The sequence below is a fragment of the Phyllobates terribilis genome, unplaced genomic scaffold (assembly GCF_046119375.1).
Source record: "Phyllobates terribilis strain yellow unplaced genomic scaffold, ASM4611937v1 Scaffold_4__5_contigs__length_816908805, whole genome shotgun sequence".
NCBI classification, from domain to species: domain Eukaryota; kingdom Metazoa; phylum Chordata; class Amphibia; order Anura; family Dendrobatidae; genus Phyllobates; species Phyllobates terribilis.
In genome coordinates this window covers 309,954,972-310,027,060 of record NW_027362764.1, presented here as the reverse complement: position 1 = coordinate 310,027,060, position 72,089 = coordinate 309,954,972, and the positions used below count along the sequence as shown (strand labels likewise).

Sequence of the window (72,089 nt, the reverse complement as noted above, 5' to 3'; positions counted from 1 at the left end):
TTAATACATAAAGAACAAATTAGATTTGTCTCAGGAATCTAAACTCGAATATACATCTGTTTTATTTTCGATTATTGTCTTCCATCCAGATAATGAAGGTGCTGGGGGATCTTGTCATTAGATGCTGCAATAGCATTTGATTGCATGGAATGGGCTGATTTGGGGGAAATATTGGATAGACTTGGCCCAGAATGTATTAGGTGGATTAGACTCTAATATACAAATCCCCAAGAGAAGGTGGTGGATATTAGACATTAAATATATCACATAAGATGGAAGCCTATATAGAAGCAAATGTGTTAAATCAACTTAGCAAAATAGTAAAAATGTGGAGGGACAAGGACGTATCAATCTGATTAAAATGTATTTGTTCTTTATGTTTATTTAAAAAAAAATTCCCCTCTTTGCTACCTAGTGACTGATTGTAGCTAGAAATGTATATTAAAGCGACCTTCCACCCTGAGACTGAAAAGTGACTATACTTTGTTATTGTACAGTCACCCTTCCTGACGCCCTTCTTTTACCCGCGCTACCTCCATTGCTTAGATCTGTGTTCTGTTCCTCCAACCTCCAAGATGGCGGCTACATTGGTAAGTGTAAACCGCGTCTTCCCTGTCTTTTGTGAGATGGGAAAGGAAATGCAGAAGAGGTATGGATTAGATTTATCATTGCAATCTCTGTGCCTCTATGGCCATCAACTTGGAAGCAGGAGGAAAAGAGCGCCGATCTCAGCAGAGGAGGCAGTGGGGAGCAAATGGAGGGCACCAGGGAGAGTGCCTATACATGTGAAACGTACAGTGGCTACCGAAAGTATTCAGACCCCTTTACATTTTTCACTTTTTGTTTCATTGCAGCCATTTGATAAATTCTAAAATGTTCATTTTTTTATCTCATTAAAGTACACTCTGCACCCCATCTTGACTGAAAAAAAACAGAAATGTAGAAATATTTGCAAATTTATTAAAAAAGAAAGACTGAAATATCACATGGTCATTCAGACCCTTTGCTCAGTATTGAGTAGAAGCACCCTTTTGAGCTAGTACAGCCATGAGTCTTCTTGGGAATGATGCAACAAGTTTTAATTAAACACAGCTGGACTCTAGAGGTACTACAGAGATATCCTGGATGAAAACCTATTCAAGAGTAGAGATGAGCGTTGTTCTACTCGAACTGTTCGCCAATCTCAAATTCGAGCTGTTTTGGGCGGTGTTCGAGCCGGTCGGCGAACACGAACAATTTGAGAAAAATTCGGCTGTTCGAGGTTATGTTCGATAACTGTTCGTGCACCAAAATCATAACTGGATTTTTTCTCAGTAATGATGAAAATTAATGTTAATACGCAGTTTGAGTGTACAGCGGGGCGGGGGGAGGGGCAGGGGATGGATCTCTGCAGGAACAATGAAGATCTCCATTTTTTTTTCTCTTTCCCGCATTTGCAGTGGGGAGGTGCAATCTGTCAGCCTATCAGCAGCGCACACACGGAGCGAAGTGCTTTTTTTCACACAAGCAAGGGCATGTGTGATTGGCAGTGTATGTCACATGTCCTTGCCCTATAAGACCAAGCCATTTTCCCCGTCGCCACCATTTTCTCACTGCTGCAGCTGCGTGTTAGACGGCACCGCTGTTGCTGTGTGCGCTATACCTTGTTAATTTCAAGCCAATTTTCGCACAAATCTACAGATAGCTTGGGAGTAGGGAATAGTTGTGATTGCAGTCCTTTTAAGGACTAGGTTACAGCATTTCCTACGACTTTTATCAGGCAGGTCTGTGCTCTTAAATAGATAGATTGTGGGAGTAAAGACTAATTGTAATTGGAGTCCTTTTCAGGACTAGGTTACATCAGTTCCTATCAGTTTTTGCCAGGCAGGTCTGTGCCAGTGCTGTGCAAGTTTTTTTCACAGCATTTGGCTGAATCTAGCAAAGCTAATCCTTTTTGGAATATTGCAGAGTGTGTTAGTCAGTGGAGTAGCCTATCTGTGTTGCAAGATATACCACCTGTGTATAGAATACAAATTTTTTTACTGCACCTAGTGAAGTAAAATCTTTTGGGCATAGCATCATTCTATTAGTCCATCTATACTGACCTCCATCAGGTTGCAAACTGAATATAATTTTTTTCTGCATCTAGCTCTGAAAAAATATTTGGGCTTCTAGCAGTGTGTGGGACTTGGTCTATTAGTCCATCTATACTGACCTCCATCAGGTTGCAAATTAAAAATAATTTTTTTCTTCATTTAGCTCTGAAAAAATATTTGGGCTTCTAGCAGTGTGTGGGACTTGTTCTATTAGTCCTTCTATACTGACCTCCAGCAGGTTGCAAATTGAATATAATTTTTTTCTGCATCTAGCTCTGAAAAAATATTTGGGCTTCTAGCGGTGTGTGGGACTTGGTCTATTAGTCCATCTATACTGACTTCCATCAGGTTGCAAATTAAAAATAATTTTTTTCTGCATCTAGCTCTGAAAAAATATTTGGGCTTCTAGCAGTGTGTGGGACTTGGTCTATTAGTCCATCTATACTGACCTCCATCAGGTTGCAAATTAAAAATAATTTTTTTCTTCATTTATCTCTGAAAAAATATTTGGGCTTCTAGCAGCGTGTGGGACTTGTTCTATTAGTCCATCTATACTGACCTCCATCAGGTTGCAAATTAAAAATAATTTTTTTCTGCATCTAGCTCTGAAAAAATATTTGGGCTTCTAGCAGTGTGTGGGACTTGGTCTATTAGTCCATCTATACTGACCTCCATCAGGTTGCAAATTAAAAATAATTTTTTTCTGCATCTAGCTCTGAAAAAATATTTGGGCTTCTAGCAGTGTGTGGGACTTGGTCTATTAGTCCATCTATACTGACCTCCATCAGGTTGCAAATTGAATAAAAAAAATTTCTGCATCTAGCTCTGAAAAAATATTTGGGCTTCTAGCGGTGTGTGGGACTTGGTCTATTAGTCCATCTATACTGACCTCCATCAGGTTGCAAATTAAAAATAATTTTTTTCTGCATCTAGCTCTGAAAAAATATTTAGGCTTCTAGCAGTGTGTGGGACTTGGTCTATTAGTCCATCTATACTGACCTCCATCAGGTTGCAAATTAAAAATAATTTTTTTCTTCATTTAGCTCTGAAAAAATATTTGGGCTTCTAGCAGTGTGTGGGACTTGTTCTATTAGTCCTTCTATACTGACGTCCAGCAGGTTGCAAATTGAATATAATTTTTTTCTGCATCTAGCTCTGAAAAAATATTTGGGCTTCTAGCGGTGTGTGGGACTTGGTCTATTAGTCCATCTATACTGACCTCCATCAGGTTGCAAATTAAAAATAATTTTTTTCTGCATCTAGCTCTGAAAAAATATTTGGGCTTCTAGCAGTGTGTGGGACTTGGTCTATTAGTCCATCTATACTGACCTCCATCAGGTAGGAAATTAAAAATAATTTTTTTCTGCATCTAGCTCTGAAAAAATATTTGGGCTTCTAGCAGTGTGTGGGACTTGGTCTATTAGTCCATCTATACTGACCTCCACCAGGTTGCAAATTGAATAAAAAAATTTTCTGCATCTAGCTCTGAAAAAATATTTGGGCTTCTAGCGGTGTGTGGGACTTGGTCTATTAGTCCATCTATACTGACCTCCATCAGGTTGCAAATTAAAAATAATTTTTTTCTGCATCTAACCCAGCCAATAGTTTTGGCCTAATACCACAGTTTGGCCACTCAGCTCTGCTCGGTTACCATCCATTGTTTTTTTGTGCAAACAACTCCAGAGTTGTGAATTAGTTAACCACCAAAATGAGTGGAAAAAGGCCTGCTGCTGGTGGAAAGGGGAATAGGCGTGTTGGGAAGGGGAAAAAAGGTTGTGTCCGTGGGGTAGGTGCAGAAGAAAGACCATCTTCCAGCCAAACTAAAATGTCTACTTCTTTTAGCGGACAATGTGATAAGATCCCTTTCTTACGGCCACGCCAATCGCTACAAATTCCAGATGAGGCACAAAAACAGCAGGTGCTTCAACGGATATCAAGTGCTCCTTTAAGTGGGCTCTCCTCCACATCAACTTCAACATCACAAATACTCCAGTCCTCAAAGGTGTCACCCAAATCGCACTTGCTTCCTCACAGCTCCCAAATCTCCAGCTGCCCGTCTGAGTATGAGGTAGAACAGATGGTTGAGTCTGCAGAGCTGTTTACTCATACTATAGCCTGGGAATCAGAGGTCGACTCCAGCGCTTCTGTGAATCCAGACGAGGAAATGATCTGCACTGATGCCCAGAATCTTTATGAGTCGGATCCAGGACCAGACGCAGAAGGTTCTGACCATAATGTAGACCCTCATTCCCAAACTGTAACTCCTGTTGGTGGAGACAATGAGGAAGACGATGATAAGACTCAAATACCTGATTGGAGCGACAACTTTAGTTTTTTGTCAGGGCAGGAACAGGTTGGCTCTGAGGACGACGGGTGTGATAACGCACAGGGTGATGATGATGAGGTCGGAGATCCCACTTACTGTCAACCCACAGTCAGCCAAGAGATGAGGTCAGCAGAGGAGGTGGAGGAAGATGCTAGTGACGACGAGGTCAGGTTGCGCCTTCCTGGACAGAGACGTAGTACTGGAAGCACGTCAACAACTGCATCCTCAAACACAACTCTGCCTCTCACCACAAGTCGTGGTGGCTCTTCAGGTCGCATGGGTGCTAAGCCTTGCATAGCCTGGGCATTTTTTCAGATCGATAAAGATGACCCAACTCGTGTTATCTGTAACATTTGTCAGCAAAAGCTAAGTAGAGGCCAAAAAATACATAGTTTGAGTACTTCATGCATGAACCGGCACATGGACATGAAGCATAAGTTGCAGTGGGAAGCTCAGTGTGCTACAATGCGGTCTAGCCGGCCGGGCCAACCACCGTCTGCCATATCTTGTGCATCCGCGGCCTCTTCATCCTCTGTGACTGGGGGGACAGCAGTCACACCTGTTTTGGGGCGCAGACCTGCCACCTCTTTACCCGCAACAGCCAGCGTGATTGGCAGGTCATCATTTTCTTTGGAGGTGGTAACACCAGCTGGTCTTGAGCGCTGTCCGACATCGATAGCACCACCTTTGGATCAAGGCAACCTAACATGTCCGCCTGCATCTTCCTCACAGACCTGCAGTTTGCCGGGGACACCCTTATCAACCCCGTCTAAGCACAATAGCCAGCCCTCGGTCCCTCAGATGTGGACAAGTAAAAGACCATTTCCTCCTAGCCATGAGAAAGCTAAGAGGTTGAATTTCACCATCTGCAAGCTCTTGGCTACAGAAATGCTGCCTTTCCGCCTGGTGGACACAGAGGATTTTCGAGACCTTATGTCCGTCGCAGTGCCCCAGTACCAGATGCCCAGTCGGCACTACTTCTCAAAGAAAGGTGTGCCTGCGCTCCACCAGCATGTCGCACACAACATCACCGCTTCTTTGAGAAACTCTGTGTGTGACAGGGTGCATTTCACCACAGACACTTGGACGAGTAGGCATGGACAGGGGCGTTACATGTCGCTGACTGGGCACTGGGTAACTATGGTGACAGCAGGACAAGGGGCTGCTGTCCAAGTCTTGCCGTCCCCACGAGTTGTGCGTCAATCCTCTTTATGTCATTTTTCCTCCACTGCTTCTGCCTCCTCAACCTCCTCTCGGTCTTCCACCTGCACCCAAAGCCTGTCTGGTCATGCCACAAGCTTTCTAACTGCGCAGAAGGGATCCTGCACACCTCCTTACTATGCTGGCAGTAGGGCTCAACGTCATCAGGCGGTTTTTACATTGAAATGTCTGGGAAATGTGAGTCACACAGCTGAGGAGTTGTGGTCAGCTCTGGAGAACCAATTTCATGAATGGTTGTCTCCACTGGACCTGAAACCAGGGAAGGCCGTGTGCGACAATGCTGCAAACCTGGGTGCGGCCCTTCGCCGGGGCAATGTCACACACGTGCCTTGTATGGCTCACGTGTTGAACCTGGTTGTCCAGCAATTTTTAGCCCACTATCCCAGACTAGATGGCCTTCTGCAGAGGGCACGGTCGCTGTGTGCTCACTTCCGCCGTTCGCATCCCGCAGCTCAGCGACTTACATCTCTACAGAAGTCGTTGGGCCTGCCACTTCACCGGCTAAAATGCGATGTGCCTACCCGGTGGAATTCAACTCTGCACATGTTGCAGCGACTGTGGCAGCACCGACAAGCCCTGGTGCAATACGTTCTGACGTATAGCCTGGGCCAACGAGATTCAGAGGTGGGGCAAATCACGCTGGAGGAGTGGTCTCAGATCAGGGACCTATGCACCCTTCTGCACAGTTTTGAAATGGCGACGAAGATGTTTAGTGCTGACGATGCCATTATCAGCATGACTATTCCGGTGATTTACATGCTGGAGCACATGTTAAACAGAATTCGGAGTCAGGTGGTGGCACAAGAGGAGGTGGAGGAAGTAGAGGAGGAGGAGTTGTATGCGGAAGGGCTAACATCTGCAAGGTCCAGACGGTCGGCAGCACCAAGGCGGCAGGCATGTGAGGGTGGGGGAGATGATTTTACCAGGGCGCATGGTAGCAGCCAAACTAGTGAGGAAGGTGCAGGAGCCCAGGAAGAAGTGGAGGACGAACTGATGGAAGACTCATCAGATGAGGGAGACCTTGATCACATTTCTGTTGTGCGAGGTTGGGGGGAGAGTACAGAGGAAGGAAGCATGATTGCTACCTCGCCACCAACACAACAGGGACTTGGTGCTCCTGGATGCGCAACACACATGAGTGCCTTCTTGCTGCACTACCTGCAACATGACCCTCGAATTGTGAGAATTAGAAATAATCCTGACTACTGGGTTGCCACACTGTTAGATCCCCGGTACAAAAGTAAATTTGCAGAAATTATTCCTGCCATAGAAAGGGATGCACGCATGCAGGAGTATCAGCAGAGACTGTTGCAGAATCTTACATGTGCTTTTCCACAAAATACCAGTGGTGCACGTAGTGAATCTCACAGTTCCAACTTGCCAACCGTGGGACCGTCAAGTGTTCAGCACTCAAACCGTAACAGAACCACAGTATCTGCTGGTAACATCAATTTTGCGGAATCATTTCACCACTTTTTTAGCCCATCCTTTGCAAGGCCACAGGAGACAAGAAGTCTGACACATAGTCAACGCCTAGAGACGATGGTACAGGAGTATCTCCAAGTAAACATTGAAGCCACGACTGTGTCACTGGACCCTTGCTCTTTTTGGGCTTCCAATCTGGATAAATGGCCGGAGCTAGCCACTTACGCCTTGGAGATCTTGTCATGCCCCGCAGCCAGCGTTCTGTCTGAACGTGTGTTCAGCGCTGCTGGTGGTGTGCTGACAGATAAGCGCACGCGGCTCTCCACTGATAATGTAGACAGACTCACGTTCATAAAGATGAACAAATCATGGATCCGAAACGACTTTTCTACCCCTGTGTCATCCTGGGGAGAGTAAAAGCTTGATGATTGGTTAAAATCACCCTACCAACCGTTTTAAGCTTTCAAATTACTAATCATGTTTATCTGTATCTTGACTGGAAAATAATTTGGGCTTTGTAGCAGTGTGCAGCACTGATCCTATTAGGCCATCTATAATAAGCTTCACCAGATTTAAAATTAAAAATAATTTTTAGCTGCATCTAGCCCGGAAAATAATTTTGGGGCTCCGAGATGCGCAAGACACATAAGTGCCTTCTTGCTGCACTACCTGCAGCATGACCCTCATATTGTCAGAATTCGAAGTAATCATGACTACTGGGTTGCCACACTCTTAGATCCCCCAAACTTTTCGATCAACCTTTTCATTTTAATAAAGACCAAAAAAATGGTCATTTTTGAAATTATAAGCATTAGCAGGTTGTTAGAAACTGAAATCAAACAGTTTTCAACTCAAAACTTTATTCTAGGTGATGTTACATTTTCACATAGGACCCCTTGTTCGAAAGGAGCTTCTGAACTCTTTCGTCCATTGAATTTGTCAGGTTTTGGATGGTTTCTGCTTCAATTGTTTTGCATGAGGACAGAATACCCTCCCAGGGCTGTTGCTTAGATGTGAACTGCCTCCCGCCATCATAGACACTCCTTTTAATGATGCTCCAAAGGTTCTGAATGGGGTAGAGGTCAGGGGAGCATGGGGGTCACACCATAAGTTTGTCCCCTTTTATGCCCATATCAGCCAGAGATGCAGATGTTTTATGTGCAGCATGAGATGGTGCATTATCATGCAGAAAAATGATCTTGCTGTGAAATACACGGTTCTTCTTCTTGAACCATGGCAGGAAGTGCTGTTTGAGAAAATCCACATACATTATGGAGTTCATCTTTAGCGCCTTCAGGGATCCTAAAGGGGCCGACAATCTCTCTCCCCATGATTCCAGCCCAAAACATTACTCCACCTCCTCCTTGTTGGCGCTGTAGCCGTGTTTGCGTGGGGTGTCCATCAACCAGCCATCCTCCACTCCATTCATCTGGACCATCGAGCGCTGCACGGCACTCATCCGTGAACAAAACAGTTTTGAAATCAGTCTTCATGTAATGTTTGGCCCACTGGAGCCGTTTCTGCTTGTGTGAAGTGGATAGAGGAGGTCGACAGGATGGCATATGCACAGCTGCAAACCTCTGAAGGACCCTGCATCTTGTTGTTCGGGGGACGTTGGAGGCACAAGCAGCTTCAAAAACGTCTGCTGCTATGACAAGGCTTTTTTGCCGCTGCTCTTTCAACCTGACGTAATTGCCTGTAGGAAAGAGTCCTCAATTTGCCCTTATCAGCACGCACACGTGTGTACTGTGAATCAGCTACATACTTCTTGATTGCCAAGACACTTCATCCTGATCATCGCACAATGTTGATTGTAGTCATGCCTTGACCTAAACACTCCACAATTTGTTGCTTCTCAGCAGCCGACACATCCTTTTTCTTTCCCATTTTGGCAGAAAATGTAGGCTGCTTAATAATGTGAGAGAGCCTTCTTAAGTAGTCTTGCCTTTCATTGGACACACCTGCCAAACTAATTAGCACAGGTGTCTGCAATTGCTTACAGTGATATAAAGAGCCCTGACACACATCACCATCAATGAGTTTAACTGACAAACAAATTCTTCCCTTATCACTCCTAAACACTTTTTGCATAATAATTTGGAACGCGGTGTACATGTGCTTTTCCACAAAACACCAGTGGTTCACGTAGTGAATCTTACAGTTCTAACTTGCCAACCGTGGTCTGTATGGAATTGTTCAATAAAGGGCCCAAAATTAAGATAACATAGATGGGAGAGGTCTCTATGAATAGGAATTCCTAAGTATTTGATACCCTGTGAGGGCCAGGCAAAGGGAAAGTTGGACTGGATGGAATCCTATATGGATTTAGGGAGGGAGACATCGAGGGCCTCAGACTTCGCTGCATTGATTTTAAAATTTTACCATGTAACAAAGTGATCTATTTCAGCCATAACAGCAGGGATGGATATATGTGATTGAGTGATATATACTAGGACATCATCAGCAAATAGAGAGCACTTGTACTCGGTGCCTCCCACCTCAATCCACCTAATATTGGGGTTATGGCGAATTGATGAGAGCAGGTGCTCCGTCACTAGGATGTATAAGAGAGGGGACAGAGGACATCCCTGCCTTGTCCCATTGGTGATTGTGAAAGGTGATGAAAATGTTCTGACGCACCCCCTGGGCCTTGGGACACCCGGAGCCGGACCCTTTTTGGTGGATGCTGGTGGTTGTAGTCTTCGTGGTGGCGATCCGGTTCCGTGGCTCAGGGCGGTCAAACCAGTGGCGGAACTATTTATGTGGTTTTGATGTTTAAATCTCCGACTACGCCACCCATGGATTGCGGTCAGAGTGAACCGCCGCTGCAGGGCAGACCGCTGAGGCTGGTGTTGTGGGTGCAGCAGAGCGTAGCATAACTCCCCACGGGAGGAGTATAGCCTCAGGGCAGTGTATGCGGAGGATGGGGGTGATGGTGCAGGGCAGCAGCAGTAACGACACGGAGTCAGTGATGCAGTTCAGGGCCTTTACTCACAGTTCTTATTATCCAGACCACGTCTGCAGGTAACGGCTGCCCACGTCGTACTGTGCTCACCAGGTGAGGGGCTCAGACAACTCCCAGATAACTTTGGAGCGCTTCACAGGACCCCCTTTGTGTGTCCTTTGTCTGGCCTTTCTTACCAACACTTCTGTCCGGCTGCCTCGGGCCTCCTCTTGGTAAACTTGGCGCCAGTTTCCCTGACCCTATGTGGTGCCTTCCTAGCGGGTGGAGCAAGGGGCTGCGCCACATAAAATGTCAGAGCCTCCGGTTTCTAGCTGAGGGTCGTTTCCTGCCTCCACTAGTTCGGGGACCGGTCTCCCCCTTTGGCCTGACCCCTCCACGCAGGTGGATTCGGGCGTGCGGTGGCGACTCGCCCGTCCGCACCCCTGGGATCCCTTCATTCCTCGTTCCTGGAGCCTTCTCCGCTCCTCTTCCTTCCTTCTCCCTCTTGCAGGCCTGGGCCTCTGTTACTAGGCCCGCCTCCGGAGCAGAGCTCATGCAGAGCCCCTGCTCCCTGCCACTTCTGCTCAGACTTCTCTGCACTGAACTAAGATGGTGCCCACCTTTTATACTCCCTTCTCAATGCACCCAGAAACTGCTTCCTCCCTGCTCCTGCACTGCAGGGTTCCCCTTCCTCAGTGTTCCCTCCCCCCACTCCAGCCAGGGACAGGGACTGTCGTGCCCATCTCAGGGGCATATTGGTCGCCCTGCCCCACGGCAATGTGGTGTAATGCATGCAGGTGTCGGGTCCTGATCCACACTCCATCCTTATCTGAGAGTGAGATATCACACCTCTGGGTGAGGTGCAATACGTCTGTAGCAACCGAGCCCTCGGTGCTACAGTTCCATTTATCTTCAGCCTAGGTGACGTATTGTGATACAGGGCCGTGATTTTGGCTATAAAAGGGTCCCCTAGACCCCTACCCCAAGCTTTTTAAGAGAATCATATATGGCGTGCCAGGAGACTCTATGGAATGCTTTCTCAGCATCCAACGAGAGTATCTACTTACAAATTTTTAACTGCATCTAGCCCAGGAAATACTTTGTGCCTAGTAGCAGTGTCTGCTAGTCAGCGGATTATCCCGGCTGTTAAGCAAGCTACACCACCTGTAGTTTGGACACTTAATTTTTTCAAAGGAAATGCTTCGGGACCACGGGATACTTAGTGAAGAGCATCAGGAGGCACCCCAAGGCATAGGGGCTGGGACTGGCACTAGGATGCCTTGCGGTGGACAGCCGAGCTCGATCCTTATAAAAGCTTTTTAACTGCAGCAGCTTTAGTGGACGCTACTGGAGCTGGAATTACGCGGCTGCTGGCATGAGACTTGCCCTCCAATAGATCCTTGTAAATGGATTTAAAGTGTATTCATTCAAATTAGAGGGACAATTTAAATTAAAAAGCTTAGAGCTGCCTCCACCACAGGGGGGCTCTCTCGACCCACCAGCGGACAGGCACCAGTATTGGGAGAGGGGGGCTGGCCGTCAGGGTTCACCGCGGCTCTGGCACAAACCCGGCGACACGGAGGTGGCACGGGCAGGAGCGGACTGGCTGTCTCGGCTTCTCACTTTTTGGATTTTAGAAGGGCATGACATGCCTATATCTGTGTCTCCCCCTCCTTTTACTGCTCCACCTCTTTTCTTTTCGCATGACTATATGTACTTGTCACTTTTCCATGTGTTAGTTGTGTCTTCTGAGCAGTTTGTCAGCTTTTGGACACCTTTGAAGGTGTTTTCTATGTGTTTCTATGTGTTATTGTTTGCCTGCCATTGGTTTTAACGGTGTTCGAAGGTGTTCGACGAACAGTTCGACGAACAGTTCGGCGAACACACGGGTGTTCGACGAACCGAACCGAACTCGAACACTACGGGGGTGGCTCAACACTATTCAAGAGTGCTGTGGACCTCAGACTTGACCCAAAGATTCACCTTCCAACAAGACAATGACCCTAAGAACACAGCTAAAGTAACAAAGGAGTGGCTTCAGAACAACTCTGTGACCATTCTTGACTGGCTCAGCCAGAGCCCTGACCTAAACCCAATTGATCATCTCTGGAGTGACCTGAAAATGGCTGTCCACCAACGTTCACCATCCAACCTGACGGAACTGGAGAGGATCTGCAAGGAAGAATGGCAGTGGATCCCCAAATCCAGGTGTGAAAAACTTGTTGCATCATTCCCAAGAAGACTCATGGCTGTACTAGCTCAAAAGGGTGCTTCTACTCAATACTGAGCAAAGGGTCTGAATACTTATGACCATGTTTTTCTTTTTTAATAAATTTACAAAAAGTTCTACATTTCTGTTTTTTTCAGTCAAGATGGGGTGCAGAGTGTACTTTAATTAGAAAACAAATGAACTTTTTAGAATTTACCAAATGGCTGCAATGAAACAAAGAGTGAAACATTTAAAGGGGTCTGAATACTTTCCGTACCCACTGTATACCCACTTCTCAGTCTCAGGGGCAGAGGCCCTTTAAGGCTGTGGCAGGATAATATTAGAGTAGAGCTGTAATTGCTTCCTAAGGCAGTACCTTAATATATGACAATCACTGTGCTACCAGTATTATTCTGCACATAAATGATACTGTCTCCATTTTGTTAGAAAATAATTAACCCTTTGTGCTAAAGTGAATAGTAAATTCTAGGCTGTTTTCAATTAACAACATAGAGCAATATGTTCACATAGATGCAAACTCCAATGCTAATCAAAACTGAATTCTCCGCTACAGTTACAAAATAACCAGCACATTATACATGGACAATAAATTGTTTTCTAATGTATTGTCTTATTTCTGTTTGCCCTTTTAGGAGACAGCGGTGTGCGGCCATCTCTCCCCGGCAGCACAATCTCTGATAACATCAAGAGATTAGATTTTCATCAGGTGCTTGGCCGGGGAAGCTTTGGAAAGGTAAGATCCTACAACATTACGAGCACATATTGTATAGTGTTTGCCATACAATATAGGATGATGAGTGAAGTACAGAATAACACTGTTAATAACCATCTTAGATCTCCAGGTTCAGGTGTTTTTGACGGAGGCAAATGCAGGGTGCTTTCCAAATAAGTTGCTACTTATATCAATGTAATAGTGTTTTTTGGTAGTCAGTGGGTTAAAGTGTTTTTTTCTGGTGCCTCTAACTTCTGCACTAGTAAGATGGAGGCGCTGCTGATGTTGTACCCACTGGTGCCTGCGCCTTGGAAACTTGCATGGCCAGCTGATAGCAACATGTATTTTTCAATACAAGTGCACGATCCTATTGGCTGTGCAAGTGTGGGACAGGCACCTGTTCAGACAACATCATGCAGAAGTGAGACCTGCTGTAGAAACTCTACGTGTAAATATCTGACTAGAGCACCTCCATCCACATGCTAGCTGTGTCCTCTACATGGAATATGGAAGAAGGAGCCCTGGTCAGATGAGACCAAAGTTAACCTTTTTTGGGTTAAATGTAAAATACTACTTATTGAGGAAAACTAACACTGCAGATCAACCTGAACACACCATCCCCACAGTCAAACATTGTGGCGGCACCATGCTGCGCAGATGCTTTTCTTTAGCAGGTACAGTAAATATGGCCAGAGTTGATCGGAAGATGGATGGAGCTAAATACAGTGCAATCCTGGAGGAAAACCTGTTAGAGACTGCAAGAACTTGAGACTAAGGCGAATGTTCAGGACAACGACCCTAAACATACTGCCAGAGCTACAATGGAATGGATTAGATCAAAGCATATTCATGTGTGTTAATGGCCCAGTCAAAGTCCAGGCCTAAATACCCTTGAGAGATTATGGCGAGACTTGAAAATTGCTGCTCACAGACGCCTCCATCCAATCTCACTGAGCTAGAGCGAGATTACAAAGAAGAATGGGAGAAAAATTCAGCCTCTAGATGTGCAAAGCTGGTAGAGACAGACCCTAAAAAACTTTTAACAGTAATTGAAGTGAAAAGTGGTCCTATAAAGTACTGGGTGACTGAATACAAATGCACATCACAATTTTCAGATTTATATTTTTAAAATATTTAGAAACCATGTATCATTTCCTTTACACTTCACAAATACTTGTAACTGTGTTGGTACATCACATAAAATCCCAATAATATACATTTAAGTTTGTGGTTGTAACTTGAAAAAAATGTTGAAAAATTCACAGGGTATGAATACTTTTTCAAAGCATTGTACATATTGTACATCTACATGTATATAGATATGTGTATATATATGTGTGTACTGAGAATTACATTTATTAAACTTAGTGTCCAGGATTAAAACATAATCATAATTAAAAAATTCTAACAGCAGGAATTACATTAAATATACATGACCAATGCTTATATCCCCGCTTATCCAGTGATCTTTGCTTACTTTGCGGCAGTGGTGACATCTCATACATTCTGCTGATTAATAACCAATGACTGGTCTCTATGGTTTTGTCCAATAAATAGAGACATCCTCAATGCCAGGCTCATACTGTTCTCTGATGTTACACCAAAAATGGAATTTAGAACAAGCCTTTTAACCCCTTAATAACATCTGACGTACTAATACGCGTCTGTGCCCTGGGACTTAAGAGCCAGACCCGTATTAGTACGTCATCGCGATCGCGCGCGCACACAGGCTGTGCGGGCGCGATCGCCGCCGGGTGTCAGCTGATTGTCACAGCTGACACCCGGTACTATGTGCAGGGAGCGGTCCTGCACCGCTCCCAGCACATTAACCCCCGAGATGCTGCGATCGAAGTCGATCAAAGTCGATCGCGGCATTGCGGGGGCAAGGGGAGGTGATCGGCGATACTCACCTCCTCTTCCGGCTTCCAGCGCAGTCTGCAAAGGCTTCCCGGGTGTTGCCATGACGACCCGATGTCGTCATGACAACATCCGGGTCACCAGATTGCAGGAAGATTGCTTGGACATGCGCAGTGCATCTCCAAGCAATCTTCACACTGTGCACTTCTGACAGCCTTCATGGCATAGGGATGGTGCTCCATTCCTGTGCCATGCAGGCGATCAGAAAAAAAAAAGTGAAAGTCCCAGAGTGGGACAAAGTAATAAAGTGTATAAACTGTGTGAAAGTGGAAAAAAAAAAAAAAAAATGTGCAAAAATATTATAAAAAAAAAAAAAAAATACACCAAAAATAAAAATATAATGTACCCATCAATAAATATTATTATAAAAAAAATAAAAAAAAAACAATAAAAGTACACATATTTGGTATCGCCGCGTCCGGAACAACCTGACCTATAAAACTGTCCCACTAGTTAACCCCTTCAGTGAACACGGTAAAAAAAAAAAAAAAAAAAAACGAAGCAAAAAACAATGCTTTATCACCATACCGCCAAACAAAAAGTGGAATAACACGCGATCAAAAAGACGCATATAAATAAAAATGATACCGCTGAAAACGTCATCTCGTCCCGCAAAAAACAAGCCGCCATATAGCTCCATCAGCCAAAAATAAAAAAGTTATAGCTCTCAGAATAAAGCGATACTAAAAAATATTTTTTTCTATAAAATAGCTTTTATTGTGTATAAGCGCCAAAACATAGAAAAATGATACAAATGTGGTACCGCTGTAAACGTACTGACCCGAAGAATAAAGCTACCTCATCAATTTTACCACACGCGGAACGGAATAAAAAAAAAAAACAATTCCTGAATTGTTGGTTTTTGTTTATTCTGCCTCCCAAAAATCGGAATAGAAAGCGATCAAAAAATGTCACGTGCCTGAAAATGGCACCAATAACAACGTCAAGTCATCCCGCAAAAAACGAGCCATCACATGACTGTCTGCCAAAATCTGGAAAAATTATAGCTCTCAAAATATGGCGATGCAAAAACTAGATTTTACAAAAAATGCGTCTTTTAGTGTGTGACAGCTGTCAGTCATAAAAACCCCATATGATTCTGGCATTGCTGTAATCACATCGACCCGAAGAATAAAGTCATCTAATCACTTATACCGCACAAGGAACGGCGTCAAAAATAAACTCTTGGGTTAGGATTGGGCTAGGGTTAGGGCTGGGTTTGGGGCTAGGGTTGTGCTGGGGCTAGGGTTGTGCTGAGGCTAGGGTTGTGCTGAGGCTAGGGTTGTGCTAGGGTTAGGGCTGGGGTTGGGATTTTTTTCAAAAGTAAGAGAAAAAGATGACGATATGGCGACTAGTGTTGAGAGCAAGTGCTCGCTACTTGAGTTTGCATCGGGTGCTCTGGTATGCATTGAGTATCGTGGGTATTTGAGTGACATGCTCGAGTCTCTGCCCCATATGCTTCGCGGCCAAAAAACTTTACGGGGATTGCCTGCCATGCACGAGCGATCCCCGCATGGTTTTTTTTGGGTGTCTAATAACCGTGAAACATGCGGAGCAGGGACTCGAGCATGTCACTCGAGCACACGCTGTACATGGTGCATACCTGAGTACCCGATGCAAACTCAAGTAGCGAGCACTTGCGCTCAAGAATAATGACAACTTATTCAATATGATGACCTAATGTAAACAAATAATGTGCCGTACCTCTGGGTTCAAAATGTTCACTATACACCTTAATAAAATCCTTGAGGGGTATAGTTTCCAAAATGGGGAAACTTGTGGGGGAGCTCCACTGTTTAGGCACATCACGGGCTCTCCAAACGCGACATGGTGTCCGCTAACAAATTGAATGGAAAATCGGATCAAATTGTTAGCGGACGCCATGTTGCGTTTGGAGAGCCCCTGTGTGCCCAAACATTGGAGCTCCCCCACAAGTGACCCCATTTTGGAAACTAGACCCCCCAAGGCACCTATCTAGATGCATAGTGAGCACTTGGAACCCCCAGGTGCTTCACAAATTGATTCATAAAAATGAAAAAGTGTTTTTTTTTTCACTTTTTCATTATTACGAATCAATTTGTGAAGCACCTGGGGGTTCCAAGTGCTCACTATGCATCTAGAAAGGTGCCTTGGGGGGTCTAGTTTCCAAAATGGGGTCACTTGTGGGGGAGCTCCAAAGTTTGGGCACAGAGGGGCTCTCCAAACGCAATGTGGTGTCCGCTAACAATTTGAGCCGATTTTCCATTCAATTTGTTAGCGGATACCATGTTGCATTTAGAGAGTCCCTGTGTGCCCAAACATTGGAGCTCCCCCACAAGTGACCCCATTTTGGAAACTAGACCCCCCAAGGCACCTATCTAGATGCATAGTGAGCACTTGGAACCCCTAGGTGCTTCACAAATTGATTCGTAAAAATGAAAAAGTGTTTTTTTTTTCACTTTTTCATTATTACGAATCAATTTGTGAAGCACCTGGGGGTTCCAAGTGCTCACTATGCATCTAGAAAGGTGCCTTGGGGGGTCTAGTTTCCAAAATGGGGTCACTTGTGGGGGAGCTCCAAAGTTTGGGCACAGAGGGGCTCTCCAAACGCAATGTGGTGTCCGCTAACAATTTGAGCCGATTTTCCATTCAATTTGTTAGCGGATACCATGTTGCATTTAGAGAGTCCCTGTGTGCCCAAACATTGGAGCTCCCCCACAAGTGACCCCATTTTGGAAACTAGACCCCCCAAGGCACCTATCTAGATGCATAGTGAGCAGTTGGAACCCCCAGGTGCTTCACAAATTGATTCATAAAAATGAAAAAGTGTTTTTTTTTTCACTTTTTCATTGTTACGAATCAATTTGTGAAGCACCTGGGGGATCCAAGTGCTCACTATGCATCTAGATAGGTGCCTTGGGGGGTCTAGTTTCCAAAATGGGGTCACTTGTGGGGGAGCTCCAATGTTTGGGCACACAGCGGCTCTCCAAACGCAACATGGTGTCGCTAACAATTTGAGCCAATTTTGCGTTAAATTTGTTAGCGGACACCATGTTGCATTTAGAGAGCCGCTGTGTGCCCAAATATTGGAGCTCCCCCACAAGTGACCCCATTTTGGAAACTAGACCACCCAAGGCACCTATCTAGATGCATAGTGAGCACTTGGAACCCCAGGTGCTTCACAAATTGATTCATAAAAATGAAAAAGTGTTTTTTTTTTCACTTTTTCATTGTTACGAATCAATTTGTGAAGCACCTGGGGGTTCCAAGTGCTCACTATGCATCTAGATAGGTGCCTTGGGGGGTGTAGTTTCCAAAATGGGGTCACTTGTGGGGGAGCTCCAATGTTTGGGCACACAGGGACTCTCTAAATGCAACATGGTGTCCTCTAACAAATTTAACGGAAAATCTGCTCAAATTGTTAGCGACACCATGTTGCGTTTGGAGAGCCGCTGTGTGCCCAAACACTGGAGCTCCCCAACAAGTGACCCCATTTTGGAAACTAGACCCCCCAAGGCACCTATCTAGATGCATTGTGAGCACTTGGAACCCTCAGGTGCTTCACAAATTGATTCATAAAAATGAAAAAGTGTCTTTTTTTTCATTGTTACGAATCAATATGTGAAGCACCTGGGGGTTCCAAGTGCTTACTATGCATCTAGAAAGGTGCCTTGGGGGGTCTCGTTTCCAAAATGGGGTCACTTGTGGGGGAGCTCCAAAGTTTGGGCACACATGGGCTCTCCAAACACAACATGGCGTCCGCTAATTATTCAAGCAAATTTTACAATCAAAAAGTCAAATGGCGCTCCTTCCCTTCCGAGCCCTGCCGTGCGCCCAAACAGTGTTTTTTCCCCAAATATTGGGTATCTGCGTGCCCAGGGGAAATTGCACAACAAATTTTGGGGTCCATTTTTTCTTGTTACCCCTGTGAAAATAAAAAAAATTGGGTCTAAAGTAACATTTTTGTGAAAAAAGTTAAATGTTCATTTTTTTCTTCCACATTCAAAAAATTCCTGTGAAGCACCTGAAGGGTTAATAAAGTTCTTGAATGTGGTTTTGAGCACCTTGAGGGGTGCAGTTTTTAGAATGGTGTCACTTTTTGGTATTTTCTGTCATAAAGACCTCTCAAAGTGACTTCAAATGTGATGTGGTCCCTAAAAAAATGGTTTTGTAAATTTTGTTGGAAAAATGAGAAATCGCTGGTCAACTTTTAACCCTTATAGCTCCCTAACAAAAAAAAATTTTGGTTCCAAAATTGTGCTGATGTAAAGTATACATGTGGGAAATGTTATTTATTAACTCTTTTGTGTGACATATCGCTCTGATTTCAGGGCTTAAAAATTCAAATTTTGAAAATTGCAAAATTTCCGTTTTTTTCACAAATAAACGCAAGTGATATCGAAGAAATTTTTCCACAATCATGAAGTACAGTATGTCACGAAAAAACAATCTCAGAATCAGGGGGATCCGTTGAAGCGTTCCAGAGTAATTACCTCATAAAGTGACAGTGGTCAGAATTGTAAAAATTGGCCCGGTCATTAACGTGCAAACCACCCGCGGGGCTTAAGGGGTTAATACTGTTACTGCCAACTCTCAGAATTTCAGGGACATTCCTGGAAAAATGGAAGAGTTCCTTAAAGAAGTTGTCCACTACTTTCACATTGATGCCCTATCTGTAGGATAGGGTATCAATGTATGATCGGCCAGGGACCCGCACCCAGCACCCCGGCCGATCAGCTGTCATCGGTGCCGGCGGCTGCCGGCTGGAAGTCCTTACCTGCGGTGCTTGGCCGTCCATCTGTAGTGGCCGCCGCGGGGTACTGCACATCCGCCTCAAATTGAATTGAATAGGAGGCGGATGTGCAGTAACAAGCGCCGGCCACTGCAACTTGACGGCTAAGCACCGCAGGTAAGCACCTCCTGCCGGCGGCCGCCGATGGCTCCAATAACAGCTGGCCGATCGCCGGCTGATCATACCGATCGCCGGCTGATCACCGATAACAGCTGGCTGATCGCCGGCCGATCATACATTGATGCCCTATCGTACAGATAGAGCATCAATGTGAAAGTAGTGGACAACTCCTTTAATGAAAAGCCAGCAAATTTCCCAATGTATACTCTTCAAAATATATTCACCTCTCCTCTTTCCTGCAGTGTTCTTAACTCCCGGGCATCACTGCAACATAAGACCTGACACCAGTGGGGCTGTGGAGTGAAAAGGATTTTAGGATCAGGGTGAAGTGTCTGCAAATGTAGTCTCAGGTCTGTGCTGCAGATTAAGGTGTATTTACACTGCGCAGTTATAAGGAACCAGTGGAAACAGGCTGACGATCGCCCGACAAACAAGCAAAATGCTCTTTCATAGGGTAAAATGATCTTTTGATTTGCTTAAATGATCATCGATCTCGGTAGCACATCGTTTGTGTGAACAGGACTCGTGCTGCTCCCAACATTGACAGGTCAGGGGTCTGTGGTAATGGGGAAATTAGACTTCAAACTAGAGTCTGGAGGATATTGAGACTCGGTGCCTAGGGCAGTATAATTTATAAGTACATCCCTGAATGTTTGACTGTCAGAAGACGCCAATATGAGTGTGCAATGCACTTTATATTTCCATGTTTTCCACAGATTTCTATGGTAACTGTATACATCCTTATACAAAGAGCTCCCCCTAGTGGTGTTTGCTAACAGACATTATTTTTAATGGCTACATAGGAATCTATACACTATTTCTACTGCTAATAAAGAAATGCACAAATACAAAAAATTTATATTAGTTTAGCAGGACTAATGATGATAACACAGCTAATAATACTAGAAACATTGTCATCAGTTCAATAATTTTTGTTGGTAGTCAATTGAAACTTTGTATAATTAGCACAACTTAAGCAGAATCAGGACTGCTTCCATTCAGTTTAATAGTCGTCAATAAACAGTCATTTATCTCCTTGCCTCAGAGGGTAGCGCTCATCAGACCCTCAAGTTTACAGCTTTGTCAGCTTAGATGGACACAGAATGGAATTAACTATTGTACTAACAATTTAGAAGGAACCTGTCATGTGACAAATCCTATTAACCTACAGCTATGGCGTTAATCTGCAGTTTAGTAGTGCTTTATAGCCATGCGGCCGCTGCAGTGAAAGCCTGGCTGCCAGGGGAAATAAACTTTATTCCACTCGGCAGCTTCCAGCCTTCAGTCATAGAGGCGCGGCTTCAGTCATTGGTCAGTATACAGTTAACAGCGGCTATAAGCCCCGGAACTGACTGACAGCCGTCTCAGCAGGTTTATCAGTGCAGTCAGCTGTCAGTACAATTAGTAAAAGTAGATATTTATACAGGACATTTTGTGCATTGGACAACCCCTTTTATTGGTGCTTAGGAAGCAACCTACTCCACCAAACCTCATCTTGGCTGAGCTACAAAACTGCCCACAAGCCGCTACAAAGCTCACAGCTGATTTCACCACTGGGCTACAATAATAACTGTATAATTAGGCAGCAAAGAGAAGCAAATGGCTCTGTGGGGGCGCTGCTGGTGGTACCCAGGTAAAAAATGCATTCCGCATAGGAAATTCAACGCTTTTACACCTGCACCATGGTCTTTGATGCCATCATCTATATACAGTTCTGCACCCCCACACAGTCTTTTTATATTTGCCACGCGTGATAGCGTGGCAAATCAGGGTGGAGACAATTTTTTCGCGCGAACAAGCCGGAATCCCGAACACAAACCCGAATTTGAAATGCCAAGCAAATTCGCTGAACACTAATTACGAGTGCGTGTGCGGGAGCATGTGAGGGACATTGCTGCTGCCCGGACAGCGAACGACACCACAGAACTAAAAACTATCCCCCGACACTTCAAGATGCACCATGACTGTAGCCCCAAATCCTTCCAGGTGCGAGGAATTGACCTTGTTCCCCCTCGCATACGGGAAGGAGATATAGGCAAACGTCTGGCCCAGCGTGAGACCAGATGGATCGCCACCTTGGGGACGATGACTACATCAAGTTTAAACAAAGTACTTAGTTTTTCGTCCTTTCTATGATTGATACACTAGCCACCATCACCATCTGGCTTAGTAGTTTGCGTGTTATTTAACTTTGTTTTTAATATTTTGGTCTTATTTTGTTTTAATTACTCATCACTTTTTTCTTGTGAATCTACCTGCAGCTTGTTCCATTATCTCATGTTCATAGTCTGTGACTGGTCTCCGTATGCAAATTTTCTGGTGAATTGAGGAATCATATATATACAATTGACATCTATATTGAATTGAGGATTCATAGACATATAATTTAACATCTATATGGAAGATACACGGATGATTTCTGGGATGGACATCGGACGGCATTTTATACTTACTATGTATTTTGCCATTGTGTAAATGGGCACATTTAATTATTTATTGTATTATCAATGTATAGTCGCAAGAGGATGATGTTCCACTAATTAATGTTATCATTCCCCTTTTTGTTTTTTGTCATCCTCCATCGATTTTCATTTATTTCTTATTTTTCATGATAGTGAGTAATGTTTTATCTTCTAATATTTCATTGAGTGATGACCAGTCTTTTTCTAAATATTATATTTACTTATACTCACCATGGGATCGGTGTGCGCGTGCCCTCTTCCCTTCTCCGTGAGCGCCCTGCTCCACGGCGTCTCTATGTTGGTCTCGGCATGTGTGGGTGTCATCAGGTCTCTCAGCCTGCCGTGACTGGCTTGACGGCCGGGGGTGGGCGTGCCGCGGGTGCGGTGATCGGCGCATGCTTCACTCAGTCGCTCTCATTTGTGAATCAGTAACCATGTGAGATATTAACATTCCTCCCTACCTTCCCCTTGAGAAAGCGTGCAGTGGGCACGCGAAACGTGCGTAGTGTCGCAGCACTTACAGCCTCCACAACCCGGGTCAGACTCTCCTTGCCACTATGGGTAAGGATTACTCCTATCGAACCTTGTAGTGTTAAATTAGGGTGCAATTACTACTCTGGGAATACAGGGCAAAATGGATTCAATATCTATTCTTGCACCCCTCTACCTGCCCCATGATTATATCATTTTGAATGATTACCATTTAATTATATTGATTGGGATCTTTGGTCTGTACCTGAACTTTTCATGTTACCATGTAGTCTATCTCCTGTCCACTTTTTTCTGATTTTAAACTGCATACAATAAAGTAGATATTTTTAAACTACTCCTGTTGTTTCTCCTGTCAATATACAATTCTTAAGGAGTACTTGAATACTAATTTTGAATAACTAATTATGCCCATGGAATTTTTTCTAATTAACTTATGTAAAGGGGTTGTTTGGCCTCAGGGTACAATGTGCGTGTTGTCAAGATTCTCCGGTGCCAGCGCCAGGAACGGGCGAGAGCATAACTGAAGGTATGCAATGTGCATACATGTGGTCACGTGCCAACGAGACGTGTGCAGTCTTGCTCTATGCAACTGAATGGAGCGAGGCCGGATAAATGACCACCCGCTCCTGACACTGGAGAATCCTCACTAGTCTGTAGTCACATAAAGTGTCTGCAGACTTTTTACCCCAAGGCCGGACAACCCCTTTAATGAAGATCACCAATAAATGAACATTCTTTTCTAGGTGGTGCTGGCGGAAGATAGATATACCCGCCAGCAATTTGCTGTAAAAGTCATCACAAAGAGGGACCTGCTAGCTGAAGGAGAGGAGCGCGCGATGGTGGAGCGGCGTGTGTTACAACTTGCATCTGGCAGCCCCTTCCTTCTTCATGGCACATTCGCCTTTCAGACCAAGGTAAAATTGTGACCAGTTCATTAATATTGGATAAACCATAAAGTGCACTCATCTCTATACACGGAATATATCCACATTTATATATGGTGTTTAACATTTCAGCATTGACAACATTTTAATGTCCTGCTCCTTGTATGTGTAGCTGTCACCTACTTTGGGAACACTGGACAAACCCTGGGGGCCAGGCAATCTGCCTAGAAATATGATGCTGACGGTTAACTTTTTGGGTTTCTCTATTGAAATTTATGGAAAATCTTGGAGTGGTCCAACTGGCTCCCAAAATCTGAAGTCATTTGTCCACCCCTATGGATGTCATTCTTATTGAGTACCTCACAATGGTGAGAAATGCAGAAGTCAACATTACAGTGAGAAGGAATGCCGTACATTTAGCCCATCACATTCTACATTTGTAGCTATATCCACTATATGTGTATACTTAGAATAGCCAATAAACACATAGTAAAAAGAAGAAAGTATCATTATTGCTATTATTATGTAACTATATCTTCATGAGTTAGTGGAATAGAGCTCGACCACAGAAGAAATCACAGAAGAAATAACTGATTATTGAGTGTTAGTAAATGTATGGACGCTACAATGACTTTATCATACGACTGATCTCTACGTCTTGTCTGACAGGAGCTTGTGCTTCTTGGGATGGAGCATGTCACCTGTGGCGAATTCAACCATCTCCTGATGAGGAAGGGGTGTCTTGCCATCCCCAGTGCACGGTACAGTAGTCACAGTCTAAGCAATACCGCTATGTATTTTCCATATGAGACTGACTAGATTGATTAGATTGTTAGCTCTAAGGTTCAGGTAAACTCATATCTTCCATTCACAGGGATGTTATTAGTGAAACACTTAGGAAAATATGGCTGCTTTCTTTTCCACTAAAAATAGCACCACACCTGTCCACAGGTTGTGAATGGTATCGCAGCTCATCCTCATTCACTTTAGTGATATGACGTTATTTTTTTAAAGAAAGCCGCCATGTTTTTCTGATCCTGGATAACCCTTTAACAACATATACATTTACACTGTAATGGTGGAAATTGTGTTTCCTTATAGGCAAAAAGGAACTTAAAGAGGTTCTCCACTACTTTACCATTTATCCTTAGGATAGGACATCAATGTCTGATCGGTGGGCGTGCAACACCCGGTACCTCTGTCAATCATCTGTTTACGGTGTCGGCGGTGGCCAGAACTGACCAGTTACAGAACTGCGCAGCACAGCTCCGTCTACCGTTTAGTGGCCGTGGTCGGGTACTGCACGTCCGCTCCCTATTCAAATCAGTATGGGGTTGATGTGCAGTACCCGACCGCGGACACTGTACAGAAACAGCTATGTATTTGAAGGAGAAGATAAAAAAAAGTGATCGGTAGACATGTTACACTTTTAAGATTTTTCTTTTTTTTTCCTTATTATTGGGATTGTCCGTTAATACCTGTGTTCCTAATATTCAGATGAGCAGGTCCAGGTGCACTATAATCAGTGCGATATGTGCGACTCTCCTATTGAACCATAAAAATATAAAATCCTGACAAGTCCTGCCTGTCTAGTCTATTGAGCAGTGTATATTTCTGAGTTTCTCTTCCACTAAATACTATTCTCTCCTCTTCTCTTTCGGCCAGATTCTACGCCGCGGAACTTGTGTGTGGAATTCAACACCTGCATTCTAAGGGCATCATCCACCGGTAACTAGAAATACATCTAATCCTCCACCACCAGTGATGCCTATAGCTATACTCAGCATTACTGAGAATTATAGAGCAGACACTGATAAGAATCCATTTGTCTTCTTCTTCACAGAGACCTCAAGCCTTCTAACATCTTGGTGGCTGCGACGGGCCATATAAAGATTGCCGACTTCGGTCTGGCAGTTGAGAACATCTATGGAGACCGGACAGCCACCGAATACGCTGGGACACCAGGCTTCATGGCTCCTGAGATGCTGGCTGCGGAGGAGTACAATGCTGGGGTAGACTGGTATGCATTTGGCATCATTTTGAACATCATGATTACCAGCAGGTCCAAATACCATCGAGGACTATTCAACGCTTCCAGCAAGGAGGCGAAGAACATCATTAAAAAGGTCAGTGGTATATATTACGTGTCATGTATTATTGTAAATTTCAGAATAAAAACACTAATATATAGCTTTTTTTAAAAAAAATATTGTTTTTTATTATTTTTTATTTTATTTTATTTATGAAGCTGTTATATTAATTAATTTATTTTTTCTTCTTTTGTAGCTCCTCCGGGAAGATCCTGCCAGGCGTCTCGGAGTCAATGGCAACATCAGAGCCCATAGGTTTTTCCAGCGTATTGACTGGGACTCGGTGGAATCCCTTAGAATGTGTCCCCCACATGTTCCTGTGCCAGTAAGTATTAGAGGAGATGTTTTATACAGACTCATAGACATATTTCACATAGCTTTAATCTCTTTTCCAAATTCGTAATGTTACTAATAATAGTGAAGGGGGCTGGTCTTAATAATGAATTAAGTAATGAATCTGAGGTCAGATTTGTCAGTGGAGAGATGGGAAGCCCCCATACATGTATAATCGTCAGTGACAAAATCTGCTGATCATTGACTGACATGCAGTTTGCAGAGGACCTGCAGCTTTTCTGAACTTTACTACATGCTGTTCTCATGTAATAACCTTCTTGTGTTTTCTTTTTCTCTTATAGCCAAGTAACATCCAGCGCAGCTCCAGACCATTCAATCTCCAAATTCTGGAAGCTGCAGAGGCGAACAACTCAGCCCTCTCAGCAGACCACCAGGCCTTATTTACGGGGTTTTCATTTACCAACATCAGCTGGAAAACCCCAAACCATCCACCAGCTCTTTAACACCATGAGAGCAAGCTGTCTGCCTAAGCCCCAAGAAGAACATCAAAATTAAGAAGATCCGGATGGACAAGAAGTACCTGGACATCAAGAAATAAGCATGTCAGGACTCAAGCCAGGATCAGGACCCCAGACGAACACCGAAGGTATCCCTGTTCAAAAGGATGGCCACAAAGATGGATGAGGTAAGGGAGGTAAGTGCCCAGTAGGGACTTTTCTGTGTGGCATTATGATGTGCCTGGGAATATCATGCACACTACATGCCCCCGACAGTCACAACCTTATGATACTATATGTACAGTGTTACGCTATGTATATAGTACATAAGAGACAAGAAATATTCTAGTTATATTTACCGGTGACAACCGGTGACTATAATTACACTTTTCCCCCTCCTCCATAACAACTCATTGAGCTGTTCTGGGTGACGGGGAAATAAGGTGTGAGATGGCTGGCTATTAAGGGGTGGAAGGAGGCCAGTTTTTTTTTTTTTTTAAATCATAGCATTTAAAGCTATATTGCTTTGCTATGTAAAATAATTATATTTACCGGTGACTACCGGTGACTATAATTACCCTTTTCCCCCTCCTCTATAAAAACTCATTGAGCTGTTCTGGGTGACGGGGAAATAAGGTGTGAGATGGCTGGCTATTAAGGGGTGGAAGGAGGCCAGTTTTTTTGTTTTTTTTTAATCATAGCATTTAAAGCTATATTGCTTTGCTATGTAAAATAATTATATTTACCGCTGACTACCGGTGACTATAATTACCCTTTTCCCCCTCCTCCATAACAACTCATTGAGCTGTTCTGGGTGACTGGGAAATAAGGTGTGAGATGGCTGGCTATTAAGGGGTGGAAGGAGGCCAGTTTTTTTTTTTTTTTTTTTTTAAATCATAGCATTTAAAGCTATATTGCTTTGCTATGTAAGATAATTATATTTGCCGGCGACTATAATTACCCTTTTCCCTTTCCTCCATAACAACTCATTGAGTTATCCTGGGTGACGGGGAAATAAGGTGAGTGATGGCTGGCTACTAAGGGGTGGATGAGGCCAGTTTTTTTTTTGGTGTTTTTTTTTTTAAATCATAGCATTTAAAGCTATATTGCTTTGCTATGTAAAATAATTATATTTACCGGTGACTACCATTGACTATAGTTATACTTTTCCCCCTTCTCCATAACAACTCATTGAGCTGATTTGGATGACGGGGAAATAAGGTGTGAGATGGCTGGCTATTAAGGGGTGGAGGAGGCCAGTTTTTTTTTTTTTTAGTTTTAAAATCATAGCATATAAAGCTATATTGCTTTGCTATGTAAAATAATTATATTTATCGGTGACTATAATTACCCTTTTCCCCCTCCTCCATAACAACTCATTCAGCTGTCCTGGGTGACGGGGAAATAAGGTGAGTGATGGCTGGCTATTAAGGGGTGGAGGAGGCTAGTTTTTTTTTTTTTAAATCATAGCATTTAAAGCTATATTGCTTTGCTATGTAAAATAACTATATTTACCGATGACTACCAGTGACTATAGTTACACTTTTCCCCCTCCTCCATAACAACTCATTGAGCTGGTCTGGGCGACTGGAAAATAAGGTGTGATATGGCTGGCTATTAAGGGGTGGACGAGGCCCGTTTTTTTTATTTTATAGTTTTTAAATCATAGCATTTAAAGCTATATGGCTTTGCTATGTAAAATAATTATATTTACCGGTGACTATAGTTACACTTTTCCCCCTCCTCCATAACAACTCATTGAGCTGGTCTGGGCGACAGGGAAATAAGGTGTGAGATGGCTGGCTGTTAAGGGGTGGAAGAGGCCAGTTTTTTTTTTTTTTTTTAGTTTTTAAATCATTGCATTTAAAGCTATATTGCTTTGCAATGTAAAATAATTATATTTACCGGTGACTATAATTACCCTTTTCCCCCTCCTCCATAACAACTCATTGAGCTATCCTGGGTGACGGGGTAATAAGCTGAGTGATGGCTGGCTATTAAGGGGTGGAGGAGGCCAGTTTTTTTTTTTTGTTGCTTTTTTTAAAAAAATCATAGCATTTAAAGCTATATTGCTTTGCTATGTAAAATAATTATATTTACCGGTGACTATAGTTATACTTTTCCCCTTCCTCCATAAAAACTCATTGAGCTGACCTGGATGATGGGGAAATAAGGTGTGAGACGGCTGGCTATTAAGGGGTGGAAGGAGGCCAGGTTTTTTTTTTTTTTTTTTTAAATCATAGCATTTAAAGCTATATTGCTTTGCTATGTAAAATAAATATATTTACCGGTGACTATAGTTACACTTTCCCCCCTCTTCCATAACAACTCATTGAGCTGTCCTGGGCGACGGGGAAATAAGGTGTGTGATGGCTAGCTATTAAGGGGTGGAGGAGGCCAGTTTTTTTTAAATCATAGCATTTAAAACTATATTGCTTTGCTATGTAAAATAATTTTATTTACCGGTGACTACCGATGACTATAGTTATACTTTTCCTCCTCCTCCATAACAACTCATTGAGCTGTCCTGGGTGATGGGGAAATAAGGTGTGTTATGGCTGGCTATTAAGGGGTGGAGGATTCCAGTTTTTTTTTTTTAAATCATAGCATTTAAAGCTATATTGCTTTGCTATGTAAAATAATTATATTTATCGGTGACTACTCATGACTATAGTTACACTTTTCCCCCTCCTCCATAACAACTCATTGAGCTGGTCTGGGCGACGGGGAAATTAGGTGTGAGATGGCTGGTTATTAAGGGGTGGAGGAGGCTAGTTTTTTATTTAGATTTTTAAGCAAGATAGTTAAAATATAACATTTATTAGATATATATTAAACATTTTTTTTTTTTTTCCAAGTTAAAAAACCATAATGGGCCAAATAGTGAACCCTGGGTCTTTTGAATTATTCTCAATAAACTATGATAGTATATACATGCGAACCACACCTCAACATATCAAATGCCAAGTGTATACGGCCTAGAAATAAATCAACCTCAACTCATCCTGATCATGGGATTTAGACACTATCCTTGCCAATATTAGTTGGCCTTTTTTTAAATATATATTACATACCAATCATAAAGGGATACCATGTGTGCGCTCAAAAAATAGGTATACAATAAACTCCCATATGCCCTTTAAACGCAGAAGGTACCATGGATTATACAGTAAAATCCCACATGACCTCTATTCAAATAGGTACCGTGGACTATGTCAGGGAAAATCAGCAAAACCCCACTGAAGGAATCCTTCGGGTTGTTGTTACATCAAGCAAAATGAAACAATCTCACCCAATCCTAAAGTGCATCATGGCTTGATTCATCCTGGTGTAATGTCATCCTCAAATACATGACCAAAACATTCTGGAGGTATCCTGCTCCCAACGCGTTTCCTCCTAAAGTAGATTCATTAGGGGAGACTGAAAAAAGGGGCTGAGGGTCTCCACCATTTCAAACAGCCCTTATCCTCCTTTCAAAAGACCCAGGGTTCCACCTGTCACTTCCTACACCGTGACTCCTTTAAACTGCCGCGCTAACCGACACGCCGCTACGTCACTTTCGGTCACGTGGGCTAGTTTATCCGGTATCTGGAACGCAAACCATCGGGTGGAACGCATATGGAATCCCGCCAACGTCACATCTGGTGACGTCCTTCCTGTTTCCGGTAAATGGAATGCATGCATATAGAAATGAAGTGCATCGCAAAGCACACTAGCGCTACAAAACCAGCCAGAACCGGACTCCAGACAGCGGTGGCCGGGGAGGGAGGGACAACAAAAACCACTCTCTCACACACACAGACTGGGAGGTACAATACCCCTCCTCTCCTGCATTTACAGATATATAATCACCACTACAAACCTGCAGCAATATATCAAACAATGGGACCAGATGATTTATAATAATTCAACTTTTTAGAAAAGGAAATATCCATCGTCCCACCCCTTAAGGGTTAAGCATGGCTTCCCACCATAGGGCTTATTATAACCAAATAACTAGGTAGGCATGAGTAGGAGGCTAAGACAAACACGCATTTGTCCACTAAAACCATTTGGAACATTGTCCAAAGGGCCAAACCAAAGGTCAGCATCTGAAGTACGGGATAGAAAAGATTAATAGATGATACGTTACTGGAGGTATATTAAATATGAGAAACCCTGGTGAGAAAAAAACATGGCCCCATAAAAAGTCCAAAGGGATACAGCATGGCACATATGATCCTTTCTACACTGGCCCTAGGCCCCAATCCCTACCTGGCAGCGGAGGTTGGCACCCTAGACCTGCACAGTGGCGCCCCCACTCAACGTCGGTTGTCCCTACACTCCTTTCCCTAGATGGTCCCTCAACCAATAGGAAACATTTATACGAGATTTGTTCATTCAGTCCACTAGGTGCCAGCGTACGTAGATAATGTATCCATTTGGCCTCTCTCTGAAGTAGAGCCTTATCCCAATTACCACCTCTCAGTGGAAACTTGACCTTATCAATACCTATGAATCTGACCGAATAAACTTTGCCCTCATGCATAGTATTGACATGTTTAGACAGGGGTGTATCCTTCCAATAGGTGGTACTAGAGTTCAAGTCCTCTTCCTCTCTGAAGAGGCAATTTGCACATTTAATTTCCCAGAGGAGCATGCATGGCGTATAAGTCTCCTCACTCTGGCATTTCACTCTCCATAAGGAGAAATCTTACCCCTTGGGTCCTAGTCTTAAGCCTCTCACCCAGCCAAATCAGATCTCTTACTTTGCACTGATGAGAGGCAACACTGCAAAACAGTCTGCAAACTGAGATTCTGGTTTGATTTTATCTTAAGTCATATGGCAAGGCTTGTTAAAGAGTTGATATTGACTTTTAGAATTGCTACTTCCAATAGGTGGAGCTAGAGTTCAAGTCCTCTTTCTCTCCGAAGAGGCAATTTGTATATTTAGTTTGCTGTAACACACCCTTAAGTGTGACACCATGCGGATTGATGGGGATCTGGGTTCCGGAGCCCCCAACGATAGCTCAAAAGACTTTTAGAAAAGTACGGTACACAGGCAGAAGAGCTCGCCTCCTGCAGGAGCAAATGCAGAAAACGGTCTGGGGGATTATAGACTTTCTATGTAGCCCATACATTGTTCCGTGTGCTCCTTCATACAGAAGCTGATCAAATCTGCCTCCTGAGCTCAGCACTTTGAAAAAAGATAAAATAATTCTAGAACATGCACTAAAGCACCCCAGAAAATGTAAAATAAATGTATTGCCTTACCAAAAGGCCATAAAATTGCTTAATAAGTACAGATACAACTCGGAGCAGTCTCATACATATAGGAAAGTAGGGTTTCTCAACAGGAGCAGGAGAAGAATTACTACTGGAGCCTTGGCGGAATTTAATATTTGGCGAAAAGAGCTTGATCACAAGAGGACACACGCGTTCTTTCAATAGGAAACTAAATTCTTGATGCTGTAAAATAAAAAAAAATAAAAAAGTGGAATTAGCAAAAGCAAACATAGTATTAGACTTTTCTCTATAAACTTATTACCCACCTCACAGTTTCAGACATGAAGCAACAGCTGTAATTACCTGCAAGAAAACTTGTGGAAAGTCATTAAGGACCGATTCCAGAAGTTCCAAGCCAAACGTCCTTGTCATTTCTGTCATTCCTACCAGCCAGTAGGGAGCATCAGCATTAACCAGCTGACACAAATCCTAAGGAAGTCAGGGGAAACCATTAATAGGATTATTAAATAACAATAATCAATAAAGCAAAACTCTAGGAAACACCGTTGAAAGCTGCACCACTCATCTTTAGGGCTCGTGTAGATGACCATACTATTAGTCAAAACATCAGATCGCACTCTGACCAATGTTAGTCTATGAGGTTGTGCACGTCTGATTTTTTCCTTGAATAGAGCTGGACTGAGGAGAAAAATCACAGCATGCTGAGTTTGATCCAATATTCGGATCGCACTCAGCCATGCAAGTTAATGAGTGCGCAGAAAACATTGGACTGCACTTGGATGACATCTAAGTGCAGTCCAATTATCACAGACTAACAGAATGGAGGAGATGGAGAATATTTTGGGCACACTATTAAACCGATTCTCTGGGATAACAGAATATATGCTTGTGTGACTTACATCTACATGACTAGAAGGATTACCTGAAAGAGCATATACGCATCTTTAGCACATGGCTTCAAAGTGCTGACAGATCTCCGATTACTGTTCCCAGTGACAGGCACGGGCGGTTCCACAACATCTGCATATCATAAAGTGATAGATTTTAATGTTCCAAGATATCTATTAAGCATTGATGTTTTACTGGAATGACCCCATTTTTTAAAAAATATTAACAGGCAAAGTAGCATCTGGATAGTATTAAAGAGAACCAACTAATACATCACATGACACATAGGAATGAACACAGTCGCACAATCCTCAAATAAACTGCCATATATTTGTAGATCCATTAGTGGATAGTTAACCTTGGCTTGCCCCTTGGTGAGGAGACATTCATGTATTGACTCAAGTAAACAGTAAGGTCAGCCAAAAGAAAAGTCCAAGAAGGGCTTTTCACTTCTGCTTCCTACAATTTTATTTTCATTACATTTCTAAATATTGAAGGGGATCTCTGATTAATCAGACAAAACATGCCCATTTTACAATCAGAATAATATAAAAAAATACCCCATGCCATGCAAATTGCCTCTTCAGAGAAGTAGAGGACTAGAACTCTAGCGCTACCTATTGGAAATAGCAATCCTAAAAGTCATTATCGACCCTTAAACGAGCCTTGTCATATGACTTAGGATAAAAGAACCAGAATCTCAATTTGCAGACACATGTTTCGGAGTGTTGCCCCTCCTCAGTGCAACAAATGTCTGCATATTGAGATTTTGGTTTGTCTTTTATGGTAAGTCATGTAGCAAGGGTTGTTTAAGGGTCAATATTAACTTTTAGATTTGCTACTTCCAATAGGTGGCACTAGAGTTCAAGTCCTCTTGCATATATAATTTCCTAGAAGAGCAACGCATGGCCTATAAGTCTCCTTACATAGGCATGTCATGCATGCCACTCTCCACAAGCAGAAATGTTCCCTCTAGAAACTGCTGTCACATACTTGCTATGGCACCCCCTGGTTCTTTTGATTTTCCTCACAATGTTCTCTTGATGTGTCCAGTGCTTCTTACCGTGTTCAGTTTCTTATTGGCTGGCCTGCACAATAGCAAGAATCAATCTGCCTTCCGTACACAAGAAAGACTGATCGAGTGGCCAAACGTGTCCATGACTGCTTGATACATTAGGTGGATGTTCTGACAGGGAATCACGAGAGATCCAAGGGTGCCATAACAAGTATGTAACACTGATATATAAAGATGGGCTCTTAAAAAAAAATAATAGTTCTAAGCAAAAGAATTGTTTTGTATGATCTAGCAGAGAAACGTGACATGTAATTGAGGAACAATCCCTTTGAGAAAACCTTCATGGTATTGATTTACATTTGGACTACAATGGATGTAAACTCTTTTATGCCTGAACCTGCCTGAAGGAGCCCCAATGCTCTGAAAGCTTGTAAATATATATTTTGTTCTGGTTAGCCAATAAAGGTAGCACTCCGACAATACTTTTGTCATCTTTGGGCATAAAAGTATTTACTTTTTCTGACTAACATGGTACCACAATATAATTTTCCATTGAACATTTAGACTACGGTATGTAAGAATCAGTCACCAGGTTTTTGCAACTCCATTTCAAGCAGCATGATGTAGAGGCTGATTCCAGTGATGTGTCACATACTGGGCTGCTTGCTGCAGTTTGATAAAATCACTGATTAATCTGCTGCTGATTTAGCTCAGCATAACTCCGTCCACACCACTGATTGACAGGTTACTGGGGTCAAGGTCATACAGAACTCATGAATATGGAGGACTACCTGGCAGACGATTTACTAGCCAGCTAGTGATAATCTCCAACTGATAAAACAAGAACTTTTGAAAACTACAGCAAGCAGCCCAGTAAGTGAGGCACATTTCTGGAATCAGGGTCTCTGTCTCCATATTTTGATCAGATGTTAAAAACCTGGTGACATATTCTCTTTAGCGGCCACAATTTTTAGATAGGGAGAGTGAGAGAATCCATTGGGACCAGCGTAAACCCTGGCCAAAAAATACTGGCCAATATGGTTAGATTCATTAAAGGGTCTGTCCACTTCAAAAACATTACCTTTAGGTGCATTTATATAAATATAACTTTCTCATACAGTATTAGTTCGAAGATGTCTCAAATTTCACATATTAGCTCGGTTCCAGCAGAAAAACTTCTGGTTTGTTCTGGACACCGGAAAATAATTTTGTGTCAGCACATCATCAGTGCTATGTGGGAAGGAGAATGGAAACCTGGTTCATTTAATAGCCAAGCCAGACCCTTTCTTTGTCTATGCAACAGCTGTGAATGAGAATGGGGTTGGCTTTGCAGCTATACTGACCCAGTCAGCCAGCCCCCTTCACATGCAGCACTAATGACGAGCTTACATAGTAAATTCTCTTTTGTGAAGTTGAGCTCCCAGGACCCAAAACTTGACGGAAAACTGAAGATCAGGACACCTTTACAAAGAAAAACACATCCGTATGTAGTATAAATGTACAGCATATTAGGAACTCATCTAGCAGGGATAAATGCTATGAAGCATGTACCGGATCAATACGTATAGCCCAGGTTTACCTTTGTGCCTTTCATCTTCAGCTACCATCCTCTCAAACACCACGGTGACTACCTGCCGCACCGTCGCTGCAGCCGTGTTGTTCGTTATGTTGTCTTTTGTGAAGTGCAGTCTGAAGCAGAGAACGATTGCCTGCAAAATATATCGATGAAGAAATCATATTAATTGCAAGAAAGAGGGAAAAAGACTACCACTAAGCCTTAAAAGAAGATTGCAGGTGTCCAAAATATAAAAATCATAAACTTTTCTATTCTGGTCACTTTCCTTCAGGTTTCTTGGGTGCCCTAAACCTCTAGGTTTCAAATGTATGACAATAGTGACCACTGAGGCCAATCGATGCTGCCCGCAGGGACATTTATCCCTAAATCACATCCAATGGCAACAATGGACCTTTGGCAAATCTCAAGAAAACGCACATCATGGCTTCAGTAGTAAGAGCTCTGAAAAACTTCAAAAAGCAGTCACTTTTTACTCCGTCTGGACTCCATTCCGGTAGTGAATGACCCTTTAACTGGACACAAAGGTGTAATCTACCATGCGATTGTGCCTGCCCAAAAAAAGAGGTATGCTGCTGCAAAAGATGCCAGCTGGAGTACAAAGTGCCTCCCTGAGACTAAGGGCTAGTTCACACCACTATATTTTCGGTCTGCTAAAAAAAACAAAAACAAAAAAAAAAACGCAGCATGCACTAGTTTCTTCCGTAAATCAGATGACACTTACCCATTTAAGTCTATGGGTACGTTAAAAAAATAAATAAATAAATAAAATGAAATTGGATGTCATACGTAGCCACAGTATATAATTCAATTTTTACAATTAATTTCTGTAAAGTAGGAAACTGTAAATGGTTTTATAAGTGATTAATCGCTGCTGCTGTAAAAAAACAGATTGCATTAGCATAACACACGAGAAACAAATTGTCCCGAGTTTTCTGGATAAAACGCTGAACAATTCTGTGTCGGAGGCATGTTCAAATCCAGACTTTCAGGTTCAGACGGAACGGGTCACGAATGGGTGGCCGGAACGTGAAAGTAGAATATCCCCATTTCATCTTTTCTATAAAAACCTCTGTTTGTGACGGCACTGCCACATTGCTATCACATTCACCATACATAATGTTGGTGCTCCGCTTTATTATCAGAATCTCTGCTGCTCATAAAGAGAACAGTGCTGATAAATCTTTTTTGCAACTATATTTCCGTAATTTATAGGCATTAATAAATATATAATTGAATAAATACATAAAATAAATGTACAGGATAGCATAAATCAATTTGTACAGCACACTTACCTTTGATAAAGCATCATCGTGAACCACCGTGTAAGTTGTTAGAAGCACCAAAACGGTCTGTAGAAGCTTTAATTCTTCCAGTCCATTTTCCATCAGCTGCCATAGCATATTGATGATATTACCAGCAGCAGCCTTTGGAAACAAAAGAACAGAGCTTTAAAAGAGAAATGTATTAAAATGCTGTATGGATTAAGGGGTGTGAACAGGACATGGCAGGAGAGGAAGGTGAACCTGCACATCACTACAGCTGCACAGTCCTCACCCCTGCAGGTCACAGCTGCACAGTCCTCACCCCTGCAGGTCACAGCTGCACAGTCCTCACCCCTGCAGGTCACAGCTGCACAGTCCTCACCCCTGCAGGTCACAGCTGCACAGTCCTCACCCCTGCAGGTCACAGCTGCACAGTCCTCACCCCTGCAGATCACAGCTGCACAGTCCTCACCCCTGCAGGTCACAGCTGCACAGTCCTCACCCCTGCAGGTCACAGCTGCACAGTCCTCACCCCTGCAGGTCACAGCTGCACAGTCCTCACCCCTGCAGGTCACAGCTGCACAGTCCTCACCCCTGCAGGTCACAGCTGCACAGTCCTCACCCCTGCAGGTCACAGCTGCACAGTCCTCACCCCTGCAGGTCACAGCTGCACAGTCCTCACCCCTGCAGGTCACAGCTGCACAGTCCTCACCCCTGCAGGTCACAGCTGCACAGTCCTCACCCCTGCAGGTCACAGCTGCACAGTCCTCACCCCTGCAGGTCACAGCTGCACAGTCCTCACCCCTGCAGGTCACAGCTGCACAGTCCTCACCCCTGCAGGTCACAGCTGCACAGTCCTCACCCCTGCAGGTCACAGCTGCACAGTCCTCACCCCTGCAGGTCACAGCTGCACAGTCCTCACCCCTGCAGGTCACAGCTGCACAGTCCTCACCCCTGCAGGTCACAGCTGCACAGTCCTCACCCCTGCAGGTCACAGCTGCACAGTCCTCACCCCTGCAGGTCACAGCTGCACAGTCCTCACCCCTGCAGGTCACAGCTGCACAGTCCTCACCCCTGCAGGTCACAGCTGCACAGTCCTCACCCCTGCAGGTCACAGCTGCACAGTCCTCACCCCTGCAGGTCACAGCTGCACAGTCCTCACCCCTGCAGGTCACAGCTGCACAGTCCTCACCCCTGCAGGTCACAGCTGCACAGTCCTCACCCCTGCAGGTCACAGCTGCACAGTCCTCACCCCTGCAGGTCACAGCTGCACAGTCCTCACCCCTGCAGGTCACAGCTGCACAGTCCTCACCCCTGCAGGTCACAGCTGCACAGTCCTCACCCCTGCAGGTCCGGAAACAGGACACCACTGAACACAGGAGCTAATTACTTCCCTAGTTTGTCTCTGTGTAGTGCTTCCTAAAGCACTTTAATGACGCTAGTGATATTGGCGTTACATATATATTGTGTTAACATCAAGGTATTATAAATCAGCCTTTTCACACAAAGTAAACTGAATTGCATAAGACACACAAATAAATAGAAAAACCAACAACTGTGTACAAAATGAATACACCAATAATACGTCCTACTAATGCTGACGGGTTAATACACTGTATGACAGACATAGACTTATGGTGAAGGAAAGGACTCCAATAGTCTAATCCCCTTACCTCTGACACCACTTCATGTGACATTAGCCTCTGGATGGCAGCAAGACAAAGCTGAGTGATTTTCGGTTCTTTTGTTCCACAACCCATAAGGAAAGGTTGGACTACTTCTGAACTGTTCTCTTTCAATGCTTCAGGAATAATAAGAAAAAAGGAAGATAATATTGACATTTTTTGCAGCCAATGTACAAGTGATAATAATACTAACAAAACAGTCTTTTCTCATCATATTCAGGATTTATAATCTGTTCTATTTCTTCTCCTCCTATAAGTTAGGCTTGGTTCACAATGCGTTCCTAGCACCAGAGATAAAACCCAGATTTTTAGCCCTGTAGCCCAAGACTAGATACAGTATCCAAGGCCTGAACGACAGTTTTTGGTTAAATTAACAGCTGATCTGTCATCAGATTTCACAATACAAACTGCAATCATTACTACATATCTCTCAGATCTAATAAGGATAATGTATTCACTTTGAGAATCCACATCAGAATGGCTATTATAATCCTTTCTGTAAGTTTCACTAATTTTCTACCCACCTAGACTGAAAAACAGCTCCTCAGTGTCCCTCCTACTGCTGAGATCTCACAATGCTCAGCACAAGCTTCAGCTGTCAGTCAGACTGGGCAGGTGGAGACTGAATACATTAGGACTAATGACCGCTCACCTTTCAGCTGGCCTCATAAAATGCTCATTTCAGTATGATGATTATACAACAATTAGGACATGGATTTTCAAACCTAATATGCCAGTCTTATCAGGTCTCACAGATCCATGTACTAATGTATTCAGTTTGTATAGTGAAATTTGGTGACAGAGCCACTTACAAGTTTAGCTATTTAGCCTAATAAATCTTTCCCATTGTTAAGGAATATATATACACAGCGGTTAAAATAAGTATTGCACACATCACCAATTTTACATTATTTATATGACTTAATATTGAGCACAATTAAGTATGTGAACATCCCCTATATAGCCCCCTAGATACAGTACGAGGCCGCACGTAGCCCCCTAGATACAGTACGAGGCCGCACGTAGCCCCCTAGATACAGTACGAGGCCGCACGTAGCCCCCAAGATACAGTAAGAGGCCACACGTAGCTTCCTATATCCAGTATGAGACCGCACGTAGCTCCCTATATCCAGTATGAGGCTGCACATAGCTCCCTAGATACAGTACACATACACGCAGTCTTGTACACACACGCAGTCAGGCAACAGCAGGCATGCGCATGCAGTCACATACACATGCAGACACCAGCAGGCATGCACATGCAATCTTGTACACACACGCAGTCACACACAGTCACGCGCACCCATACAGTCATGCACATGCAGTCACACACAGTCATGGATACACATGCAGAGTTGCACATTACGGGTCGCAAAAATGTGCACACACAAACATATACAAAGACACATACGGACAAGCAGATTTGAAGATGTACACAAAAATACATATAAACAGACATATCACACATACATAGATATACACACAGACACTGTCACACATGCATGACACTCACCATCCCTGCTCAGCTTACTTACAATTCTGCATTGTGTGTGTGTGTGTGTGTGTGTGTGTGTGTGTGTGTGTGTGTGTGTGTGTGTGTGTGTGTGTCATATATACATATAGACACACACACATATACATCTACAAATACATACACACAATTCAACATACATAGATATATTCACATATATACAACCTCAGATACATACAAATACATTATCCCAGCTTTTACATCCCTTGATTGGAGCATCCAGACACATAGCGCTCACCTGCTGAGCAGCTTGCCTCTGTTCAGGTCCGGTCCAGCCCACACTCCTGGTTGGGATCATGTTATTCAAGTCTCCCGCGCTCCGTAACATGGAGGCTCGCAGACACGACCGCGCAAAGCATAGTGTGTCACGCTGCTGCGTCTGCTATACCATGATGCCGTCGGCGTGGCACAGCAGCGTGTAGAAGTACAGTTTCGGCCGGTGGCTGATAAGACAGCAGGCCCCTCAACAGTTGGTTGGGGACCGGCGCAGCCCTCCTCTGGTCAGCACCGGAGTCACAGGAGATCCGGTGCTCAGGCCAAGAAGGCCCCGGATATTTGATTACAGCAGTGCACAAAACATTATAATGAGGGCAATCTGGCCATGGGCCCCTCCGGAGCCTCGGGCCATGGGCGATAGCCCAGATTGCCCTCATTATAATTCGCCTATGGTGAGAAGCACCTGTAGATCACAATCACACAGATGGACTGCGTCGCACTCATAGATCACATATAGACCACATTGTCTGGTAGCGCACCCCTCCTTGGTGCCCCTGTATTGCCCTTCTAGTATCGTTCTTCTACCAGCTGGAGTTACATTATCGCCATCTGAATATTTTTAAAAAATTCCAAATAAAAGACATTTGTTATTACTATTGAAGTCTGTGGAGCTGGATCATCGTTTTTCCTAATACATATATCATATCACATACATGGACCATGTCACACACACACAGATCACATTGTATATACAGATCACAACACACACGTACTAAGTCGCACACATAGATCACATGACACATGTGCTGCGTCGCACACAGAGATCACATATAGATCACATTGCACACACACAGAACAAATATAGACATTGTATACATATACAGGGCCGGACTGGAACGGAAACTCAGCCCTGGCATTTGGGAGCACACAGGCCCACCCAGTGAGTGGTGAATGGGAAATATTTTCATCGCATTTTTTAAATAAAAATTGCCGCAAACTTCACTTTATTGTTGACAGACAAAACTGAATTGACATAATGTAAAATATAAATTTTCCCTCCATGAAAATGTTAATTTCTTTCAACTGGAGGGATGGACATATTTGTAATACAGAGCTCCATGATCCCAAAAACTCTATTTTTGATAGTACCAGAAAAGTGAAAGAGATGTCTGAAATCTCATGGAAAAGCAGCTTATTTTCCCTTGCAGATTTGAAGCAGTTTCATGTCTGCAGCGTCTTATTCTTTCAGTATTTTTGCGTTTTTCACACTTTCTAAAGAACGGGAAAAAATCTCTTAAACGCAGCAATATCAAGGCAATTTTCCTGCCAAGAGACATGTTATTGGTGCAGAAATGTCTGCAGCAAATACTTATCGTGTGCACATTCCCACGTCATTTCATTGTCAGTAAACATTGCAGACTATGGGCTGTTATCTTTACTAGATCCTGACTTCAACAATGATCCTGAGCAGGAGAAAGGTGCATTTACACCGGCCGACTGCAGCTGTTAAAGCGGCTTTCCATCGCTTTATTATGTAACTGTAAGTATGGGATTTCCACAGTTGCAGTTACACGCTGAATAGATTCTCATCATCTTCTCTCAATGACAATTTAGTCAGAATATGACCACAATTTAGCGCAATTCACATTTCTGCAGTGAGGTGACAACAGCTCCAACCGGCAAGCAGAGCCGAATCCTAACATTGTATGTACTGCACACTCCGCTATTCCGGAAGCCGTACTACTTGCTGAAAGTTTCCTATGGGGTGAAAAAACCCTATAACGGCTGTAACCATTTTTAAAAGAGTAGTTACAATACAGCTAAGAATAGATGTGCCGGCCATTCTTCCCTTTTTATGTTATATAGAGTTCCTCAATACATTTATGTCATCCCCCATTAACTTTATCATCTCTCCTTACAAGTATGTCTTGTATCTTAGCTAAAACATGGTAGTAAGTAGCACATTAAACACTTTTATAATGCGTAGTGTATAATCACTGCATATTTCCAGGTTATGTGCTTCTGATGACTAATTCTGCCAGGTAAATAGGAAAGGGTTCTTTACAGTTAGAGCAGTCAGACTGTGGAATGACGACCACAAGAGGTAGTAATGGCAGACACTATAGCAGAATTAAAAAAAGGTCTGCATACTTTAACCACTTCGCACCAGAGCCTGTTTTTGCCTTCGTGACCGGGCCAATTTTTTCAATTCTGACCACTGTCACTTTATGAAGTAATTACTCTGGAACGCTTCAACGTATTCCCCTGATTCTGAGATTGTTTTTTCGTGACATATTGTACTTCATGATAGTGGTAAAATTTCTTTGATATCACATGCGTTTATTTGTGAAAAAATTGGAAATTTGGCGAAAATTTTGAAAATTTTGCAATTTTCAAACTTTGAATTTTCATGCCCTTAAATCAGAGAGATATGTCACACAAAATACTTAATAAATAACATTTCCCACATGTCTACTTTACATCAGCACAATTTTGGAACCAAAATTTTTTTTTGTTAGGGAGCTATAAGGGTTAAAAGTTGACCAGTGATTTCTCATTTTTCCAACAAAATTTACAAAAACATTTTTTTAGGGACATCATATTTGAAGTCACTTTGAGGGGTCTTTATGACAGAAAATACCCAAAAGTGACACCGTTCTAAAAACTGCACCCCTCAAGGTGCTCAAAACCACATTGAAGAACTTTATTAACCCTTCAGGTGCTTCACAGGAATTTTTGGAATGTGGAAGAAAAAAATTAACATTTAACTTTTTTCACAAAAATGTTACTTTAGACCCAATTTTTTTTATTTTCACAGGGGTAACAGGAAAAAATGGACCCCAAAATTTTTTGTGCAATTTCTCTTGAGCGTGCTGATACCCCATATGTGAGTGAAAACCACTGTTTGGGCGCACGGCAGGGCTCGGAAAGGAAGGAGCGCCATTAGACTTTTTGAATGTAAAATTTGTCTGAATAATTAGCAGACACCATGTTGCGTTTGGAGAGCTCCTGATGTGACTAAACAGTGGAAACCCCCCACAAGTGACACCATTTTGGAAACTAGACCCCTTATGGAACATATCTAGATGTGTGGTGAGCACCTTGAACCCCCAGCTGCTTCACAGAAGTTTATAATATTGAGCTGTAAAAATAAAATTTTCACATTTTTCCCACAAAAACGTTTTTCATCCCTTAATTTTGCATTATCATAAGGGTAATAGGATAAATTGCACCATGAAATTTGTTGTGCAATTTCTCCTGAACACGCCGATACCCCATATGTGGAGGCAAACCACTGTTTGGGCGCACGGCAGGGCTCGGAAGGGAAGGAGCGCCATTTGACTTTTTGAATGTAAAATTTGTTTGAATAATTAGCGGACGCCATGTTGCATTTGGGGAGCCCCTGATGGGCCTAAACAGTGGAAACCCCCCACAAGTGACACCATTTTGTAAACTACACCTCTCAAGGAATTCATCTAGGGAAGTAGTGAGTATTTTTTAATTTTTAAATTTATACCATTGGGCAGTGAAAAAAGCATAATTATATTTTTACCACAAAAAAATGTTTTACCCTCAGATTTTACATTTTCACACAGGGCAATGGGTAAAAATGGTGCCGAAATGTGTCACACAATTTCTTCTAAAAGTGGCAATACCCCATATGTGGCTGTATCGTACCGCTCAGCCATATGGCGAGATCTGGGGGGGACGGAGTGCTATTTGACAATTGGAGAACAAATTATTGTAGAATAGGCATTTGGATTTGGGAGCACAACATTTTTTGAATTTCTTTTGGGGGGCAAGGGCCATTTCGCTTTTCCAGAGCCTTTCTGCTACCAGTAACTTGGAAGTCCCTTATATTTTTAACAGATGACGGACCTGAGTGGGGACTAGCTTTTTTTGAGGACTGAGTTGAAGCTTTTATTGGGAACATTTTACGTAACATTTATCCGGCGCTCTAGGCTGAGCACTTACATCGGGGTTTCCATCTAATTTTCCAAGTGATGTAATTCAGATGAAACCCCTGCGGGATCCATTCACTGTAATGAGGCAGCAGAGCTACTCTGTACTCCGTCTGGCCTCTGTTTAGCGGTGTCCTTTTTTTCAGAAGTGCACAAAACTGTGGCCAACCGCACTTTTATGCACGCCTAAAACAAATGACACCGTGGGATCACAGGCCAGACGGCATCCACAGTGGCCTATATCTGCCTCATTACAGGGAATCTTCCGTCATGGGTTCCGTCTGAATCACGTATTTCAGAGATTTACACGGAAACTCTGGGGTAAGTGCTCAGCGCAGAGCGCAGGATAAATGTGAGCAGAGCCTTACTGCGATCGTTGGGAGACATAATAAACAAATCAGTAGCAGGTGAAGAATTGGTTTTATTTATTTTTTACGCCGTTCCTAGTGTGATATATTACTTTATTCTTCGGGTCGGTGCGATTACAGAGATACCAGATTTATATCGGGTTTTTATGATTGACAGCTGTCACACACTAACAGACGCTTTTTTTTGCAAAATCTAGTTTTTGCATCGCCATATTTTGAGAGCTATAATTTTTCCATATTTTGGCCGACAGAGTCATGTGATGGCTTGTTTTTTGCGGGACGAGTTGACATTTTTATTGGTACCATTTGTGGGTACGTGACATTTTTTGATCGCTTAATATTCCGTTTTTTGGGAGGTAAAATTAACAAAAACAAACAATTCAGGAATTGTTTATTGAGGTTTTTTTTTATGCCGTTCTGCGTGTGGTAAAAGTGATCAGGCAGCGTTATTCTTCGGGTCAGTACGTTTACAGCGATACTACACTTACAGTATTTTTTTTATGTTTTGGCGCTTTTACACAATAAAACAATTTTATAGAAAAAATATTTTTTTTGCATTGCTTTATTCTGAGAGGTATAACTTTTTTATTTTTTGGCTGATGGAGCTGTATAGCGGCTTGATTTTTGCGGAACAAGATGACGTTTTCAGCGGTACCATTTCTATTTCCATTTTGCTTTTTGATCGCATTTTTTTCCACTTTTTGTTTGGCGATATGAGGAAAAAGCATAGTTTTTTGCTCCGTTTTTTATTTATTTTTATTACGGTGTACACATAAGGAGTTAATTAGTGTGACAGTTTTATACCTCGGGTTGTTTCGGACGCGGCAATACCAAATATGTGTACTTTTTTTATTTTTGCATAAATATATGGATTTATCGGTTTAATATTTTATTTATTTATTTTTATTTATTTTGTATTTTTTTTTTAACAGTTTCAAAACATTTTTTTTTACATTTTTACTTAGTCCCTGTATGGGACATTAATTTTTATTTTTCTGATCCCTGATCTCATGTAATGTAATAGACATGTATTACATTATATGAGATCTTCACTGACTGTTTCACAGTCTCCTGTCTGGCATCAGCTACAGGCTGAAGCCAGACAGGAAGGACACCATATATGGCAGAGCTGGAGGCGGTCATGTGACCTCCAGCTGCCATAGCAACGCCAGGTCCTGAAAGGAATCAAGGGGTCGTCGGAGAGGTAAGTGGACGACCCCCTCTCCTCCTGCTGTCTTCTATATGCCGCGATCACTATAGATCGCGGCATATAGAAGACAGCAAAGGGTTAACATCACTGGGACCTGATCTAATCAGGTCCCGATGATGTTCCCTGTCAGAGCTAACGCTCTGCACCGCTCTCACAGCGCTTGCAGGACCCTGGGGGTCCTGAGCACTGCGAGACCACCCACCGTTTTTAAACGTCCGCGCTGCACAGAGCCCAGGCAGCGCCGACGTTTATCTACAGTGGGCGGTCGGGAAGCGGTTAACAAAACATGACATTGTGAGTTATAAATAATCAAAGTTAGACATTTTCTATTACTAGAAGATAGTTTGAACTTTAAAGTCCTAAATCTTTTTTCAACGTATGTAACTATGTAGAATGTACATTAAGAAAATGCTTCAAATGCAATTCCCTAATATTATTTTACAATAATTTCCTCTTAAAGGAGGTGTCCACTACTTTTACACTGATGCCCTATCCGTAGGATAGGGCATCAATGTATCATCGGCCGGGGTCCCGCACCCGGCACCCCTGCCGATCAGCTGCTATCAGTGTCGGTGACCGCCGGCAGGAAGTGCTTACCTGCAGTGCTTGGCCGTCAAGTTGTAGTGGCCGGCGCTTGTTACTGCACATCTGCCTCTAATTCAATGGGAGGCGGATGTGCAGTACCCTGCGGTGGCCACTACAGGTGGACGGCCAAGCACCACAGGTAAGGACATCCGGCCGGTGGCCGCCGGCACCGATAACAGCTGATCGGCAGGGGTGCTGGGTGAGGGACCCCGGCCGATGATATATTGACTACCTATTGAGCCTGTTCTACGCCCGGGTGGCGAGCAATTTTATTGGTATATGGTCTCCCATGCTGGTATTTGTGCTGCCTCCATCCTGTTATGTGCTGTTCTCAGCCCCAATCCTGGTATGCATGGCACCCCTCAAGCCCCAATCCTGGTATGCATGGCATTCCTCACGCCCCAATCCTGGCATGCATGGCATTCCTCATTCCTATCCTGGTATGTATGGTACCCTCATCCTGGTATGCATGGCACCCCTAATCCCCAATCCTGGTATGCATAGCACCCCGCATCCCCAATCCTGGTATGCATGGCACGCCGCATCCCCAATCCTAGTATGCATGGCACGCCGCATCCCCAATCCTAGTATGCATGGCACGCCGCATCCCCAATCCTGGTATGCATGGCACGCCGCATCCCCAATCCTGGTATGCATGGCACCCCGCATCTTCAATTCTGGTATGCATGGCACCCCGCATCTTCAATCCTGGTATGCATGGCACCCCGCATCTTCAATCCTAGTATGCATGGCACCCCGCATCTTCAATCCTAGTATGCATGGCACGCCGCATCCCCAATCCTAGTATGCATGGCACGCCGCATCCCCAATCCTGGTATGCATGGCACGCCGCATCCCCAATCCTGGTATGCATGGCACGCCGCATCCCCAATCCTGGTATGCATGGCACCCCGCATCTTCAATTCTGGTATGCATGGCACCCCGCATCTTCAATCCTGGTATGCATGGCACCCCGCATCTTCAATCCTGGTATGCATGGCACCCCTCATCCCCTATCCTGGTATGCATGGCACCCCTCATCCCTATCCTGGTATGTATGGTAGCCCTCATTCTGATATGCATGGCCCCCCTCACGCCCCAGTCACGGTATGCATATAGATCACATATAGACATTGTCTACACACACACACAGATCACATATAGACATTGTCTACACACACACACAGATCACATATAGACATTGTCTACACACACAGATCACATATAGACATTGTCTACACACACAGATCACATATAGACATTATGTGATCTGTGTGTATACAATGTCTATATGTGATCTGTGTGTATACAATGTCTATATGTGATCTGTGTGTGTATACGATGTCTATGTATACACACAGATCACATATAGACATGGTATACACACAGATCACATACAGACATGGTATATACACATAGATCACAATCAGACATCGTATACACACACAGATCACATACAGACATCGTATATACACAGATCACATACAGACATCGTATATACACAGATCACATATAGACATGGTATATACACATAGATCACATATAGACATTGTCTACACACACAGATCACATATAGACATTGTCTACACACACACACAGATCACATATAGACATTGTCTACACACACACACAGATCACATATAGACATTGTCTACACACAGATCACATATAGACATTGTCTACACACACACACAGATCACATATAGACATTGTCTACACACACACACAGATCACATATAGACATTGTCTACACACACACACCACATATAGACATTGTCTACACACACACACAGATCACATATAGACATTGTCTACACACACAGATTACATATAGACATTATGTGATCTGTGTGTATACAATGTCTATATGTGATCTGTGTGTATACAATGTCTATATGTGATCTGTGTGTGTATACGATGTCTATGTATACACACAGATCACATACAGACATCGTATATACACATAGATCACATACAGACATGGTATACACACATAGATCACATACAGACATGGTATACACACACAGATCACATACAGACATGGTATACACACACAGATCACATACAGACATGGTATACACACACAGATCACATACAGACATGGTATACACACACAGATCACATACAGACATGGTATACACACACAGATCACATACAGACATGGTATACACACACAGATCACATACAGACATGGTATACACACACAGATCACATACAGACATGGTATACACACAGATCACATACAGACATGGTATATACACATAGATCACAATCAGACATCGTATACACACACAGATCACATACAGACATCGTATATACACAGATCACATACAGACATCGTATATACACAGATCACATATAGACATGGTATATACACATAGATCACATATAGACATTGTCTACACACACACACAGATCACATATAGACATTGTCTACACACACACACAGATCACATATAGACATTGTCTACACACACACACAGATCACATATAGACATTGTCTACACACACACACAGATCACATATAGACATTGTCTACACACACACACAGATCACATATAGACATTGTCTACACACAGATCACATATAGACATTGTCTACACACACACACAGATCACATATAGACATTGTCTACACACACACACCACATATAGACATTGTCTACACACACACACACACAGATCACATATAGACATTGTCTACACACACAGATCACATATAGACATTATGTGATCTGTGTGTATACAATGTCTATATGTGATCTGTGTGTATACAATGTCTATATGTGATCTGTGTGTGTATACGATGTCTATGTATACACACAGATCACATACAGACATGGTATACACACATAGATCACATACAGACATGGTATACACACACAGATCACATACAGACATGGTATACACACACAGATCACATACAGACATGGTATACACACACAGATCACATACAGACATGGTATACACACACAGATCACATACAGACATGGTATACACACACAGATCACATACAGACATGGTATACACACACAGATCACATACAGACATGGTATACACACACAGATCACATACAGACATGGTATACACACACAGATCACATACAGACATGGTATACACACACAGATCACATACAGACATGGTATACACATACAGATCACATACAGACATGGTATACACACACAGATCACATACAGACATGGTATACACACAGATCACATACAGACATGGTATACACACAGATCACATACAGACATGGTATACACACATAGATCACAATCAGACATCGTATACACACACAGATCACATACAGACATCGTATATACACAGATCACATATAGACATGGTATATACACATAGATCACATATAGACATTGTCTACACACACACACAGATCACATATAGACATTGTCTACACACACACACAGATCACATATAGACATTGTCTACACACACACACAGATCACATATAGACATTGTCTACACACACACACAGATCACATATAGACATTGTCTACACACACACACAGATCACATATAGACATTGTCTACACACAGATCACATATAGACATTGTCTACACACACACACAGATCACATATAGACATTGTCTACACACACACACCACATATAGACATTGTCTACACACACACACACACAGATCACATATAGACATTGTCTACACACACAGATCACATATAGACATTATGTGATCTGTGTGTATACAATGTCTATATGTGATCTGTGTGTATACAATGTCTATATGTGATCTGTGTGTGTATACGATGTCTATGTATACACACAGATCACATACAGACATCGTATATACACATAGATCACATACAGACATGGTATACACACACAGATCACATACAGACATGGTATACACACACAGATCACATACAGACATGGTATACACACACAGATCACATACAGACATGGTATACACACACAGATCACATACAGACATGGTATACACACACAGATCACATACAGACATGGTATACACACACAGATCACATACAGACATGGTATACACACACAGATCACATACAGACATGGTATACACACACAGATCACATACAGACATGGTATACACACACAGATCACATACAGACATCGTATATACACATAGATCACATACAGACATGGTATACACACACAGATCACATACAGACATGGTATACACACACAGATCACATACAGACATGGTATACACACACAGATCACATACAGACATGGTATACACACACAGATCACATACAGACATGGTATACACACACAGATCACATACAGACATGGTATACACACACAGATCACATACAGACATGGTATACACACACAGATCACATACAGACATGGTATACACACACAGATCACATACAGACATGGTATACACACACAGATCACATACAGACATTGTCTACACACACAGATCACATACAGACATTGTCTACACACACAGATCACATACAGACATTGTCTACACACACAGATCACATACAGACATTGTCTACACACACAGATCACATACAGACATTGTCTACACACACAGATCACATACAGACATTGTCTACACACACAGATCACATACAGACATTGTCTACACACACAGATCACATACAGACATTGTCTACACACACAGATCACATACAGACATTGTCTACACACACAGATCACATACAGACATTGTCTACACACACAGATCACATACAGACATTGTCTACACACACAGATCACATACAGACATTGTCTACACACACAGATCACATACAGACATTGTCTACACACACAGATCACATACAGACATTGTCTACACACACAGATCACATACAGACATTGTCTACACACACAGATCACATACAGACATTGTCTACACACACAGATCACATACAGACATTGTCTACACACACAGATCACATACAGACATTGTCTACACACACAGATCACATACAGACATTGTCTACACACACAGATCACATACAGACATTGTCTACACACACAGATCACATACAGACATTGTCTACACACACAGATCACATACAGACATTGTCTACACACACAGATCACATACAGACATTGTCTACACACACAGATCACATACAGACATTGTCTACACACACAGATCACATACAGACATTGTCTACACACACAGATCACATACAGACATTGTCTACACACACAGATCACATACAGACATTGTCTACACACACAGATCACATACAGACATTGTCTACACACACAGATCACATACAGACATTGTCTACACACACAGATCACATACAGACATTGTCTACACACACAGATCACATACAGACATTGTCTACACACACAGATCACATACAGACATGGTATACACACACACACACACATCACATATAGACATGGTATACACACACAGATCACATACAGACATGGTATACACACACAGATCACATACAGACATGGTATACACACACAGATCACATACAGACATGGTATACACACACAGATCACATACAGACATGGTATACACACACACACATCACATATAGACATGGTATACACACAGATCACTGCAGGGTGCCGGCTCACACTGGCAGCACAGATTCTGAATGGCAAGGAAGCACACACTTGTGATGAGGGGCTTGATCTCTGCTCTCGTTACCTCTTTGACAGGAGGGAACTTCTTCTTGCACTCCATGGACAGACCCCGCAGGTCACTCTGCATGTTCTCCAGGAGCTTCTTGATGGCCTCGGGGCTGCTGGTGGAGGAGGACATGGTTCCAGCTTATGACTTGGTAGCACAGAGGAGAAGCGGCCCAGGAGCTGTCCTCGGTGCGGAGCCAGCAGCCACCCTTCGGTTCAGGCTCCTAGAACATGTCCCCGGCCGGGCACAGAGCTTTCAGCCCCTCGGCTCGGCCATCAGCCGGACTCCCAGAATCCCCTGCTCCCCGCACTGACACATAACAGCCGCTTCCGTAAACACAAGCTGGCCGCGCAGGCGCAGTGTGGCTTTCCCGCAGACCTGTCAGCGTCTCTTTTCGAATCACAAGTGTTCGTGAGTGTGGTCGTGGGCTAGGAAACATGACGGCTGCCTACTAGTCTTCCTGTTACTCACTCTGCCATGGCCATTCTAGTATTGCTAGTGTCATTTATAAACGAAGGTATCTGCAGTGCTAGATAATGTATATACATCTATATATATATATATATATATATATAGCATCTGACGGAGGCTCTGCCACACATTCTGTAGAATGATTGAAATGATCGTGATTGGATGATCTGCTTGTATTGTATGTGTGGTACTGAGATCCATCACAGGTGATGAAACATTGCAGCGTGATTTGCTCTCCGGGCTGGACCCTGACTGCCCCCATTAGTTCATGTTGAAAGTCAGAATGTTGGTGTGAACAGAGCCTTAAAGGGATTGTCCGGCCTTAGGGGACAAGTCTGTGAGGTTTCTCCAGTGCCATGAATGGGGGGCACGTGACCACATATTTGCCCATTTTCTGGAGGATATGGAAAGAGCGGATAACTTACTATTTGGGGAATCACCCTTTAACACTTGTAAAACCAAAAAATACTTTGAAAAAAGTGTGTCCTACTCTTCAGATATTATCTTCGGTCCTGCAGCTTCAATTTTTGTGGGAAATAAGTGCTGTGTATGAAGGGGGCTGGCTGACCGGCTCATTTTAATACATAAAACTGGCCTCTTCTCTCTCATGCAGATGCATAGACACTAGACAGAAATAACTTGCTCAGCTATTGAAATGAGCAGTCAGCCAGCCCCCTTCATACCCAGCGCTGATGACACGCTAACGCAGTTGATGGAGAAACCTATATGGAAAGTTTTAGGAGAAACTCATAAGGTTTCACATGTTTTCCAGTTTTGATCAAATGAGGGAGTCAGTCGATTGATCGGAGACAAGAAAAACACAACCAATTCTGTCTGTGTCCCAGACTTGTCTGCACTCAGATGCCTGGTTACAAGTTTTATTACAAACCACAAAGATATGGAAAGTGGAAATGGCTTACATTACGTTACCTAAAAAGGAAGATAAATTGGGAAAAACAAAGTCGTAAATTATGTATTCTGCTAAATTCCTTAGACTGGTTATAGCTAGTTTAACTATAGTTTCAGAACAAAGGAAAGCTTCATACAGAAATAGCTCTGTATTAGATACAACGAAATAACACTTATAAAGCTAATATTAAAATACAAAATTATCAATTAGATGTATATGTATATTTAATCTAAAATAAAAATAATAAAGTATAAATATTTACCATAACACAGTAAACTCTCTCTTGTGCTGGGGTTGTTGAGCATTTTTAACCCACAGGTGCTTCTCAGAACTTCATAACATTTAGATGTTGAACAACAAAATAATTTTTTCTAATAAAATGGTGTTTTAGTACCAAATTTTTAATGGAGAAAATAATATTTTAATAATTTGTTAAAAGGAACCTGTCAGGTCCCCTGTGCCCCCAGAACCACCAGCAGTTGTGTCTGCATAAATAAACACCCTGCCTAACAGACCCAGAAGTCTTCTTCACTTCCGATCATGAGCAGAGGGCTTCTCTGAAGCCGTCACTGTTACATCCGACTACAAAGGGATCAACGCAGTGAGGGAAAGAAGCCCCGTGCATGCGCGAGGTATGTATAGCGCTGGCGATGACACCGACACTTGTAACAGGGACATGATAACAGGCTAAGTGGGCATTTTTAACCCACAAACTACATTACAGAATTTTATAAGATTGGGCTGTGGAAAAGTAACATTTCAGTGGTAAAACTGTAATTTTTTATTAGCTGTAAATTTTTCACTTACATAAAGGTGGATGAAAATGGAACCCACAATTTATTGCAAAATTTCTCACAAACGTGCAGTGATATACATGTCGTCGCAAACTACTGTTTGGCTACATGGCATGGCTGAGCAGGTAGGAATGTAATTTACGCCATGTTTTTTTTTTATGCAGAAAATTGCAAATATGCCAGTGTAGTGCCCGTCCATTGTGCCCAACTTGTGCTTCTAGAGACACGCACCCTATAAGGCACTGATACCCAACCAGTCTTACTTTGAGAGCCACATTAAAGGGAACCTGACAGTGGATACATTCTGCCCGATGCATGAGCAGCATGTATCTGACACTGGCTGTATGATTTCAGCTATTTATGTCTGACTTGGGAGACTAGTTGGAAAGGTGGTTCCCTGGCAGAGAGCTGGGATGTGTGGTAGACAGGGTAGGCACGCACTTAGGAGGTGCCCGTTGAAAAAAAAAGAAGAAACTGACATAGCTGTGCCTGCGGCTGCCTGCTCCTTCTTCCGACCATAGAAATTCAGCACACTGACCACCTGTGCCCCGTCCGGCTTTCCCTCCCTGCACTCAATTGTATATTGAGAGGATGTGTGGGGCACCGTGTTGGGATGTGCTGCAGAAGACCGGAGAAGATGTAAGTCTGCAGAGACGAGCTGTAGCTGTGAAAAGTCATCAAAGTGTCTGGACAAAATGGAGGCGAAAAGAAAGAGAACCACTCAGAGAAGATGTCACCTATAAGATACCTGGATGTATATGTTTATTTGTAATTCTGACTGCGTCTCATCACTACTGTGGTTCCTGTATAGTCTACAGTATGATGATGGCTGGTAACAAAACTTCCAGTAACTCCTTAACATTGTTTTAGGAACATACTGGAAGTTGTAGGGTCATTTGACACAAATGGCTGACCTGACATTACAATTGACTGCTGTACTAAGCTTGGTTCTTGTCAAGTAATTATACTGTTTCTGGTAGTGTATTCTTGTACTGATGGGGGTTCTGGTTCCGTATTCATGTACTGATTGTGGTTCTAGTAATCTATTGTTTTAGGAACATACTGAAAGTTGTAGGGTCATTTGATACAAATGTCTGACCTGACATTAAAATTGACTGCTGTACTAAGCGTGGTACTTGTCAAGTAATTATAGTGTTTCTGGTGATGTATTCATGCACTGATGATGGTACCTGGTGTCATATTCATGTGCTATTGATGGCTTTGGTGTTCTGTTTATGTACTAATGATTATTTTGTTTTTATATTCATGTACTAATCATGGTTCTGGTGATGAATACATCACCAGAACCATTAGAAGTAGGCGAGTACAGCACCAGAACAACCATTAAAACATGAACATTTCACCAGAAATATCATCAGTACAGGAATTTGAACCATTAATGGTCCCCATTATAGTTAAGCTAGATTAGTTTTCCTGACTATCCTTGGGGCTGACATTTAAAATACAGGATGTCAGGGATGAATGTCTCTAATTTTGAAATTGCACTGCCTGTTAAGTCACACCGATAAAGTACACTTTTTATTTTTACTTTTGCTGGCAATTTTTTGGTGAAAAGGGTAACAATTCTAGTGGATGTGGTTGTCAGAACTTGATAACTGACGCATGCTTTAGCTTGCTCTCTGTCCCATTCCTTTGCTTGGGGGTGAGGGAAGGGACGCCGCTGGCTTCATCTGCTTAAGGCACAAAAATACCTTGTCCTGGGCCTGTCCACGGCTATTATACTATGTTTTTCTTTGATATGCCTCAGCGCTTCACAGTTAAACATATATGGCTGACATGATACAGGGAGTGTCTGATGCATGCTGCCCGTGGATCGGGCCGAATTTATTATCTGTCTGGTTCCTTTTTTTTGTAATAAAAACCACCCACTTTCTTTGTTAATATTAGCAAGTTTAGTAGATCTTACACTAACGCCACCCAAATTCCCCATTGTAAAAATAGCATAACATGGAAACAATTTTAACTTTGTTTGAAAAACTCCTCAAAATGTATTAATTAAAAAAATCTACCAATCTCCGTAATGGAAATTGCAATTCAAAAAAATTCCTTACTAATTTGTAAAAAAACTAGAATTAACAATTTATTGGAGATAATAAATAACTCATTTATTTCATTTGAAGAAATATAAACAAACTACAATATACCGACTCCAAATCTAAAAAAACTTTAAGAATAAATTTAAACTTCCTATATCCTTACGAAAATAGGAATTTGTAATCTTCTCAATTAACCTTCTAATGACCAAATTTGGAAAATAAATTTTATTAATTTAAATTTCATTAAAAAGTCCAATATTAAAAATTGGGAAAAAATTCTTGATGTTATATTTATAGAAACACCATGGTTGAAAGCTTTAAATTTGACATATACAAATCTGGGAAATTTAATATGCAATTGTCTCTTCAGAGAGGAAGAGGACTTGAACTCTATAGCGCCACGTGTTGGAAGCAGCAATCCTACAATCAACCCTTTAACGAATCTTGCAATATGACTTAGGATAATAGCCAAATCAGAATCTCAATGTGCAGACTATAAGAGAGAAACATTTTAAAGGATACTCTATTAGATGGTTACAGTGATGGTGTGATATGGTGTCTGGGACTTCATTCTGTCTATAGTCATATTTTATTGATTTTAGGAATGTTGTCTTGTTGCTCTGTATCATTCTGTGTATTCCCTGTATCATCTATATGGAGAAGTATCTGGAGCCACACTGCCATATCGATCTCTAAGCGGAGGATTGTGACTCTCATCTCCCGGAGCATTTATCCCATTACTGGACTGTATCCGTGTTCCTGGTCTATTTCATCCTCTGGGTGGTATAATGTTTTATGGACCTTTCGGTTTGCATGTAATAAAGATTCTTGAGACTGTTCACTCATCTCTTGCTCTGTTGATTGTGCGATACTGGAGTAGGACCCCGTGACAGTTACCATGGTATAAATCCTTTCCAACCAGGTTAAATCTCTATTTTTTTCAAAATATACAATTTGACTTTAAAATTCCATATACGTAACCTCATTTTTCCTCTTTAAAATATACATTTTGTTATGTTTTTGTAACAATAAAAATTTCTATAAAATATTTGTTCAAAGTTAAGCCTTTTGAAAATGGAAACTTGCCTTGAGATTTCCCTTCCCCTTTTACTTTATTTTTCCACTCATTTACCACCATGTTAATATATCTTTTTCTATGTTATAAGAAAATGTTTTAATAAAAATGGTTGGAACAAGAAAGATTTTTTACTTTTTACGCCGTTCAGCTTGCGGTATAAGTAATAAGACATCTTTATTATATGGGTCAATTAGGTTACAGCAATACTAGATTTATATATTTTATGTTTTGCTTCTTTTACACACTAAAAATGTTTTTTTAATAAAAAAAATAGTTTTTCTTCACCATGTTTTAAGAGCTATGACCTTTTTTATTATTAGCCAGCAAAGCTGTTAAATGGTGAGTTGAAGATTTTATTGGTACCATTATAAGGTACATCAAATTTTTGAATGCTTTTTATTCAGATTTTTAAAATGCAGAATGAGTAAAAAAAGGAAACTCAATTATTGTTTTTAGATTTTACCATGCAGTAAAAGTGCTAAGACGTATTTATTCTTTGGGACAGTATGATTACTGCGATATCAGAATGATACTAGTTTTTTATTCTTTGCTACTTTTGCACAAAAAAACTATAGTTGTAATTTTTTTCATCCACAGAGCGACATGAGGGCTGATATGTTATAGGAAGAGATGATGTTTTCATTAATACTATTTTTATTTTCATATGATTTTTTATCACTTTTTATTCCATCTTTTGTGTGTCAGTATGATGAAAAAGCTACATTTTTGGCGTCTTCGGATTGTTTCGGACTTGGCGATACCAATTATGTGTCTTTTTTAATTTATTTTTGCTCTTACACAAAAGCTGTATTTTTAGTGGTGCAACAGATTTCCTTGTTTTTTTTTGTGTATCTTTCGGTTTTGTTTTTTACATTTTACAGAAAAAATGTAATCAATTTGATTGGCGAAATAAAAATAACACTAAAATAATGTGAGCACATAAGTGTGAACACCCTCTTAGAATTGGGTATTGTGGTTATGTTCAGAATAAGTCAATCACATTTAAACTTATGGTAAATAGTATTCAGTACACAGCTGCCATCATTCTGATTAACCCCATATAAAGTTTAGCTTTTCTAGCAGGATTTTCCTGTCATTCCTGCATATTACAGCAAAATCCATTTTCCACAAACAGCTTGCAACACATCAAAGGGATCTCATTGTTGAAAGTTATCAGGAGAAGGGTACAAAAAAATTCCAAGCCATTAGCTATACCATGGAACACTGTGAAGATGGTCAACTAGGAGTACAGGAAAATAGAAGACAGTGTCCAGCAGGTGATGAATTTCAAAACATCTTTATTCTGCCATGCACAGGATGCAACGTGTCGACCTATCACAGGTATTTTTCAAGCATACAGAACAATGCAACACTGCAGAATTAAATAGTATACCCAATTAGATGGAACACCAATCAAAATTCACGGCACCACCCCCAAATCACACACATGTCAAAAACACCACATGTTAAATGCAAAAGATGGCACTAGTCCTAGAGTCAAAAGAGTTAAAGGGAGGATCAAAGTGGTGATGCTCCAATCATGAGGAAGCATCATTAAACATTAGCTCAAACTACCTTGAGCACCCCAAGAACGGGTAATTTCCCAAGCTTGGGTTGCACATGGTTTGGTTACATATTGAAAGGCAGTTTTTGTTCTCTCGTCATTGAACTGGCAAAAGATATCAGATTAGGAACAGGTATTCATGCTTGTCTAGTTTTGTGATCTATGTGATTTCTTGCCCTTGTGGGCTGCTTTATGTAGGCGAGACCACCATGGAGGTACGGGCACGTATAAGTAAATATAAAAGCATGATCAGAACGGGCCTAGTGGAGTTGCAAGTCCCTAAACATTTATAGACATTCGGATAACCAATTAAGGTTTAGGGTTATTGACAGTGTGTCTTTACAGAGACGGTGGAGGAGATAGATTGACGTTGCTTAGGATGACAAAATTACGTTGGATTCATAACTTGCTAATTTGCAGACTAAGGGGTTAATATTGAATATAATATACATAATTGTTGTTTTTAATATGTGATCTAACTTCCTGTGAATTGACTGCATTATTTGTCAGTGGTTTGTGTTTAATATGTTGTTTTCATTTCGTTTTTTTCAGATTATTGATTTTCTGAGTGAAGGGTTTGAATGAAGATAAAGAATTGAGGCAGACTTGATGGGCACAGTTCTTGAATTAATTTGATATTTGATATGAATGTATTGTTATATACCTTTTCCACCTCTTTGTCTCTCCTCTTTCTCCCCTCTTAACACCTATTTGTTTTTGTTTTTCTTTTATATTTTATATATTTGGTGAAAGTGTCATGTGATCCTCATTTACATATCACATACTGCTGGACAGAGGTCATGTGATAGTGGTAACTATGATGCTATATTAGTGCACTTTGGTCACATGACTGGGTCTGAATGATGCTGCGGTCATGCGTCTTCTGTTGCCATGGTGCCTGAATGCTCTGACCTGGATTGACCAGTATTTGTAATACCCCGGCTTTGCAGTCATACGTTTGTGGCCGCGTGACAGCACCATCACCAAGCATTGTTATTGGATTACTTTCGTGCATGCTCAGTGTGGCATCTTTCCGATTGGGCCACTGTTACCATGATGTCTATGATGCTTCCTCATGATTGGAGCATCACCACTTTGATCCTCCCTTTAACTCTTTTGACACTGGTACTAGTGCAATCTTTTGTATTTACATGTGGTGTTTTTTGATATGTGTGTGATTTAATGTATTCATATGTGTGTTTAGGATATGTGCTCAAATGTAAATTGTGTTTTGTACTTTTTTAATAGTCCAATGTCTGTAATTGATGGGTGGATATTTCTGGGGGTGGTGCTGTAAATTTTGATTGCCTAGATTGGATGTCCCTCAAAAACTGATGAAAAGACAAAATGAAAATTGATCCTGGAGACTGACAAGAGCCTTACAACAACTTTAAAGGAACTGCAGGAATTTCTGGCAAGTACTGGTTGTGTACTGCATGTGAAAACAATCTCCCATATTCTTTATATCTCTGGTCTTTAGTGGGAGGGTACCCTTCTCATCAGAAGAAGCTCCTGTTTAGGTGTAAACTTCTGCAGTCGGTATGGAAGTCTCTATTTGATTGTTGCAATTCCATCTTTGTAAAATTTTTGTTTTACTTTTGCTACAGTACTCTTACTGATGAGTAAAGCTTTGCTGATCTTCTTGTAGCTGTCACCTTTCTTGTGCAAAGAAATTAATTCCTTTCTGAGGTCTTGTGACATTTCTCTTCCATGTGGTGCCATTGGTGACAGCATGAAATGGGAAGGGGTTTTGTTTATTAAGTAACACCATTTTACAGTTAACTGTATGCTGGACAACACTTTTATTGGGGTGTACTCATTTTTGCCGCATGGTCATGAATAGATGTTAAGAAAATTACTTTTTTGTGTTTGCAAAATAATAAATGTTCTTTACAATCAATGTCTCACATTTGTGGGAGTATTTTGTAGTATAGTATCCCATAGAAAGTGTTTATTCTGAAAGAAAACTAAAGGATTTCTGACATCTGTTGAGGTGTACTCATTTACGCTGAGCACTGTGTATATGGGGCTATATCACCACTTCAAGGACTCTTTGTCATTTAGAACTATCTTCAGTATAAAGGAGAACAAGGAGTCCTGGAAGTGATGATATGGCCCCCACAGATTTCTGATCTCAACATCATCATATCTGTCTGCAATTACATGAAGAGACATAATGATTTGTGTAAACCTACATCCACTAGATAACTAACCCAAACAGAAGCAGAGGGATTCCATTGACTGGAGTCCATTTGGATGAAACTAAAATACTTACCAATCGCCATCTTCTCCAGTTTCCAGCTCTGATCCGATCTTCTTTTGTGCCAGGTAACCACTCTGCAGTTTTGCCGGAGCACACAGTCGTTGTTTTTTGACTTTTAGGATTGCTACTTCCTATAGGTGGTACTAGAGTTCTAGCCCTCTTCCTCTCTGAAGAGACAATTTGCATATTTCCCAGAGGAGCATTGCGGCTTAAAAGTCTACTCACCTCTGCATGTCAGGCTTGACATGTCACTCTCCGCAAGGAGAAACGTTACCCCTTGGACAAGGCTCCTTAGAGAGCCCTCCTACATCCCCCTCCACGTCTCCTGGTGTACTGGCCTGTCTCCTGGTAACGCCTCCAGCCTCTGGACACTACGCTGACAGACACAGCAAACCTTCTTGCCACAACTCGCATTGATTTGCCATCCTGGAGGAGATCCCACAGGAGACCATCCGCAACTTCATCAGGAGCATGCCCAGGCGTTGTAGGGAGGTCATACAGGCACGTGGAGGCCACACACAATACTGAGCCTCATTTTGACTTGTTTTAAGGACATTACATCAAAGTTGGATCAGCCTGTAGTGTGTTTTTCCACTTTAATTTTGGGGGTGACTCCAAATCCAGGCCTCCATTGGTTAATAAATTTGATATCCATTGATGATTTTTGTGTGATTTTGTTGTCAGCACATTCAACTTTGTACAGAACAAAGTATTCAATGAGAATATTTCATTCATTCAGATCTAGGATGTGTTATTTGAATGTTCCCTTTATTTTTTGAGCAGTGTATAACAAGACATCTAGTGGCCTTTAAAAGTATCAACCCCACAAATTACACTAATGTGTTCTAGCATTTTATACTACAAGGCAATAGTCTCCAAAATGTTCATATGCATTATATGTCTGCAAACTTTCTTCATAAAATTCAAAACTGACAAATGCTTCTTGCAGGAGTACTCAAACCCTACAGATTATTATATGGTGGAACCACGTGTTGTAGCAATTACAGCCTTAAGTTTATTGAATAAAAATAACTACCAGCACATATAAATCCCCCTATTAGTAATAATTTATTACACATAAAAAATAAATACAGTCAGTAATATGATATCATGGGGTCCCGTGAAAGAAATATTGATAATCAAGATAAAATACGAATATCAGTGATTCCAATACACAGCAGTAGGATGTGCGAGCTACCGCTACATTAAAGCAACAATACACTTGCATTTTTTTGTTGAGTGCGTGTTAACATGTGAAAGTGAAGAAGTTATACTGTATATTTAATTCAGGGCCCATGTTCAAAACAATATATTAGCAGGACACTGAGCCCTCTTCAAAAAGGAGACAGAACAAATGAATAATATAAAACATTTTTCGTTAAACATGCACTTTCCAATCATTTCAAAACAGCAATTCAAAAGCCTATTTCTATATATAGGAGGAAATTATCTATCACAAATGTTGGGAGCTGAATCTAGAAAGAAATTAGGTTAAAAAACACAAGCGCCCAAAAAAGGGGAAGGTGGGGGGTATTGGTGAAAGCTGCTGATAGATCAGCGGGTCCTGTGTGAAAACTGGTAAGGGAGAATAGCTACTAGATAAAGGATTGATACTATCGCCCTACACACCTGCTGAACAGAGTGGGAAGAAAGAAAGGAATAAAAGACATAGAAATAATGTGTGAGCAAAATGTGAACATGTATGTAGATGAGCACAAAAGAAATAAGAAGCAACAAAGATCCTGAATTTACAAAGTAGATAAATAAATAGGTAATTGCTAAAAACAGTGACGCGCCCCCTGGGCCATATTCTTTAGGGGGAATATCCGGAGCCGGATCAGATGGGAGTTGTAGTCTTCCGAGTGGCTGTGACCCGGTCCGTGCCCAGGGTGTCAAACTGAGTTGTATGTGGCAGTCCTACAGATGTTGCTAAGTTCTTAATGTCGACTACGCCACCCGTTGTGTTGCGGTCACTGTGGCCGCCGCTGCAGCAGGGTCCGCTGAGGCTGATGGTGTAGGTGCAGCTTTGATGATATAACCCCCAACGGGTGGGGTATAGCCTCAGGGGGATCAGGTGCAGAGGATGGGGGTTGTGGTGATGCAGTGTAGACGGCAATCAGAGACAGAGTCGGGTTATGCAGTTTAGGATGTTTACTCACTGCTGATGTTCTGGTCACTCCAGCTTCGAGTGACCTCCCGAGCCGTGCTGCGTCCACCAGGTTCTGGATCCAGCCAACCCCCAAATAAGTCCGGAGCGTGACCCTGAGCTCTCCTTCTGTCCGTTCTCTGGCCGTCCCCACTATTGATCCACCCAGGTCCAGCTCCCTCGGGCCTTCTGTTGGGAGACCCTTGGCCTCGGGTTCCCTGACCCTCCACGTGGTATGCCTTCGTGGTGGATGTGGTGGGTGACCGTGACAAACGCTGCCCACGGTCTCCGGTCTCTGGCTGGGGTGTGTTTTTGCCCCCACCAGCTTGGGTTCCGGTACCCTGTGCCGACTCTTCACCCGGGGATTTAAGTTGGGTTCTTGGAGTCCTTTTCTGCTGTTTCCCCCTCTGGGTCTCTCTCTCTCTTCTCCTCTCTCACTCTGGGTCTTTCTTCTCCTCTGCTCGCTGACTTCCTCTCTGCAACTGACCCTGTTCTTTGATGGTGCCCACCTTATATACACCCTCTATGTGTGAGCTCAGGTGACCAGCACCCAATGAGCTCCTATCTTTACCCAGGCTGCTCCCCCTATCTGCCCCTACACTACTTGGGATGTACCACCCCCCTCCCACTCCAGCCAGGAACAGACTCGGTCGTACCTGCACATTTCTAAGTGGGAGTACCGTCGGTCTGCTCCTCGGAAATGGGATGTATGTAGTGCATGCAGCCTACCGAGCTCAGTTCCACACTCCTTCCTTACTCGGGAGTGGAATATCACACCTCTGGGTTGAGGTGCAATACCCCTGTAGCAGCCGAATCCTCAGGGTGCTACATTCCCCCCTGGTAAATCACAGCACGTCCTCGGGCTGTAAGACATAACACCAAAAACATACAAAATTTTTCATAAACATATAAAATATATAAAACATATATATAAAACTTTCTCGTCGCCTCTGGCTCCTCCTCCGGTCACTGTGCAACGTGTGACCGGGTACAGTGCGACAGTCTTTCTAGAAAACATGGTTTTCCTATAAAACCGGTAGGGGGCGCTTTAGGAAGCGCAACTATGTACAAGGGTATGGCCGCTCTCAGTCCTCGGCCAGTTAAGGAGGGAAAGGGAATGGCTGCTTACAGTCCTCAGCCTGTGGAATTAAGGGTAAACGGGTAAACAGTTCACTCAGCTGGTCCCAACGGGGACTATATTTGCAGTAACAGTTTCTTTATACCCCGATCGGGTAACTATTTACAGCACCTGCTCCGCTGTACCCAACAACGTCTTCCTCCTGCTCCTTCTTTGGGGATCTCAGCTTCAGACCCGTCCGGATCCTCTTGCTCTTCCTCCTCACATCGCAGCTCCTCCTCTGTCAGGCGATGCACATGGAGGGCGTAAGGTCCTTTGGCACACTTGTGCCGGGTAAAGGTGACCTCGTCCCCGATGTAAAGGTCACGACCTCTGTGCCCCTCCGGCAGATGGGACTCCACGTCTCTGCGCGTGACAAAGACGTCGCCGGGGGTGTTGTTGTCTCTGATGAAGCCCCACCCATGCTGCAGGTTAAACTTTATTACAGTCCCGGTGGTACGGGGACTGTGCGCTGCACGGGGGTCCCTCCTGGTTCGGCTCTTCTGCTCGGCGCTCCTTATTTGGGCCTGTTGTTCCCGGACCCGCCTCTCTCTCCGCTCCCTCGCAAACTCCTCGAGCTGCTGTCGGCAACACTCAGCACGCTCCGCTGCAGCTGCCCTGGTTTCCTGAGTGAACCCCATTAGGTCTTCTCCGGTGGGGTCCCACTCAAATTGGGCCTCTTCAAGCGGGGGCGAGATCCTTATCACGGGCTTCGGAGCCGGAATCAGGGGTGCACACATGGCCCCAACTCTCCTCTGGTGCTCCAGTTCATAATACCTCTGGGGCCAGATGAAAGGCTGCCCGTCCGGCCACGTGTGCTGGGCAAACAAGTCCTCTCCCAGACGCGGCACCCTTGGTTTTACGGGTGCGGGCGCGGTGGTGGTGGCGCCCGGGTTGCCCAGGCCTTGCGGCCAGGCCTGGGGCACCTGGAAGGTGAAGGGCACCGTTAGGACGGCGGCGCCCTGGGCTACCTGGCCTTGCGGCCAGGCCGGAGGCTCCGCGGAGGTAGGGGGCGCTGTTGGTGATGCGACGCCCGGGAATTCTAGGCCCTGCGACCAGGCTGGTGTTACTTCCTGCTTGGTCACGCTCGGGGTCGGTGCGTGTGACGTCACAGGGGTCGCGGCGGCGGCTTCCGGTTGGGGCCTAGTCTGCGTCGGTGACATGGCGTTTTCGGGCACAGCAGGGGGACTTTCGGGCTCTGCGACGGGGAGCTGGGGCAGGCAAGCGGTGTCCTGATTTGGGGTATAGACGTCCCCTTTACCTGCCTCCATGCGTTCGGCTCCCTTCTCGGCGCCGTCTCCGGCCTTGGGTCCTCCCGCGCCGTCCTCAGAGGCGGTCTGTCTCCTCATCTTGGCTGGCGTGCTCCGGGTCTTGGTTTGCTGGGCCATCTCTCGGCTCCACTCCGCCAATGTCTCTCGCTGTACCCGGGCCATCCTCCGTGCGAGGCCCTCCAGGGCAGTCTGTGCACACTCCCGGTCTTGGGGGAGCTGTGCAAGGACCTCCACTAGGCCTAGTGGGGTCGTGGTTTCTAGCAGGCTCCTGACCAACGGGTCGGTGCTGCTCTGCTCTTCTTCCAGCAGGCTCCTGGCCAGCGGGCCGGTGCTGCTCTGCTCTCTCGCCATCTCCGGGTGAGCTTCTCTGCTACTCCTTTCCAGGCTTCCTGCCTCCGGGTGCGCTCGCTCCAGACTGCTCCAGGCGGCACCCATCTTCGTTCTTTTCTTTCGTCTCCTCCCACTTCGAGGGCGGTCCCGGGGCCACTGGGTGACTGTCAGCTCCAGGGGCGGTTCTTTCACGCTGACAGACACCTCTAGCATCACAGTCTCTGTTGGTGGGGGCGGTTTCCACTTTTGGCGCCATTTTCGGTCCTGGCCCACGATGGGAGGTGGCCTCTCGCCACCCTCTGGCACGCCCATAATGGCGTCCGCTCTTCCAAGGCGGGAAACCTTTGGAAATGGCGGGAATCGCTTCCCAGTGGCGGGAAACTCTGCAGATGGCGGGAAAAAGTTGTTAATGGCGGACACCCGGCGGGAATCGACTGGTGATGGGGTCCGATGGCGGGGACCCTCCGGAACCGGCAGGAGACTTCTTTTTGAGGTAAACTCGTTCTTTCTTTCAGGCACGCAGTACCCGGTTGTTGTGGGCACGTAATCCTGCCGACTACGCCAAAGTTGACGCGCCCCCTGGGCCATATTCTTTAGGGGGAATATCCGGAGCCGGATCAGATGGGAGTTGTAGTCTTCCGAGTGGCTGTGACCCGGTCCGTGCCCAGGGTGTCAAACTGAGTTGTATGTGGCAGTCCTACAGATGTTGCTAAGTTCTTAACGTCGACTACGCCACCCGTTGTGTTGCGGTCACTGTGGCCGCCGCTGCAGCAGGGTCCGCTGAGGCTGATGGTGTAGGTGCAGCTTTGATGATATAACCCCCAACGGGTGGGGTATAGCCTCAGGGGGATCAGGTGCAGAGGATGGGGGTTGTGGTGATGCAGTGTAGACGGCAATCAGAGACAGAGTCGGGTTATGCAGTTTAGGATGTTTACTCACTGCTGATGTTCTGGTCACTCCAGCTTCGAGTGACCTCCCGAGCCGTGCTGCGTCCACCAGGTTCTGGATCCAGCCAACCCCCAAATAAGTCCGGAGCGTGACCCTGAGCTCTCCTTCTGTCCGTTCTCTGGCCGTCCCCACTATTGATCCACCCAGGTCCAGCTCCCTCGGGCCTTCTGTTGGGAGACCCTTGGCCTCGGGTTCCCTGACCCTCCACGTGGTATGCCTTCGTGGTGGATGTGGTGGGTGACCGTGACAAACGCTGCCCACGGTCTCCGGTCTCTGGCTGGGGTGTGTTTTTGCCCCCACCAGCTTGGGTTCCGGTACCCTGTGCCGACTCTTCACCCGGGGATTTAAGTTGGGTTCTTGGAGTCCTTTTCTGCTGTTTCCCCCTCTGGGTCTCTCTCTCTCTTCTCCTCTCTCACTCTGGGTCTTTCTTCTCCTCTGCTCGCTGACTTCCTCTCTGCAACTGACCCTGTTCTTTGATGGTGCCCACCTTATATACACCCTCTATGTGTGAGCTCAGGTGACCAGCACCCAATGAGCTCCTATCTTTACCCAGGCTGCTCCCCCTATCTGCCCCTACACTACTTGGGATGTACCACCCCCCTCCCACTCCAGCCAGGAACAGACTCGGTCGTACCTGCACATTTCTAAGTGGGAGTACCGTCGGTCTGCTCCTCGGAAATGGGATGTATGTAGTGCATGCAGCCTACCGAGCTCAGTTCCACACTCCTTCCTTACTCGGGAGTGGAATATCACACCTCTGGGTTGAGGTGCAATACCCCTGTAGCAGCCGAATCCTCAGGGTGCTACAACAGCATCCCTCCATATGTTAATAGTACACTGGAAATGTCAGTTAGTGGTAATCCTGTGTGAATGGAACAGCAGAGCTATTTCCAGCTAGAGATATTGCATGTATATTATAAGTAGTAAAAGTATAAGTGGTGTCAGGTAGACATATAGGTCGCAGACATTGGTTCCTCTTTATGGTGGTCTCCAATCACCTCCTGGAGGGTAGGAGCTCTCCTTCTACCTATGTGCTCTCCTGAGATCACGTTTATCCGCTGTAAGGATCCAAAGCCCTGGGATGGCTGGATGTGGGTAGTGTGCAACATGACGCTGAAAATCTTCGGAGCAGTCGTTGAGACCAGGGCGCTCCAGCCGGTAATGTCCCCGGTAACCACGAGGGTGAATGCTGGAGTAGTGTGTGACATCACTAATGCTAGGTACGGAGTCCTGCAGTGTCCACAAACCTACGCGTTATGGAGAAATCTCAGTTCCCCTTCGTCAGGTTAGCTGATTAGGGACCGCAGGAAAAAATTTTGAGCTGCAGATTGTGCCCACATAGATTATTACTCAGAATAGACAGCAGAAAAGGCTTTTTGGGATACAGAGAGACCTTAATTTATGGGGTATAATACAATATGTAAAAATGTATACAAACATTATTAAATAAAGGATAAAAATGCATATATGCTTAAGGAGGGAAAACATATACATAAGTATATACATATGTACCGTATGTATAAAAATACTTAAAAAAATGAAAATGAATTAATAGACTTTAAAAAATAATTTATATGAAAGTAATATATGTATGTAAAATGGATGTTTATCCATTCACTATGCATTGTGCCTATCAAAAGAGACTCTGCTGGTGGGTATGCAGTACTTCCAAGAGCCTAATTCAGAGACATATTTGTAGGACTCAGAAAAAATATAGTGTGAATCCCTATTTTTTCCAGACTAACAGTCCTAGTAAAAAAGCAGAATTAAATGAATTAAAAAAATATACAGGATTATAGGTAGACTTTTAGGAATGTTGTATCACTTTTTTAAAATACTCTTTTCTTTTTGAAATTACATACTGTATATACAAAGATAGAGTTTATGTGTCTAGTAATAATGTTGTTATGTCAATGGAAGGGTGAAAAAAACATTGTAGGAGGAGGATGTATAGATGGAAAACGTCCAATCGCTATTTACCTCTATCTGCATGAGAAGCTAGTCCCATTACCCCAAGCCCCAACAGAGGTACCACCTGACCAATTATCCATAGACCCTCACAACCCAGGGAGTCATCTATTAACTTTCATAACACATAAACTCTATCCTTGTATACACAGTATGTAATATAAGGGAAAATAGTTTTAAAAAAGTGTTATGCAAATGACACAACATTCCTAAAAGTTTACCTATACTCCTGTAGTCCTGTAGTGAGGTGTATACTCCTGTCTAATGGAACTAACTGTCCTACGTATACCTATCCAGTCTAAGAGCAGAAACACAGGACCCGTTGAAGCGCCGGAGCGCGAAACGTCCGTCGTCCTAACAGTGCATCACATGCTCCCCTGCCCGTCTGTTTTTACCATGGATCAAGAATAAAGAGTGTTTTTTACATTTGCCGGTGAGTGCTACTCTTTTTTCTCTTGCAAGGATACTACATATACCTACTGTATGTTTATCCATATTTTATTGTGTTACATATTAATTTAGTCTTTTTTTATTTTTTATATATATTTATAATATTTTAATGACATATTGTATTATATTATTTTGTATATTGTTTTAGTGCATTATACCTCCTATTTCTTATTTTTATGCTTTGTGGTGACATATATTATATACATCCACTCCATAGGCTCCACACGGTCATTGGAACGCTATTCAGCTTTCAACCTCAATTTGCTACTGATCCACTTCATATTTTGCTACGATCCTTATTTGGAGTTAAAATGGAGTTACACAAGAAAGCAACTCAGTATTGAGAAAGGAACCTGGGTGGTTTTGAAACGCATCTTGTGACTTATACGACGCCATTGATTTCCAGGATATATTTGCACTTACACTACCCTCTTTCTGAGCATATGCCCGGCTGAAATACTTTTGAGTGTCAATATGTTACATCTTTGTATACCAACTTTGTCATGATGCATAAAGGAGAACACGTGTGATGTAAGATTAGGCTCCACGTCTATCTTCTCACTGTCAAACAGACAGCAGGACGGCAGCCAACACACCGTGGATTATGAAGTACAACCATCAAGTACGGTGGGAGACAGCTACCTCATAACCATTGAGGTGCCTATATCGATACAACCCATCTGAATCATAAGCCACTCCAGCTGTATTGCTGGGACCTGGACAGCAGGAGCACTGGGTTCATTTTTGATCTAATACAGATGTTACATCGAGGAGAGTGGTGAGAGACTCCTACATCCACACATGGCCATTTGAACATCATTTTATTTGTAATTTTCTTCATGGATATATTCTTGGGCATTTATCCAAATATATAAAGTGGTGTCACACAAAACACACTGAAATCGCAACATAAAAAAAGCTTTTTTTTTTGCAATTATCAGATATCTTTAATATAAGGGTCGATCACACACTAATTCCAAGTGCTGTGTATTGGAATTACTGACATTTGCATGCTATATTTCTTCCACGAGGGCTCCATGGTAACTTTTATTTAGGTTTCATATTTCTGATTGTATTTATTTTTATGTGTAATAAATTATTACTAATTGGTTTATATCTGCTGGTAATTATTTTTATTCAATGTAACTGCCTTTTTACTGGATGTTGGAGGTCAGGGATTACCAGAGCACTTGAATCCATTAGACATTGTGTCTGCCCTATAGTGATACCATATGCACTTTATTATTATTATTATTATTATCTTTAAGTTTATTAAACTATGTTTTACCAGCTTTGCACACATTTTGTGAGCGACTTTCACACATTTTACCAATCAGATTGGTTCTAGGTTGCATAGATGATGACTGTATATTAAAATTTCTATATAATATTACAGATTCTAAATAGGAATGGGATCTTGACTTTGATATGGTTTTGTGGAATAATTAATTTTTTGTTGCTCAATCACTTCTGTATAGCTTTGGTACTTCTTGATATGGTTGAGTGGCGTTCCTACACTCCGGTCGAGGCCACTAAATTATTATGTGCCGTACACGTACAGCACATGTAGTGTCTCTCCCTTCAGCGCCATGAGCACGCAACTTTCTGGTGATCTGATCAGCTGTCATGTGCCCCTAACAGCCGCAGGAGGAATCACGATCCACCGGCAGCTGTTAAGATGTTAAATGCAGCTGTCAATCTCTGACAGAGGAATTTAACATGGCGCGGCAAAAGGACGTCACTAGTCCCGCCCATCGGTGCGATGACAACCCAGGGTCTGCAGGAGACCCCTGCGGTTGTGATTGCCTGGATGCTATGAGCGCCACCCAGCGGTTGGCACTCATAGCAAGTGAGATTTTCTGCTACACAGGCGATTTGATGATCACAGCTTCTAGTCTCCCATGGAGACTATTGAGTCGTGTAAAAAATAAAACGTTTTTAAACATATTAAAAAATTGAAAAAATATAAAAGTTTAAATCAACCCCTTTTCACCCCATTCAAAAAATCATAAAAAAATCCATTATACACATATTTGGTATCACAGCATTCAGAATCGCCCGATCTATCAATATACACTGTGTTCCAAATTATTATGCAAATAATATTTTCTCAGATTTTCCCAAATTGCCTATATGAATAGCAGTCATTGTAATTTTCCAGTCAAATAACTATTAGAGTACAATTGAAAGGTTTTTGTACAAACTGCCTATGATAACAGTATATTTTTTAAAAAATAAAAAACTCAAACTGCACTCAAAATGCATGTTCCAAATTATTATGCACAGCAGAGTTTTCAACCTTTTCATTTTAATAAAGAACAAAAAAATGGTCATTTTTGAAATTATAAGCATTTAGCAGGTTATTCCAAACTGAAATCAAACAGTTTTCAACTCAAAACTTTATTCTAGGTGATGTTACATTTGCACATAGGACCGCTTGTTCGAAAGGAGCTTCTGAACTCTCTCGTCCATTGAATTTGTCAGGTTTTGGATGGTTTCTGCTTCAATTGTTTTGCATGAGGACAGAATACCCTCCCAGAGCTGTTGCTTAGATGTGAACTGCCTCCCGCCATCATAGACACTCCTTTTGATGATGCTCCAGAGGTTCTCAATGGGGTTGAGGTCAGAGGAGCATGGGTGCCACACCATAAGTTTGTCCCCTTTTATGCCCATAGCAGCCAGAGATGCAGACGTGTTATGTGCAGCATGAGATGGGGCATTATCATGCATGAAAATGATCTTGCTGCGGAATGCACGGTTCTTCTTCTTGAACTATGGAAGGAAGTGCTGTTTGAGAAACTCAACATACATTATGGAGTTCATCTTTACCCCTTCAGGGATCCTAAAAGGGCCGACAATCTCTCTCCCCATGATTCCAGCCCAAAACATTACTCCACCTCCTCCTTGTTAGCGTCGTAGCCGTGTTTGCATGGGGTGTCCATCAACCAGCCATCCTCCACTCCATCCATCTGGACCATCGAGATCATTTCATGCATGATAATGCCCCGTCTCATGCTGCACATAACACATCTGCATCTCTGGCTGCTATGGGCATAAAAGGGGACAAACTTATGGTGTGGCACCCATGCTCCCCTGACCTCAACCCCATTG

The 72,089-nt window shown here is 43.0% G+C and overlaps 1 protein-coding gene and 1 long non-coding RNA gene across 3 annotated transcripts; one reads left to right on the top strand and one right to left on the bottom strand.

The window, feature by feature from the left end:
- Positions 1-25,771: 25,771 nt before the first annotated feature.
- Positions 25,772-51,983, bottom strand: LOC141265367 (protein MON2 homolog). Of its 2 annotated transcripts, XM_073678376.1 has the most exons (8): positions 51,630-51,983; positions 38,101-38,228; positions 36,458-36,589; positions 35,169-35,298; positions 32,609-32,706; positions 32,029-32,154; positions 31,714-31,908; positions 25,772-25,986 (listed from the first exon to the last, which is right to left on the bottom strand). In XM_073678376.1, exons 2-8 carry the CDS (start codon positions 38,185-38,187, stop codon positions 25,963-25,965), a joined length of 792 nt encoding a protein of 263 aa, XP_073534477.1. In that variant the 5' UTR covers positions 38,188-38,228; positions 51,630-51,983; the 3' UTR covers positions 25,772-25,962. The 2 variants fall into 2 exon arrangements, with proteins under 2 accessions (XP_073534477.1, XP_073534476.1); XM_073678375.1 differs by lacking the exon at positions 25,772-25,986 and having other exon boundaries at positions 31,251-31,908.
- On the top strand, positions 51,927-56,295 carry LOC141265368 (uncharacterized). Its single transcript, XR_012320078.1, has 3 exons — positions 51,927-52,128; positions 53,432-53,624; positions 56,214-56,295. It is a non-coding gene; the product is annotated as an uncharacterized lncRNA (long non-coding RNA).
- The last annotated feature ends 15,794 nt before the right edge of the window (positions 56,296-72,089 follow it).

Excerpts from the sequence above, each read along its gene's own strand:
- LOC141265367 (XM_073678375.1), bottom strand. The coding sequence starts at position 38,187 with ATGGGTTGTGGAACAAAAGAACCGAAAATCACTCAGCTTTGTCTTGCT. Across the intron at positions 36,590-38,100 it reads CACATGAAGTGGTGTCAGAG|GCTGCTGCTGGTAATATCAT; the intron begins GTAAGGGGATTA and ends TTGTTTCCAAAG. Across the intron at positions 32,155-32,608 it reads ATGCGTATATGCTCTTTCAG|GATTTGTGTCAGCTGGTTAA; the intron begins GTAATCCTTCTA and ends TGACTTCCTTAG.